Source organism: Camelus bactrianus, chromosome 2, assembly GCF_048773025.1.
Source record: "Camelus bactrianus isolate YW-2024 breed Bactrian camel chromosome 2, ASM4877302v1, whole genome shotgun sequence".
NCBI lineage: Eukaryota > Metazoa > Chordata > Mammalia > Artiodactyla > Camelidae > Camelus > Camelus bactrianus.
This window is the reverse complement of record NC_133540.1, coordinates 82,676,668-82,748,756: the sequence shown is the minus strand read 5'-3', so window position 1 is coordinate 82,748,756 and position 72,089 is coordinate 82,676,668. Positions and strand designations below refer to the sequence as shown.

Here is a 72,089-nt window from a genome sequence, read left to right as displayed (position 1 = left end):
CCAGCTTGCAGATGGCAGATTGTAGGATTTCTCAGCATCCAAAATCTCAGGTCAGTTCCTATAATCTCTCTCTCTCTCTCTCTCTCTCTCCCTCTCTTTCCCTTTCTCTCTCTCCATCTAAATCTCCCATCTACCTCTCTCTCTCTCCTTGTCTACCATCCATCATCTCTCCTTCTCCTTCTCCATCTTTCTCTCTCCCTGTCTACCATCCATCATCTCTCATTCTCCTTCTCCATCTTTCTCTCTCCCTGTCTCTTTCTCCATCTACCACACATTGATTCTGTTTCTTTAGAGAACCCTGATGTGTATACTTTGTTGTTACCTTTACCAATAGACACATCCAGTACTTAATGTTGGCAGGAGTAGCTCTGTGGAGTGTTTGAGAGCATTTATCTCTGACTGTCCATCACACCACACATTATCAAATGATTCTGAGAAAACTAAGCTTTTCTAAAACATCTTTTCAGCTTTAAAGAACCATAGCTGGCTTATAGACTGGCAAGTAATGATAAAGTTTAACAATATAATGGGAGTATACCTTGCTCTAAGTATATCCACCAACTCACAGGTTTATCTATTTTGTTAGTTATAAAATATTTTATTCAGATAGAATGTAAGCAGCCAAGGTTGAAAATGAAAGTCTACAGAAGTTCAGATGAATCAATCTCCAGCTCTAAATTATTATGGAAATAAATACACAATGCTGTGTTATAATCCTCAAACTTGCTAAGAGATGCGATCTTAACTATTCCCACCACCACCAAGAAATATCAGCTATGTGATGGAGGTGCTAGAAACCACTACAATGGCAAATAGCTCACAACATGTAAATATATCACCAGGCTCCCCACAAACGTGCGGTGCGTGACAGGTGAGGGGGCGGCCGCCTTTCCGGCCTCGCCACGCAACATGTAAATATATCAAATTGACATGTACATCTTAAATGTGCAAATGTTATACGTCAAATATATTTCAGCTAAAATATATAAAGTCAGATTTACATGTTCACCTGTCTGACAATTTATCTTTGCTTTAATCTGCCAAAGACGTATGGAAATAATTATTTTTTAACTAATAAGTCAGAGATTATATTGAGAGCGTTTGAGGTCTTAAGTTGCTTTCTTAACTAACACTTCCACAGTGAAAACATGACTTCTAAAGAAAATTTAGACTGCGTATTGAAAGGAGGAGAAAACATGATTTTATTTAATAAACAAACCTCTACCTACCTCACCTATAGTAAATCCATGACTCTGTTTCCTTTCTATTTCTTTCTCTTATAACAATAGCTCATAATCAGAGTTATAGGAACATTTTAAGACATATAGAAATATCAACTTCAAAGAAAATAATTATTCTTCAAAAAGCTAATAAATTTTTAAAGTTGTCACCATCTGTCATATATTTGTCATTTGTCTCCAATAACTGGCTACAGACTGTATCCAAAGTTTTCTTACTTAATTGTTTTTATTACTTGCAACTTCTCAAATTGATATTTTAGACTAAATTTGTGTGCTTCTTATTGATAATGAATATAATGGGCATACAAGAATATCAATGAAAACTAACAATTTGAGGAACGTCATATAGTTCTTATAGTTTATAATGTAGCCTATCTGAGCCTTTTTGCTAGATGGGTTCAGAAGACCTGTTTGATCCTTTATTTTTACCTTAAAAATAGAGCTCAGCAACCACCCACTTTTCTTCAGCTACTTTTCTTCATAAATCCACTTTCCTTTAACTGTGAAGTTAGGAATAAATTATAGTTTACAAAGAGCATCCTTTCAAGGATTTAGCAGTTCTAGGAACCAAGACCTGTCTTAACATAGAACTGCTTCCAATTGCATGATTCCCAGTAGAATAGCGCTTCTGATGTTTTTTAGCGAAGCACTGAAAACATTTTCTCAGGTTGGGCTTTGCCCTCTTTAGGTCGGACCAAAATTTCACAATAATAAAAATTGACTGCCAGGGGAGCAGAGGATGTGAACAGATGAACAGTGCCCAGCAGTAGTGGCATGCTTCTGAGATTCCTTCATAGTGAAGGAAGCTTGGTTGTTTGAATTTCAAATTATAATTATGCCTTTACTCACTCTGCTCATGAAAAATTTGAGAGAATGACTGGCATATTCTGCTTGTTGCCACTCTCTTCTGGGAGTAAGACTTTACTCCTTCTTAAGGGATTAATTCTAACTCTGGGGGTTAGTAACTCTCTTTGGCTGAGACCTGAAGTCATGTTTTCCAGCTTGGCCCCTAACAATAATAATGGTAATATTTTGGCTCTACCTTTACCCATTTGTTTTATTTCTTAATATTGTACAGAAACTGGGCCAGGAAAATTTGTGTTAGTGGGTCCCTAAAAGACCTGCTTGAGCTTGGTCTGAGAATGTTGAAAAATAAGTAAAAATTTTTATATAAAACATAGATGAAGAGAATCTGTTGGTGTGGGGAGGGCATTTGGTTCTTCTGTTCCTTAAACTTTAATATAAAGGGAGAGATTTTTGCCCTTGGTGCTCTATTAAAGATTTCATGGAGCCAGTCTTGACAGCTGCAGCCTTGGTGAGAGGCTTTCTATCAACTATATGGTATAGTGGTCTTGGAGATAACTTTAGCTTATGTATGATTTAAACTTAGGTGAGTGCTCCTTTTTTAAAGGGGCCTTGGACAGAGGTGGTATAGTCAATCAGAATGGCCTTGGAAAGAGCCAAGAGAGGATGCAAGGCAAAAGGCAGCCAAATTAGTGGTGTCAGGGAATTCATGGAGGTCTGCAAGATAGAGTCTGCAGATGCTAACAGGACTTCCTGCTTTGTCTTGATAGAGTCAAAGATTTAATTACAGGCATGGATACGTGACCGCACCCTAAAGACAGGATCTCTAATGCCCTGCAGTAGGACTTGCTTTTCTACACCTAGGGCTGCTGAAGCAAATGCTCCCTGTAAGCGAAAGAATCCTTAAGACTCTAGTGATTGGTTGGCAGGACAATTTTGGCTGCATCTAAGCTGCAAAGCAGTTGAGTTCCCTGTGTGTTACAGAAAAGAGATTTTAGCTGAATCTAGACAGCAGTATAACCATAAACCCAAATTTTACTCTGTGCTCAGGGCCACGGAGGGAGTGGTATAAAGTCTAACTTTGGACCTGTCTGATGCTGAACACACACTCAAGGGATACCCATCTCCCATGACATAACCTCAAATCGGCTATTGATTTATTTAACCACAGCTTGCTTAGATGGATTCCCTCGTGTACTGATCTCTCCAATATAGAATCAAAATGAACATCTTCCTGGGAATTTGTCCACAGCTGATTTTAAGTTCACAGGTCATAGTCTGATGGTTAATTTTATGTGTCAGCTTGGCTAAGCTATAGTGCCCAGTTGTTTGGTCAAATAATAGCTTAGATGGTGCTGTGAAAATATTTTGTAAGTGTGATTAGCATTTCTAATCAGTTAGCTTTAAGTAAAGGAGATTATCTTTCTAAGAACAAAAAACTAGGTTTTTCTGAGAAGGAATTCTGCCTCAAGGCTGTAACATAAAAACCTTGCCCAGTATAGCCTGCCAGCAGACAAACTCAGGACTGCAACAACTCTTGCCTGATTTCCAGTCTGCCAGCCTGCCTTTGGATTTTGGACTTGTCAGCCCCCAAAATCATAGGAGTAAATTTCTCAAAATAAATCTCTTTACAACCACTCACAGTCACTTATACCCCTCCATATATATGTATGTTTGTATATATGTGTGCATGCATATATATATATATATATATATATATATATATATATATATATATACACATATACATATATAGTATTTATATTATTAGTTTTGTTTCTCTAGGGAACCCTGAAGATTCACATGGTATCTGGACATATGAATCCTTATAAACTAAATGGCACCCTGGAAAAGTTAAAACTAGGAATAATTATTCCTTTCCTCAAATACCATTGAGTTGCTGCTATAATCTTGTCAAATACCAAATATTGAGTTTTATAAGCTCAAGTTTGCCTGGAATAATTGCTTTAGGGAGTAGTTTCTTTTCTAAATGTACTGGAAGTGGTGATAGGGTTGTAGTATTTTTTGTATCTTCCTAACTCTTTGCACCTTTTAATGTGGTGCACATTAGAAAGTTGCCTAAGATTTTCTGAGACCCTGAAGAACCAAGCCTGTTCTAATGAGGAAAAATTTAGGCTGCAACTGCTGAGAGAACTCTTGTCTCCACAAATTGCTAGGAACCCATCTGGCTATGACTGAGTAGAATTTGAAAAGGAGAGAAGTAGTTTGCATTATGGACATTTGTTTCACAAAAGCAGAAAAGTATTATTTTGGTATTTGGTTTCTTTGGACTTAAAGTTGAAATGGGATTTACTGTTTAACTTTTGACTTACCTTAGGAATTTGATAAAGGAAGTAGGAACATAGTCAAATTTACAACATCTTTATGCTATTGGCATTTACTTATTATAATTTTTGCATTTTATCCTAATTATATTATCTAAATTCACTGCAGAATCTCTGATAATCTATTTTAATCCTCATGACAGGACATAATTTGGCTGAGAAATAGAATAGGGAGTACATTGTAGAATGACCTTTGAGTTGTCTTCATTAATGTGTTGTTTTGAATTATTTCACCAGTTTTTATGGGCAAAACCTAACTACCCACCTGCAGTCCCAGAAGGATAGACTGATATTGGAGGAATGGCCTTGCCAAGTTGGTACCAAGACAGTCCTGATTAAACTATTGATCCCATTCCTTAAGGGCAATGACCTTATCCCGTATTGATCACAGTTGAATAGTCAAATCCAATGAATAAAGAGAACAAATATTGAAAGAATATTCATGGGAAAGGTTTCTTCCTGACTGTGTTCCCTTTCTGTGAAAGGAACTCTGCTAATTAACTCAAGTCTCTTCCTTCTACTTTACAAACTCTAACCCTGGTGAGTTAAGTCTTATAACTTAAGTCCTATATCAGATTGGTAAATGTAGGGGAAATAACTGTGCAGTCTCTGTCTACCTGCACTTTTCTACCTCCTGACTGTAATTCTGGCCACAAAAAATATTTCGTTCTGTTCCTCCAGGTGTAAACCCCCCTTGTATGGGCATATAGACAGATCCTAGTTGGGAATTACCTGGAACTAATTTTGTTTTTTCTCAGTTTCTAGCACAGTAAAGTCACCAACTCAGTATTAACTAAAGGGTTTTGAATACACTCATGTAAACTGTAAGGCACTACACAATATAAATTGGAGAAATGGATATTATTAACATATTTTGTTCATTCTAGAATGTGAGACAATATTTTTTTTTTGGTTTTATCTTGTTTTGTTAACCTTAGGATAAATATGTTTTCAAATTTTACATTGATAAGGGTGACAAATGAGTGAACAGATTACTTCTTTATTGAAAAGGATTTTTTTTTAAAAAGATGACATTCCCAAATACTCACAAAGAAATTTTTTACAGTAAGTGACCTCCAAGAGATGGTTTATAGGCAGACAGATCTGTAGGTTGTCTAGATATATCTGTAGTGGCAGGAAGGATTTAAATACAACTCTCCAAGTGTGGATCCACACAGCTTACTCAGGAGGGGAAGATAGTCAAAGCACCAAGTGTGGTTCACACACAAAGGGCAGCTTCTCATGGGGTGAGGTCATTCCCAGTGCTGCCCTGGGAACTGTCATTCAGATTTCCCTCTGTCCCTGTCATTGAGTTTCACAATACAAGGGCAGGTAAAGCTGAGAAAACTCTTCGTGCTTTCACCCCTCAGCATAATGAACATGGAAACTGGCAAGATTTGATAACTTCAGGAATCATGGCTTTGAGAAGAATCTAAAAGTTACCACATGGACACTGGCAGCAGAGGAGATATGCCTCCCTGAGCTGGGACTGGAGAGAGGAAATCAGGGACCACCACAGGAGCTGGGACATCACCTGAGACAGCCCCTGACCATTTCCAGAAACAATTCTGGAGAAATTTTAGGGCAACTGAAGCTTGTGCAGAGTACGTGAAGTGAAAACAGAAAAATATGGTTTCACACTGTGTGTATGACTCTGCTTTTACCTCTATGTGATTGTGACCTAAAATGGGCATAATCTATACCTAGGTTTCATTGTGCTATTTTTTTACTTAAATAAAAATGACTGTCAGATTTCAGTGACATGCAAAAGTGGCAAGCCTTTCTTAGTTCATAGAAAATAGAAAGTTATTTTAAACAAATTGGTTTTCCTTTTCCTACGTTGAGGATTTTATGTACAAAATGTATGAAGTTGAGTGTCTACTTGTGTTTGAATCCCTGATGCAATCATTTACTTTTGAAAATGAGATATTGATTATTGTCTGCAATTAGTGGTAAACCAGAATTGACTTTTGAAGTATCTTGTTAGGCCAGCAGAATTTTCACTGCTGTTACTGGTGCTGGGCGGTTTCTTTGTTTGATCTTTACTTTTTAAAGAATTTGAATATCTTTAGCCAGGATACATAGTCTCCAGTTCAACATAAGACTGCCTACTGCCTCTTGCTGACTTATGCATTTATTTGACTTAGCTAATCTCCAAAAAGCGTTTTAGTTTTTTGCTTGTCCAAAAAAGCTTCATCTAGATTCATTTCTAAGATACATGACTTCCCTCAAAGCAATATTTTCTGTTTGCACAATTTGGTGCCAGGTTTGATCTTTTATTTGAAGCTGAAATCAATTATTTTGTTAAACCATCCAAAGTCTTCCCTGTTATCATCTAACACACACCCCTTCCCCCCACCAACACACAGATATAAACAAATAATATTGCAAAACAGCAAGGCACAAAAGTAAAATGAGTTTAGTCTTTAGATACAAAAAAAAAAACCCAAACCCTCAGAGCATCTGGATGCTCCCAGTTACTAGTTAACATGATATGGCAAATTAGTTAGCATGTCTAATTTTGTTTCACCATTGCTAAAAAAGATTTCATAATGTTCTTTGGTGAATGAAATAAAATGGTAATGATATAACATATGCAAAATCTCACACACTGGACATGGAACATCATGCGCAGTACATCAAAAGCATGTAGAAATAGTCATTGCTATGCTAGTAGTATTATCATTGAGACCATCCATTAGAATTGTTAAGATAGCAAGTTTTGGAGCTAGAGTGCCTGTGCTCAAATCATGGCCATGCCATTTACTGGTAGGGTGATATTTGTCAGGTCACTGCATCTCTCTGCCTCAGTTTCCTCTTCTGTAAAAATGAGCATAACTATACTTCTTACTCATGGAATTATAGTGAGGGTGAAATTAGTAAACTGGCGTCAAGCTCTTAGAACTACGATTCATACATAGTAGGGCTCAATAAATGTTAGATATTCTTCACATTAGTGAACTCATTTTCAGAGGAAATTTTATTTCAGAGAACAAATCTGTACTGATCTCTAAACACTAGACTGGCAAAAACACATTTAACTCTGAAAGTAACATAATGCCATCTAAAAGCAAACATGAGACAGTATGTCTGAAAACAAGCAAGGCAGGATGGGAGACATACACTCACAACACACACACACACACACACACACACACACACACATACATACACACACACACGAGCCAGTATATTCCCAAGCTATTAGTCTGTACCATGAAGGAAGGATCACATTTGAAAACAATATATTATTGAAGTTTTGGTATTGTGTCCTGCATCAATAAATTCTTACTGGATTTTTATGGACAGAATTATATTTTCAGTTTTTAAATGTAATATATAAGAAGAATTCCAAAATCCTTAACAGATCAAAACACAGGCATGCCTAGAACTGGGAAGCAGTTATGAACTGCCTTAGACAACACTTTGTTTTGTAATTGTGTTGATCTGCCCTGTTTAGCTATTACAGGTGTCTTTAGTTCAAGGCATTTGGCCAGTGAAATTTCCAGATAGTGAGAACATTCTGACATGAGTGATAATGAGATGCTATGTGATATGGTTGCCAAAAAACAACACTATCCAAGCCAACTTTCACACTCTCATGTGGCTCCTGCAAAGAGTACGTGAAACTCAAAGAAATAAACATGAGCCTAATTTTATGTTTCATGGCTTATTGTAGACAAAACAACTCTTGGATCCTGAAAACCAATAAGACATATTAGATTTTTGTTTGAAGAGAAAATAATCTTGCTAAGTACAATGTCACTAAAGAGGTATGAATGCTTTTCAAACTGAGTTCATGCATATTTTCTCGCTTTGTCCTGATTTTCAAACACCATGCAAAATGATTTACAAAATCATAATACAGTTCAATAAGGGTTCTTTGTAAAAATTCTAAAATGAAAAAAGAGTTTATTCTCTCCTCTTTCCCTCTCAAATTTCCTTTTCCCCACAATGTTAGTGTACTCTTGACCCTTCCATCTCACTACACATGTTAAAAATAATCCCAATAACTTTACCATATCTTCTGATAATTTTGAATTTAGAAAAAATGCATGTAACTCTTACAGGCAATAAGTTGGACAATCAGTTTGTTTCTTTGCTTTAAAAAGGCTTATTCAATTTTTTAAAAATACCTTTTTAAAGAGCTAAGCTTTGGAATTTTAACTAGAGTGTAACAGCTTGAGATAAAATACTATTAGGACCTTCTATCTTGTGAAATTAAAAAGAACTCTTGAGTACACAGTCAAGTTAGAAAGTCTAAGTGACAAAAATGGGCAGCATGAATTGAGCAGAGGCATTCAGAGCTGGAAACTGATTTCTAATTCTGCCTAAGTAGCTATGTAATCACAGAAAACTCACTTCATTGTTCTTCTTCCTTACAATGGAAATAAACACATCTTGTCTAAGTATAATTCTCCTCAATCACCAACTCACTTCTGTTGAGAGGAGTGTTAAAAATTGCCAAATACTATTCTTCTGTAAATACAGATGCCTGCTGGGAAAAAGCAAAAATGTCTCCAGAGGAAGGAGATAATGCAGATGTTTAAGGAGATGATTTGCAGGGAGTTGAAAGACTTATTCTAGGAAACTCAGGGCTCCAAGAGAAAGTGTACCAACAAACAAGGTGGTTGTTACATATTATGTTATGATCTAGCATCAGAAAGTCGGTGTCATTTCTGACGTATTCTTTTAATTAAAGCCATCACAAGCCTACCCATACTCAAGGGGAGGTGGCAAAGACCTCCTTATATTAAGAAGAATGTTAAAAAATTTATAGCCATGTTGTTTTTAAACCACCAAAATAATGTTAATAATAATTAAACACAATTTCATATTGCAGTTGAAATCTTCATTGACTTTTATTTTATTCACTGGAATAAAATATATCATTATGTGTTAATTGTTGCTATTTTTTTCTCTATTGATTCTAAATAAAAGCACAGTGGGAAGGGATAGTAATTACTCCCCTATGTTTTCTTTCTAGTATTGAAATCACACAAAACTACACTGTGAACTGTCATAAGAGAAGAACGTTTGCAGGTGAGAGATGGCTAGCACGCATACTAGCCTTCATAGTAAGAATACCTTTATACGGCCCTCACCTTTGACTCTCAAAAGCACAAGCAGAGGCTCTGTAAGACAGCTGATTCCTGCTGTCAGTAAAAGACGAACGAAGTCCTGATTAAAAGCATTAGGTGCCTGTGTAGAAATAGGAGCAAGAAGGTCAACCTCTTGTGACCTAATTAAGAAAAAACAGCAAACAGCTAGAGCATGTCACAAAGTGAAAAGCATCCGTCACTGCTCAGCCTCACTGTCCCCATTCTCTGCCAGACTGGGCTTTCATGGTGCTACTGTTCCTTACCTTTCACCTGCTCTTCAGCTTAGTCCTCCAGAATTTTTAATCTGATGGTTAGTCTTACTTTAGTTGGAAGAAATGTATTCCTGGCTATTACTTGCTCATAAGCTTTAGAGAGTCAAAATCTGGCCCTTCTCCGGCTGCACCTGTCTGCATGGGGCAAAGAGTCTGTGGATCCAGGGAGTCTGTCCCTCCTTCTTGATCATGTTTCGGGGTCCCAAATCCTCGAATCCCCTGCTCCCAGAGCCCTTGCTCACTCCCAGATCTATGAAGATTTCTTTCCAGGTCCTTCCTCCTCAGGGCAAATCTCCGCTGGAGGCATGTTTACCCCAAGGCATGAAGGATGGTCAAGAGGTGGTTTTTTGTTTGGAACAAGGGCTGTGAACAGAGCTTGAACTTGTGGCTTAGTTTGTCCAGATACATTTATATGAAGCCCTTTAGGGAGGCAAATGGAGCTAGGTTGGGCTGTGAGCCAAGGCTTCCATTTGTACCTCGTGTCCTGACCAAGTAGATGTTAGAAGTGGGCCAGTCTAAGCTTGTTTTTTATTTGGTAAAAATAAAAAATAGTAACTTATAAAATGACTCTCCTTCCTCTTCTCTCTTTACATTGACATGTTAACTTATTTTACTGCCACATGAGTCAGTAGAGATGAAAATGTTAATATACTTCCGCCTATGTGTATCATTATTTGTCTGAATAAAAGTTACAGGATGTCCAGTCATCAGCAGGGCACTCACTACTCTTGTTACTCCAAGTGGGAACACTGAGTACACATTCCATACAGTTATTGTTCACAGCAATTAAGACATATAAGATATTTTGTTTTGTACAATATTTTGTGAAGTTAATTATTTCTAGGAAAAGTGCTTTGTTTAGGCTGGTTGAGAACTATGGAACAGGTAAAATTAGACAATGTGTTCTGGAGATCTTCATTCTAAGTGAAGTAGGCCAGAAAGAGAAAAAAAAATACCATATGATATCACTCATATGTGGAGTCTAAAAAAAAAAAAAGACAAACTTGTTTACAAGACAGAAACAGACTCACAGACATAGAAAACAATCTTATGGTTACCAGTGGGGGAAGGGGGTGGGAAGGGATAAACTGGGTGTTCGATTTGTAAATACTAACTAATATATATATATAAGCTAGATAAACAACAAGTTCATACTGTATAGCACAGGGAACTATATTCAATATCTTGTAGTAACTTATAGTAGAAAAGAATATGAAAATGAATATATGCATGCTCATATATGACTGAAGCATTATGCTGTACACCAGAAATTGACACAACATTGTAAACTGACTATACTTCAATAAAAGTATCTATATACAAAAAAAAAATCAATCACTCACATTAGCAGAGAGAGGGATATTTAATTATTTTTGCAGTTCCACTGTGTTCTTGTTTTTTGTCTGGGCTTAGACATAATTACAGAGTGATCTTGTTTTGGCTCACTTATCCAGTCACAGAGTGATTTCAGCTGATATCAGTGTTCTGTGAAATCTTTTATACTAAATAGAAAACATGGCCAAGGTGATAATGCTAGGCCAGTCGCCAGCTGACAACTGTCAAAGCTAGTATTTTCCTTCTCAAGATTAACATGCATAATGTGATATCATTTTACCAAAAACATATCATAGACAACAGTATCAATAAATAATAGATATGCTATATGTATCCATGTAATATACATATACACGCACGTATACATGCCCATACACATATTCATATTAGAGTGTATGTTGGTATATATGTGTAGGAGCATAGAAATAGGAAAAATGCACAACAAATGATTAACATTAGGCAGGGGATGGGAGAGTATTAAAAGTCTGAGAAGAAGGGAAGGAAAAGTTTTCAAATTTATCACTAAATAACTCTGAAATAACTGAATTATTTTCATTAAACAACTGGTTGTCATGACCATGTTTGTGCAATAGTTGTAAATCTGAATGCAAAAGCTAATAAAAATTAAAAGACAAAAGAAAAAGACCAATTTTTAGGAACTGGAATTCCTAAAATTATTAAAACTAAATATAAATTTCTTAATCATACATTCTTAAGGAATAATTTAATTATAACCTGGGACCAGGAATACCCAGTTTTCCAATAAAACCCCAGCGTTGAGAGTGGGGGGAAAGTGGGAAGTAAAAATTCTCAGGAGCCGAAGTGACTCATGGGCCACTTACCTTTTTATCATCTCACTGGGACATGGAATAGTTTATTAAGGGGGATAAAGCATGGAAAAGTGTAAGCCACAGACTCCTCCGTTTAGCTGAGATGGTAGCTACCAGGTAAAGCAGAAATTAAAGTGGAAGGAGTGGAAGGCCAGCGTGCTGCAGAGCAGGGACCGTTGCACTTACAGTCAGGAAGCCCCGAGTCTCCTGCCAGTTTTGCTGCTTTCCTCTGTCGTCTGCAGCACGATTTTAGGTGTATCACTTACCATGTCTTAGTTTTAAACTTTCCATCAGTATTGAGGAAACTAGAAAAAGGGTGTTTGATGTTCCAACAACAAATAATTCTATAATATCAGCTGAAGGCTCTACAATTCAATTCACTCCTAACACTAATTAAGCTCACAGGGGAAGCACAGAGTTGGCTCAGACCTCATAGGTTAAGGGCTCAGTCCCATAAGACGGCCCCCACTCAGTTGCTAGCCACAGATGGGGCCCCCAGGCTACTTGTACTTCAGCCCAGGCAACTATAAATTCAGGGGGGTTCCCACAATGCACACCTTGGATTCAAAAATTTGCTGGAATGACTTACAAAACTCAGGAAAACCCTATATTTAGAACTGCAGTTTTATTCTAAAGTCTACAACTCAGGAACAACCAAATGGAAGAGGCTCATAGGACAAGGAATTGAGGGGGTAGGAGTGTGCAGAACTTCTGTGCCCTCTCTGGGCATCCTCTTCCCATTAAGTCAATGTGTTCACCAATCCGGGAAGTTTCCTTAACCCTGTTGCTTCAGAGTTCTTAATCAAAGTTCTATTACACAGACATGGTTAGTTTAATCATTAGTCATTGGTGACTGAACCCAATCTCTAGTTTCTCTCCCCTCCCGGGAGGTTGGGGGTGAGACTGAAAAATTCTAACTCTCTAATCTAGTGGCTGGTTTTTCTTCTGCCAACCAGTCCCACAATGAAGCTATCCAGGTGCCCCCCAAGAGTCACTTCATAAGCATAAACTCAGGTATGGTCAAAAGGATCTCATTAAGAATGACAAGACATTCTTGCCACTCCGGGAATTCCAAGGGTTTTAGGAGCTCTGTGCCAGGAACCAAAAAAAGTCCAAATATGTATTTTTAAATTATACCACAAAGGGCAATCAACTAGATTATTTCAAAGTCCCCTTACAGTTCTAAACATTCTGCTATTAAGTTTTATTAATATTCCTGTTTATAAAATCAGGTTCAATAACACTGAGCACATAACCCCATGGTTTTGGTGTGTGAGGACTATATGAATCTTAACACAAAGACAGGATGAAAATGGTTACTCTACATTCCTTGCCACAATCACAAAAAGAAAAGATTCTCAATGCAAAGGAAAATTTTCAAGATTAGTTAGAAAGAAATAGAAATGGAAACAAAAATAACAATTTGCCCGGTGGAGGAAGAAAACAAGTTAATGCAATAAATTGCATTAATTCTGACATCTCTGTAGATTTTAATATATCTTAGACTTTAAAAAATAATAGCAACTTGTTTTCCCCACAAATAATTCAAATAAATAGAAAAAATAAAGTTTCTGTGAGGGCTACTTAAAATGTTAAGATGATTCAACAATCACAATTATACATACATATTCATGAACAAAAAAACAAAAATAATGACATACTATTCACAACAATTTTACTAGTCATCAAAACACAAATTCCCAGAGTACTACACTAATCTCTATTTTTACAAATTTAACATAATATTAGCCTTTAGTTCCTATAAGCTTTGTTATTTCTTTTAAATTACAGAAGTCCAAATTGTAAAAAGAATGCAAAAAAAAAAAAAAAAGAGAGGAAAAAATAAATTGGCCTTAGTCCTGATGAATCAAACACAGTGAGAATTTTCTGTTCTCATGTTTTTGCCACACTATTGTGTTTTTGGGAACTGCAGCTGGAGATTTATCACTTCAGGATACATAGGCAACTATAGTAAGGACTTAACTCCTGGCCTTGAAAGCAAAGTAGATGTATTTTTCTCTAGATCATTTCCTGTACATTCTCTCATGACCAGTAACCAGTGATCATAAAGTCACTGACAAGAACTTTACTGTTAACTGGAAAATAGCCATACAACAGAGCTTGGTGGCTAAACTTCCAGTTATTCCAAAATGTATCAAGGACATCTTATATTTCAATCCATATATAAAGTCATGTTTATACCACCATCTTGGAAAAAATAAGGAACTGACTTGCCAAAGTTATGAGAAAAAAGCAAGCCTTTCCAAGCTGATTAAAGGAAATTTTTAAAAAACTAATTTCTTTTAAAATTTTATTTGTTCTTTCACAATAGTTATGTATTTTTATAAGCAATTCAGTTTGAAAAATTTTACTACTCATTTTCAATATTTTTCTATAAGCATAGTTAAATAATTTTGATATTAATCATTAGAGTTGCATGAAATAAAACTGTGTGCTGTGCTTAAACAAATATGATTTTATATTCAGGCAAAATATTTATTATATTCTTTTCCTGTATCTCAGTATTCTCTTTCTTTAACTTCTTTTCTTGCCCTTCCATAAATAGGAAGACACAATTTTTCGAGATGAAAGAAAAAATAGAGATCAGAGAATTCATTTCTAACAGTTTCTCATAGCAGGTTATAAATTGGAGAAACATAAATTGCATGTGTATTAGCTCGCATTCCAATCAATACTTGTTCTCCAAGTTAAGAGTGGACAATTTATGGTTGCTATGTTTCTTATTATAAAGTAGGTTTTCTGAATTTTAGGAATAAGGCATCAATTCTTTATTCATTAAATTCTATAAAGTGTTATTTCTTTTTCTAATTATTTGCAACGTGTGTGATTACCTAGCCTAGCGGTTTTCAGACTTTCTTGTGCATAAGAAACAGCTAGAGGGAAAAAAAGACTAACGATGCCTTGGCATTTCTTCAGCAAGAATTTTTTTTTAAATAATGTTTTCTAAATTTCATTTTCCCCTGAAAACTGCTTTCTGTATAGGTGACATCTCTAATTAATGACAGTGAAGTTGAGAAAAATATACAGAAGTTTCAACCATAATTTTATCAGTATTATTTTGTAGCCAAAATGTAGTGAAATCAGAAACATGTAATTATTGCAAGTGAGATGTCATTCCGGCTTCCAGCTGTCAGGAAATTTTCAACTTCTTTTGAAACCGAAGGTAGTCATCAGTTAGATCTCTTAAACTATAACTTGCTTAATAAATAATGTGTTGTAACTTGCCTTCATTGACCAAGTTTGCTTTGTTCTTAAAAATTGCATACCCTGCGAGTTTCACATACCTTAGATAATATATCACAAGATTCCTTTAGCGCTTCCTGTAGTTAACACCTCTGACGTATGAGTTACTATAGTAACTGCCCCTTAAGGTGTTTTTCTGGAACATAGTCTTGCTCAGTTCAAACCACATGACACCACTGACCATTAAACTGACCTGGGTCAGTGTCTGATGGATGACCTTTTGATTTCAAAGGGCCAGGACTTCCACCTTCAGATAATGTTAATGCCCTGGTATTCTGAACACGAGTCCCAAGAGGATGCTTGTAACTCAGATCTAAGTCTGTGCAGAGCAGCGATTACCTCACCTTTCCCTGCCTCCAGTCACCTTCCCTTTCACCTCCAACCACCCTGCTTCTCTAGCCCATAAAAATCCTCAGTTCCTTGACTTTGGGGAGACTTATTTGAGACTTGTTCACCCACCTTCTGGATTGGCTATCTACGTATAAACCCTTTCTCTGCCGCAAACCTCCGGGTCTCAGCATTTAGCTTGCTGTGCAAGGGGTGGACAGACCTGGATCAGCAACACTCTGACCTTCATTTCTTTATAAAATGAAGGTCACAGAACTTTTGTGAGGATTTAACAACAAGCTATTTGTAAAAACACTTTCAAAACCATAACAGACAAATGTGTATCACTTGACAGATGTGAAAGTTAATCTTAGGTTAAAGCAGATCTCAGGCATGGCTTCTTCCCATGTAGTTTATCTGGCCTTAAGATATGCTGCCCCCATGAGGATGGTAGCTGATAACACTGACTAGGTATGATGAGTCTAAATTATTAGGATTTGTTGACAGGATAAAAATAAAAATCATTTAGATGTACCTGTGTATGTTAACCACCTTCTTGTATTTACAAATATATAACATAAATAAATAGATATAAAAAATCAATATATGTCTTCAAGTTCATTCATTCCTTTTTCCATACTGTGCCTTATCTTCTGTTAAATCCATACAATGCATTTTTAGTTCTAGGTATTGTAATCTTCATCTCGGGAAGTTTGATGTGGATCTCTTTTTAGATCTCTTATTTCTCTCCTCACATACTTATGCTTACCACCATCTCTTTGATGGTAAGCTATTTATAATAGCTGTTATAAAGTCCTTGTCAACTAGTTCTATAATCTGTATCATTATTGTGAGTTTGTCTATTGAAAGAGATGTCGTATATCATGTTAAAAGTCACATATTTGTGGTTTATTAAATACCTCACAACTTTTCCTGTCAAGTGCTGGATTTTTCTGTATTCCTTTAGGTAAACGGCTTTTTTATTCTGGTAGTGATAATTTTTCAACTTGATGCATTAGAAGCTTGCTATTAAGTTAATTAAATCATTCAGAGCATACTTTACTTTCTGGTAAATTTAATCCCATCACTGAAGAAATACAAATTTAAAGACTGCATTTCCTCTTTGGAAAAAGGTCTATTTGATTCTTCTGCCCATTTTTTAAATCAAGTTACAAACGGGTTGTTTTGTTTAGCCTAAAGTTCAAGTTAAATCATATATAAGCCAGAATGACTTCCCCATACTTTAATATGTGAAAATTTCTTCCATCAGTGGTGAAGTCATTCAATATATGTATATCCTTTTTAAGTCAATTTTTTCTTTAATAAACTTGATTTTTAGAAAATGCTTTTTTGTTTTGGTTAGGTCTTAGTAATGTAAAATTCATATCAAATATTTTCTTATCTGAGTTATTTTTTCCCATGAGTATCACATGTATTGCTGTGAAAAACTTTACTCCAAAATTTAGTAAATAACAATCATTTTGTTTTCTATCAGTTTTGTGGGTTAGTAGTTTGTGCTGGGCTAAGCAGTTCTGCTGATTTCATTAGATATCCCTCATTCTGTTAAAGACTTTGAGATTCTCTTTGTGATAGTTAATTTTATGTGTCAACTTAACTAGGCCACAGTGGCCACATATTTGATCAAAAATTCCAGATGTTTCTGTAAACATGTTGTGTATTTTGGATGAGATCAACATTTAAATTTGTGGACTTTGAGTAAAGCAGATAACCCTCCATAATATGCATGAGCCTCATCCAATTAGTTGAAAGCCTTAATAGAACAAAGACTGACCTTGCCTAAGTAAGACAGAATTCTGCCAGCAGACTGCTTTTGGACTTGAACTGCAATTCTATCCGGGTCTCCAGCCTGCTGTCCTACTCAAAATATTATGTACCTACCAGGCTACCACATTTGCATGAGCTAGTCCTTAAAATAAATTGTTCTATTTCTCTCTCTCTTTCTCTCTCTCTCTCTATATATAGATAGATAGATAGAAATATATATCTATCTATATAGATTTAATGACAGAGCCAGAATTTAAATGTAGAATGTAGGCTATCTGAGTACAGAAACTGATCAAATGTTTAACCATAATCTGATTAAAGGGTAATTTTTAAAAAGTGTCATCTTTTTATGCCCTGTGAATTTGGGGAGAAGTCATTATGGCTTATATATGATTTAACTTGAACTTTAGGCTAAACAAAACAACCTGTTTTTGTAACCTGATTAAAAAATGGGCAGAAGAATCTAATAGACATTTTCCAAAGAGGAAGTGCAGATGGTCAACAGGCACATGAAAAGATGTTCAGTATCAATAATCATCAGAGGAATGCAAATCAAAACCACAATGAGATATCACCTTACATCTGTCAGAATGGTTATCATCCAAAAGAACACAAATAACAAACACTGACGAGGATATGAAGAAAAGGGAACCCTCTTACACTGTTGGGAATCTAATGATGCAGCCACTGTGGAAAACAGTATGGATAATTCTCAACAATTCTACTCAACCATAAAAAAAAGAATGAAATGTGTTCCAGCAAGATGGATGGACTTGGGAGGCCATTATGCTAAATGAAATAAGTCACATAGAGAAAGGCAAAATACTGTATGATACCACTTACATATGAAATCTAAAAAATACAACAAAATAGTGAATATAATAAAAAAAAAAAAAAAAGAAGAAGACTCACAGATACACAGAAGAAACTAGTGGTTACCAGCAGGGAGAGGGAAAGGGAGAAGGGCAATAGAGGGGTAGGGGAGTAAGAGGTACAAACTGTTAGGTATAAAATAGGCTACAGGGATATATTCTACAACATGGGGAATATAGCCAACATTTTATAATAACTACAAATGGAGTATAACTTTTAAAAATTATGAATCACTATATTGGACACCTGTAACATATAATATTGTGAAACACTTATACTTCAAGAAAAACCAGCCTGTTTGTGCCTCATTAAGCATACATTGTACATCTGCTTTAAACATTAAAAAGAATGCATTTTATACCAATACCATGCTGTCTTGATGACTGTAGCTCTATAGTATTGTCTGAAGTCTGGGAGAGTTATTCCTCCGGCCTCTTTCTTTCTCTTCAGTAATGCTTTGGCAATTCTAGGTCTTTGATGGTCCCATATAAATTTTATTATGATTTGTTCTAGTTCTGTGAAATATGTCCTGGGTAATTTGATAGGGATTGCATTAAATCTGTAGATTGCCTTGGGCAGTGTGACCATTTTAACAATATTGATTCTTCCAATCCAAGAGCATGGGATATCTTTCCATTTTTTAAAGTCTTCTTTAATTTCCTTCATCAAAGGTTTATAGTTTTCTGTGTATAATTCTTTCACCTCCTTGGTTAGATTTATTCCCAGATATTTTATTACTTTGGGTGGTACAAAAACAGACATATAGACCAATGGAACAGAATAGAGAGCCCAGAAATGAACCCACAAACTTTTGGTCAACTCATCTTCGACAAAGGAGGCAAGTATATACAATGGAATAAAGACAGTCTCTTCAGCAAATGGTGTGGGGAAAACTGGACAGCAGCATGTTAAACAATGAAGCTAGAACACTCCCTTACACCATACACAAAAATCAACTCAAAATGGGTCAAAGACTTAAACATAGGACAAGACACAATAAACCTCCTAGAGGAAAACATAGGCAAAACATTATCTGACATACATTTAAAAAATTTTCTCCTAGAAGAAATAAAAGCAAGAATAAACAAATGGGACCTAATGAAACTTACAAGCTTCTGCACAGCAAAGGAAACCAGAAGTAAAACAAGAAGACAACCTACGGAATGGGAGAAAATTTTTGCAAATGAAACTGACAAAGGCTTGATCTCCAGAATATATAAGCAGCTCATACGACTCAATAAGAAAAAAATAAACAACCCAATCCAAAAATGGGCAGAAGACCTAAACAAGCAATTCTCCAAGGAAGACATACAAATGATCAAAAGGCACATGAAAAAATGCTCAATATACTAATTATCAGAGAAATGCAAATCAAAACTACAATGAGGTATCACCTCACACCAGTCAGAATGTCCGTCATTCAAAAATCCACAAATGACAAATGCTGGAGAGGCTGTGGAGAAAGGGGAACCCTCCTACACTGCTGGTGGGAATGTAGTTTTGTGCAGCCACTATGGAAAACAGTGTGGAGATTCCTCAAAAGACTAGGAATAGACTTACCATATGACCCAGGAATCCCACTCCTGTCTTGTATCCAGAAGGAACCCTACTTCAGGATGACACCTGCACCCCAATGTTCATAGCAGCACTATTTACAATAGCCAAAACATGGAAACAGCCTAAATGTCCATCAACAGGTGACTGGATAAAGAAGAAGTGGTATATTTATACAATGGAATATTACTCAGCCATAAAAACCAACAACATAATGCTTTTTGCAGCAACATGGATGGTCCTGGAGAATGTCATTCTAAGTGAAGTAAGCCAGAAAGAGAAAGAAAAATACCATATGAGATCGCTCTTATGTGGAATCTAAAAAACAAAAACAAAACAAACAAACAAATAAGAACAAAGCATAAATACAGGACAGAAATAGACTCACAGACAGAGAATACAGACTTGTGGTTACCAGGGGGGTGGAGGGTGGGAAGGGATAGACTGGGATTTCAAAATTGTAGAATAGATAAACAAGATTATACTGTATAGCACAGGGAAATATACCCAAAATGTTATGGTAGCTCACAGAGAAAAAAATGTGACAATGAGTGTGTATATGTCCATGTATGACTGAAAAATTGTGCTGAACACTGGAATTTGACACAACATTGTAAAATGATTATAAATCAATAAAAAATGTTAAAAAAAAAAAAGAATGCATTTTAAAAATCAAAGTGTTGTAAGTATGGTTCAGGCATTTGAAGTAGAACTGACTGGCCATTGTAGAAATGGTTTCAGACACATTCCTGCATCACTGAGAACATGAATTTTATAAACATTATCAGACTCAAGGACATCACAATTCTTCCTCAAAACAATATCTGCTAGCAGCTGCCAACTTCAGCCCTCTAGTCTCAAGGTCTCCCTTTTAAATGCAACCATTTCAGACACCAACCAAATCTTGCCTAACAAGTACCCTTCTTGCCAACTTCAGTTATAATTCTTGACAACAACTTATGTAATTTTGCAGTTCTTGCCTTTATAAACCTTCCCCATTTTGTAGACAGGTGGAACACAATTCAAGTGCCTCTTGCATCTGTGTCTCTTGGGCTATAGTTCTCAGTTTGACTCAAATGAAACTCTTCTCTATTTCTATTTTGGATTGTTCATTGATTATTTCCATCAACATTACCTACACAAATTATGACAAAATAATTCATAAGAATAATGTAAATCAAACATAAATACATACACACACACACTAACCACTGCACACACATTGGCTTTGGGCAGAAAAAAAGTTGTTGGTTCCATTGTTGCCTTTTGTCACAAGAATTAGAAAAAGACAGTAGAATATGATCTAATAGATAGTTTGTGAAAATTGTGGGGATCAAAGAAGCCAGTTATCACTGATGCTGCCATCCAGGTGTGAAGGTGAAAAATATATTACTAGATGTACAAGAATTCAGAAGACATTTTTACTTGTAGGCTTGCCTTGAAATATTTGCTTAGACTTACTCTAGCTGATAGGTAAATTATATTAGCAATTCAAAGATGGAGAAAGTTTCTATAAAACATGAACTGTTTCTCTTTTATCTAGCTTGAACCTGAGCTCGTGAATTGAGAAAGACTATCGATAGTCACAAGGAGGCAGTCTAAGAGAATTAAACTTGAAGAGCTGCTTGGTGCCTCCAATGTTCTTGTTTCCTCTCCATTGTCATCACGCCAAATGAATCTCTGTGGGACTAATCCCTTTTTATAATCAGTATGGAATTTATCACCACATCTGTGTATCAATTACAACAATAAATTGTCATGTTCTGTTCCAGTACTTAATTACCAAATATGACTTTTGGGACACTATGAAAAAAAGACAAAAGTTATTATTTTCCCCTTCAAAATGATTGCACAAAGAAATGTTATTGTAATTTTCATTCCCAAGAATGTTAGATAATGAAAATGTGCAGCTTTAAAATACTTCTTTAATGATCTGAATTAATATCTTTATTAAACATATAAATGCAATAAAACCACCACAATTTTCCAAAGATGTTTCTTCATTATACAAAGCAATTCAGTTCTGCCGTAGTTCTTACATTTGAATTAACAGAAACTACTATCACCATTATAGGACTCGGCAAAAAAAAAAAAAAAAAAAAAGACACTTCAAATTTTTAAAATTTTCTTTTTATAATTAATAAAGATAGTAATGATTTTATGTTGCCTAAGTTTGAGAGATACTAACTTACTTACTTCTTAATACTAACCCAAGATTATTAATCATTACCAGTAATTATTTCAGATACATCCAGACATACTTGGTTGGTATGGGGGTAGGGGGAGCAGCAGAGACCATGACAGCAAAGGCAATACTCACATCAAATAGTTTCCAGGGAATTAACAGAAGGGTACACTTTTAACAAAGTGTTAATCTGCTTTTGACGTAATGGGTGGGGAATGAAAAGAGTGAAATGATCTGTATAAACTTTTCTCCAATTAAGATCATATTTCTCATCATAAATACTTACTCAACTAGTATCTGCCTAAGTTCAACTTCTTCCTAATGGCAAATAAGCACTATTAAAGGTCTGGCTGGAAATTGCAGGTAAGAAATTTTACAATCTCCTGATAAGAAATACATAAGCAATGTGTACTATACATTTGGATTACTTTATATTTTCTTCTAAAAGAAGTATCAATCATTACAAGGTTGTGAAGGTTGTGGATTAACTTTGGGTTGTTTCACTATCCTTTGAAATAGTTTTCAGCCTTTTTTTTTTTTCTTAATACCTTGATTTTTATTTTTAAATACCTTGGTTTTCTACCACCACTCCCCGCCCCAGTGTTACACTTCACAATAATTTTATAAATATTGAAGGAATTATTTTATAGAAAAGTAAATTGAAAGTTTTATCTAAATGTGAGCCCATTGGCCTCTTGAAAGGCTCAGTTCTGACATATATAGTAACAAATAAGATTTATACTGATGTATGGTGAAGGCAAAATTAATTTTCACAAGTGACCACCATGGTCTTTAACATAGAGCACATATAAAAATGGAGATGCCATCCTTTGGTGGGTATTTTATTTTCTTAATACTCTGCACTAGATTTTTTATATCAATTTATTTTAAATAAATAAATAAATACACACACACATATACTACATATCCAAATAAGTTTTATGTAAAGTCAAATTTATTTATTAAAAAAGAAAATTTAAAGTTTCTCTGAAGAAAATCCTGTTGTAAAAACAATAACCAATTTTGGTAATGTAAATACTATGTTTGCTCCTTTTTGTGCAATTAGGTAAAGTACTTTTTTATTATCATTATCTATGATAAAAATATTTATATATACTAGCTTCTTTTCGAATATGTTAGCTTTTTCATTGAATGCAACTGGTTTTGCATATATATATCTATATATACATATAAAAATCATATTTTTAGCTGTAGTCTCTCAAAAACTTTCTGCAAAGTAACTTTTAGCTTTTCAGTCATCTTAAGGTCAGAATAATTAAAGTCACAGTTTCAGACCCTCATTTTTGGAAAAAACTTTTTTGACAATTGGAAAAAACTTTTTTGACAACCTCTTTAAATCTCTTTGGTCAATATAATTTCTTCTTTCAGTTTTCTATTAAATTTTTAAACACAAACAAATCTAAAAATTAACCTCAATAGTTTAACAAATTTCTTAATAGTTGTCACATTACTAAGATTTTTTTTTAAATCAAAAAGTTTATGACATGACATTGGTTTTCTCCGTTCATGTTACTTGTCACTAGCATCCAGATACCTCAAACTCCAAAATGAGTGTCATACACTATGTCTCTGATGAAGACTTTCCTATTCTTACCCCTGCCCCAACCCCAAAAAACTGAAAACAACCTCTGCTTCATAAAGCTCTGAACGTTTATTTTGCCTGTGTTATTTCATCTGAAGTCACTTAGCACTTTCTCTAATTAAGATAAGGAGAAGGAAGGAGAGAAAGATGATAGATTTTAAGCATGTCCTTTACTCCAGGCACTATGCTTGTTGCTTAATCAATATTATTTTATTTAATTAATGTAGGAGCCCATGATTGGGTTAATAAATTGTAACAGACCCCAGTGGCCTGTCAGCTTTAAGAAGAACAAATGTACTTAGTAACTGCTTTGCTAGCAGGCGCCTATGCGTCCACACTCCGGTCTGCTTGCCGTAAAAAGCAGAGACAATGCCTTTCTTGCATAGTTGAGGTTTTAGCTAGCACTCAGCTCTTTGCAAAGCAACGACCCAGACCCACGCTGGGCGTGCCTGCTGTTTAGATGGTCTATTATCCGCAAGACAAGGAACTGGCTGGTCTGGTGGTCTGCTTCGTAATTAACATATCGAAAGAACGTATCTTGTTACCGTCTCCCTGTGACTTCCTTAAAGATAAACTAAGCCTTTGTACTCATTGTGGTTTCTACAATCTCTATCCCATCCTGTCTTTCCCTAAATTCCTGCATTCCATCACACAGCTGTTAGTGAGTTTTCCTTTGATTATACACAATAAATGTGGGAGCACTTGAGAAGCTCCTGGAGTCAGTCCTGGACTCCCTCTTGACCTCTTGACTTTCCACAGAGTCTCAAGTAATTCATTCCATCTCATTGGGACTTCTGCTGGTCAGAACCCACATTTAAATATTCATTTATCTTATATATTGTACATATAATTATGTACTGTATAGTATTTATTATGTAGTTATTCATTATGTATTAATAAATATTTTATTATTTATTTTGTTATATTATTTTATAGTCACAAAAAAATCCTAAATTGTTTTTAATTTTCATTTTCCAGATGAAAAACTGAGTCTCATAAATCTTAAGAAGCATAATGTTAGGCCAAGATTTTTTGGCCTAATTAATTCTAACAACTAAATTCTTTTCATAATGTCCAGCTGAATTTAATATACTATGCTGATTTTTGTGCTGGTTATGTATGAAATTTTCTTATCCCCTGATAGATTGTAAAATAGATAGGAGAAGTATCTCTTTGATTCATCTTTTGCCTTGTAGGGAATTCAGTGTCTAGTAGGTACCCAATAAACACATATAATCTGAATAAATGACTACATTTTACTTGTCTAAAACTGGATCTGACTCCCTGCTAGTAAATAAAGCAAGTGAAATAGCAGTACCCTGTGACAAATTGTTTATCCTAGTGGATCAACTATTTTAATAAGTCTCCTGGCAGGTAATTTTGGACCAGGTTGACAGAACCAGGCAGAAAGTTTGTGCATACCATAGAATCCTATTGCTCAGAGCCTTGAATTGAAATCTACCCCATGAACGGTATGATTACTCTGCTAAGCTTCGAGTGGTATTTTGTGAAAGTAACTGTTTTAAAGAAGTAGTTAATGCCTCACACAGATTATCTTTAGTGATTAAGATCTCAAAAGGGACATCAATAAAAACAAATAGGATTTCTAATTTCAATAGACTTATTAAAGCAAAAAGAATCATCTCTGCTTATTCACAGACACATGCATACGTATGCAGTTTTCATAGAGATTATTTTACTGGGATGACTTGCTCCTACATTTTTCGGTGCCGGTCACACAAATTTATATTGTGCAGTTTATACTGTGTCAGCATGTTTGGGGCAGTCTGTGGTTCATATAGGTAGGTGACTTGGTGCTGACACGAGGACATGATACACTCTGATGGGATAACTATCCTAGTGGTTAATACAACAGACACTGGGAGGCAAAGAGCCTTAAGGCTGCTAACACCAGTTCCTTCTTTATTTTGCTGTAAGAACTTGGCAAGTTACTCAATTCCTCTGAGCAATTGTTCCTTCTTTGATGTGGGAATAATTATAGGACTTACCTCGTTGGATCTTTCTTTTTTAAGTGAGAAATAAATGATATTAACATATATAAAACACTTTGCAAGATGTTTGACAAAGAGTGAGGACTTAAATACTTGCAATTTTAAAAAGCTGAGTCCAGATGTAGAGCAGTTGTTATTCACATAGCCTGGCTAGCTTTTGAGCAGCACTTTTGATAGAAGCAATTCCTTTCAGATAGCTCTTATTCACTAGTAACATTACCCATCATCTCTTGGATATATTAATTGTACACAGTTTGTTTATTTACTTGTTATTTTTTTCCTCAGTGATTCATTAACATAAAATATTTCTTAAACATATTATTAAAGTAGCAACAAACATTACACTTATATTTGTTTGTACTTTGTATTTTTGTAAGTGTTCTCTTTGCAATAATCGAATCTATTAATAACTAGGAACTATAAAAATTAATTGTTGTTAATGACCTTTGTAAAATATATTAAATATTGGAAAACCTATAGCATTAGCATCTCTATATTTCTGTGTAATTTCTGGCCCTATCTGAGGTTTTGGTACCCAGGCCTGAGTGTAGATTTGAGCTAAACAGTGGCTTTAAGCAGTTAAATAGTAATAACTTAGCAATTATAAGATGCAATGAAAGGGTTGAAGGATCAAGTTCAAGAAAAAGATCAGAGAGCAAGAATAACAACCAAAACTAAAGCAAAGGTTGAGAGGTCAGACACTTTACCCCTAAATCTGTAATTATCACAAAATTATCATCATGGAGCTACCGTGACCAATATCATTTGGTAGAGAGAAGGCTTTTAAGAGTATCAGTCATTTTAATCAAAACTGAGAACTAATTTGTTTTTCTTTTTTGCTTAAAAAGCAGAGAAATTCATTTTTGTCATCTAATCTAATCTTCTACATCAAGCCACATCATGTTGAACAAGAACATTCTACTGTTGTCTCTTCAGATAAGTCTTCTAGGAACCACTCTTGGTGGGAATGTCCTGATTTGGCCAATGGAAGGTAGTCATTGGCTAAATGTTAAGATAATTATAGATGAGCTGATTAGGAAAGAGCATAATGTGACTGTCCTAGTTGCTTCTGGTGCACTTTTCATCACACCGACCTCTCACCCATCTCTGATATTTGAAATATATAATGTGCCCTTTGGCAAAGAAAGAATAGAAGGAGTGATCAAGGACTTTGTTTTGACATGGATGGAAAATAGACCATCTCCGTTAACCATCTGGAGATTCTATCAGAAGATGGCCACAGTCATCAAAGACTTCCACATGGTGTCTAGAGAAATCTGTGACGGTGTTCTCAAAAACCAAAAGCTAATGGAAAAGATGAAGAAGAGCAAATTTGAGGTCTTGGTATCAGATCCAGTATTTCCTTGTGGTGATATAATAGCTTTAAAACTGGGAATTCCATTCATATACTCTTTGAGGTTTTCTCCAGCCTCAACAGTGGAAAAACACTGTGGGAAGGTACCATACCCACCTTCCTATGTTCCTGCTATTTTATCAGAACTCACTGACCAGATGTCTTTCAGTGACAGAATAAGAAATTTCATTTCCTACCATCTACAGGACTACATGTTTAATACTCTTTGGAAATCATGGGATTCCTACTACAGTAAAGCTTTGGGTATGTTACATTTTTTTATTATTTGAATTTGAACAAACACTTCTTTACTTCCCTATGGCTATTATTCTTCAATCCTACATGTTGATTAATATCATTTGATAGCAGGAAAGATGATAAAAGACACTATCCTTTGGAAATACAGTGTGTTGTTTTCTAATTTTATGGACTTGAAGATACCACCTAAATTCTTTTATGGATAACAAACATATGGTGACAAATACCTAAACTTAAAAATAGGACTAAATTCCCATTTAGATATTACATTGAAAATAGAAATTGCCTGGAAACTTCAGTGCGTGGGCTGTGGGGAAAGCTGGAAGAGATTCAGCTTTCTGCAAGCCTATTATTATAGACATCTGTGTGTGTTTAAAGCCATATATGTTTATGGATATGATTATTGCACATAGATGTCCTACTATTTACTAGGCACTCCCTTCAACAGGGAAGTTACAACAAAGACTAAGATAAAGCTCCTGGCTTCAAGAAATTTGCAGTCAAGCAGAGAAGTCAGACATGAAAAGGAATATTTACAGTATGACTAATGTGGGTAATGGAAATATGTATAAAGAACAGAGGTAGTATAAAGGAAACAGGCACGTGAGATGAGAGAGTGGTATTCCGAAAAACTTAAAAGAGTTAAGGTGATACACAAGGAAATTTTTAAACAGTGAATATGAATTTTCCTACAAACTAAGTGTGGGGAGGAAAACAGTATGTTCCATGTTGTGGAGTCTTAAAATAGCAGTCTCAGTATTTAGGAAGGTCAAAGTATAAAGTCGGGAGGCACGGGAAAGAATGCTAGAGATGTCAAAATTGCAAGAATGAATTTATTCAATAAGTATTCACAAAGTCTCTTGCATGTCATGCTAAGCATCTTGGTTTTTATCTAATAAGGAACTGGGGAATGTTGAAAGGGATGTATTATGACTGGATCACCTTTTATTTAAAATACCTGGACAGATGTGGACCTAGAGTGGAGGGTTGTTAGACTGTAGGCTACTGTATCACACCTGGAAAGATGTGATAGGAGCACATACTAGTGAAGTAGCTTATAAACAGAGAAAAATAATGAGATGAGACCACAAAGTAACAACTAGGAGAGCGGGCTGTTGATAACTGGTTCCCAGTTATGAGTGTGTGACCATGGAGGTGTAATTAAGTTTCTTTGCACCTGCATTTATTTATCCCATCTCTAATAGGACTACTGAAAGAACTAAATTAGTTAACATATAAAAGGATTTTAAGACAGTGTCTAGGAGCTAATAACCATTCAATTAGAGTTTATCAGATAAAATTAATAAAAGCTGATAACTGGTGAGGAGTGTTAAAGGGGGGATGAGGAAGAGATTAAAATGGTTTATTTTTGTGATATAACTGACAAATAACATTGATTAGTTTTGGGTGTACAATACAATGACTTGGTATTTGTATATACTGCTACATGATGACCACAATAAGTCTGGGTAGCATCTGTCACCACACATAGTTCCAATTTACTTTTCTTTAATAAGAATTTAAAGCTCTGCCCTTTTAGCAACCTTCAAAAATGCAATACAGTTTATCAGTAACTACAGTCACCATGCTGTACATTAGATCCCCAGGACTTATTTATTTAATAACTGCAAGTTTGCACGTTTTGACCACCTTCACACATTTCACGGATTCTCTACCCCTCACCTCTGGCAACCATCAGTCTGTTCTTTGTATATACGAGTTAAGGTTTTGTTTTGTTTTGTTTTAAGGTTCCACTTATAAGTGATATCGTATAGTATTTGTCTTTCTGTCTGACTTATTTTACTTGGCATGTCCTCAAGCTCCAACCATGTTGTTCCAAATGATAGGATTTCCTCCTTTGTTATCATTAAATAATATTTCATTGTGTGTGTGTGTGTGTGTGTGTGTGTGTGTGTGTGTGTGTGTTTGCGTGCGCACGCACAAGCCATGGAAACAATCTAAGCGTCCATCGTTGGATAAATAAAGAAAATGTACTACCGTATGTGACTATTGTAAATAATGCTGCAATGAACATGGGGGTATAGATATCTTTCCAAGTTGGTTTTCATTTTCTTTGGATAAATATTCAGAATTGGAATTTCTGGATCATATGGTAGTTCTATTTTTTATTTTTTCAGTAGCCTCCATATTGTTTTCCTTAGTGGCTGTACCAATTTATATTCCCAACAACAGTGTGTGAGGATTCCCTTTTCTCCATAGCCTCACCAACATTTATCTTTTAGTTTTTTTTATAACAGCCATCCTAACTTGTGTGAGTTGATATTGTGTTTTTGATTTGCATTTCCTTGATGGTTAGTGTTGTTGAGCATCTTTTCATGTATCTGTTGGCCATTTGTATGTTTTCTTTGGAAAAATGTCAATTCAGATCCTCTGCCCATTTTTAGCCTTTTTTTTTTTTTTCTACTAGGTTGGATAAATTTTTATATATATTTTGGATATTAGCCCCTTATCAGATATATGATTTGTAAATACTTTTTTCCCTTTTGGTAGGCTGTCTTTTTATTTTGTTGATGGTTTCCTTTGTTGTGCAGAGGCTTTTTAATTTGATGTAGTCCCACTTGTTTATTTTTGCTTTTGTTGCCTTTGCTTTTGGGTGTCAAATCCAAAAAATCACTGCCAAGATCTGTGTCAAGGAACTTACTGCCTGTATTTTCTTCTAGGAGTTTTGTAGTTTCACTTCAGTGAGAATAAAAGTCTTTAATCCAATCTGAGTTAATTTTTCTATAAAGTATAAGATAGTGGTTCAGTTTCCTTCTTTCCCATGTGGGTGTCCAGTTTTCCCAACACCATTTATTGAAGAGACTGTCTTTTTTCTACTTTCTACTTGGCTCCTTTGTTACAAATCAATTGACACGTATGAGTGGATTTATTAAAGAGGAGTGTTAAGAGGGATGTAAGTTACAGTTGGTGCATCATCTCCTCTGGATATGTTCAATAGTTTCCCCCTAATTCAAAAATAGATATTTATCGCCTGGAATGTAAACAAAGGCCCAGCTGTTCTGACATTAAGAGAGAATATGCATAGCTACTATGATGATTATAAACTACCCTATGAAGATAAAAGTGAACAGTCAACATTGGAGGACTAAAGCTGGACCTTAAAAATAAAGAAGATAAAGAAATGGCAACTTTATGAAGCAATGAAGCTGTCAAGATCTTCAAAAACTCTTTAGTCTCCTCATGCACGTTGTTAACTAAGTGACATCTGAATACACGCAGCATCCAAGTTAATAAACTAGAGGAATGTGTATGGAGACTTCCTTGGTCACAATATATGTCCACATTTTTATCTCATCACTTATATTTTTATCAACTACTTGTTCTCAACCTTGGAATAATAATTGTCAGGATTACAATGCTCTTTATTAAATTGGTGAAATTACCCTTAGGTAAACCTTCCCCATGCTGGCAGTCTCAGAATCACATTTCATTCTATTTTACTTGTAAGTTAATGCTGGTAATAAAACCACACTATTTTCCTAGTCTTAACACATGAGAATAATCTTTCCTAACAATTTGTTCATGGGAATGTAATGAAGATTTCTAAAAACATTCTTACACTCTGATTTTGATAATATCACGTTTCTAATCAAATTACAATCTTCTGACTTAGAATGACTATTTAAGTTTGTTTTACTAAAACACAATATTATTGATGCCCAGGGATATGAGCACACATATTCAAAAGATCAGGTAAGAAGTAGAAATACTGACAACTCAGAGTAATTTATTTTTGTGCAAGACTTTGCACAAATGAAATGATAAATGAGGGTGATGAATGGACCTGACTTGTAAAAAGAACTTATTTCCAACTTGTAATTTGAATTTACATTTCACTTTAGCTTGAACGCTCTAATCAAAGTCATTGCAACAAATCAATATCGCCTCAGGTCTCAAATTGTCACACCTGAGTAAATAAATAGAGGACAATTTTCTGGGAGATTATTTTTCTTCAAGGAATGCTATAAGAACCACAGAGTGAGTCCTTAATCTCTGCTAATTTCTAGGAATTGGATATTATGATGTGGAAATTACTTCTTTTATTTCAGGTCATGGGTATTTGGTTTGAACTCACGAATATCATTAAGTAATAGCAGGTAATATTTGTTGATCTCTTTTGCACTGGACACCATAAGTGCTTCACATATAATATATCTCTTAATCCTTGCAATGAACTTGTGAAGAGAAAACTAGTATGTAGACCAGTTTTTCTCTCCTTTTAAAATTTCAGATGTGAATCCATTAGTTATTCAGAATATTTTTAGTTTAAACTTTCTTTGGTACTTTTCTTCTTCCTTTCAATGTACTTAGTTTTTGAAATCTGCTGTTCTATTTCTCACCTATTTTAATTTGCCAAATGGTGTTTAATTGGGCCATGTTATCACTAGGTAGTTTGCTCTTCCTTAAGGCGTAAGACTCCAGGTGACTGTTGCCTGGGGCGATTTGCCTGAGCATAGCTTTCTGGTCCTAAGAGCCTCACTTCAACTGAAAATAAGAAAAGGCTTCTGCAGAATTCAAATAATATTTGTTTAAATTTGAACCAGGCAAATTCAATTTTTATGTTTATATTAACAAAAATACCATCAAAATTGAGGAAACATTTAAGAAAATAATGATGTAGCATTTTAATGCCAATAAAAATATTTATAAACCATAAATATTATCTATTGCTACCAGACAGTTTTATCCTGTGGCCATTATAAAAACAAATGGGTTTTGTTGTGAGTAAGCTTTATATATTAGATTTATGTAAATATCTAATGTATTATTATATACAAATAATTAGGTGAACAACTTCTAAATTAATAAATTAATTTCTAAAAACTAATGCCATCTATAACAACATATCTTGAAAATATGTTAAATTCAGTAGGAAAAACAGCAGACCTCCAAAAAAGAAAAAAAAAATGACCATAATATTCAGCTCTTTACATGAACTAGGTACTCGCTGAGCACAAGTAATTAATGTAAAATAACGTGTTAGAAATGAAACAAATTTGAGTGTATATCTATCTCTCCATTAGTGCTTGATTTTCACTGTTCATTTGAAAGAAGATAAAAAATGTATTGGAGTCTTTCCTTTGAAGGGCAATACATTTTTGTTTGGATCTTTCTTTTCCTTTCTTTCTTTCTTTTTTTTTTTTTTTTTTTTTTTTTTTTTTTTTTTTTCTCTTCTCTTCCTAGCTTTTTCTTTGCTTCCCTCTCTCATTCCTTCCTTTCTGTTTCTATTTTTTAATTTAAGTTAATCTTGGTTGGTTAGGATTTTCCAAATCACCACCGGTAGCATTCCCTTTTCCACAATTACCCGTGAGCCGGACAACAGCCATGGGCATGACATCCGAGACGGAATTTGCAGGGTGACCTGCACAATATCCAGGGAGAGCTTTCACTGGTTCTTTGTTCCCTCTCAGTGGAAGGGAATGAAGCTCAATCTTTATGCATATAAGCTTGAATTTTATATTTGTCTATTTCTTAAATCACTTGTAAACTTTGGTACTGAATACATTGTTAGTAATAGATCGCTTGTGATATGTCCGGAGACTGAGCATGACTGACGCTCGTGGAGGGACTTGCCCCTGTTTCGGCACATCCGCACCAAAGCTCAGGTGCCCCCGGGGAGCCATTGTGTGAGGGGTGGAAGAGAGGAGGTGGAACTAGGTGATGAAATCTGTTTAAACTGGTCATTTTTAAAGTCAGATTCTCTCCCCACAATAGCATGTATAGCTAACATTCATTGAGCACAAATGCCGTTGGGAAGAATTTACATGCATTGTTTCACACTGTCCTCACAACTACAGGAAATACACATCGTCATTCTTCCCCACTTTGTAATCAGGAGGCTAGTAACTTGCCTGAGGTTACAATTAAGGAAATGGTGAAGCATTTGATGGCAGTCCTGGGGCGAAAAAGAAAGCTTTGGAAGATACTCAGTTTATATAGAGTAAAACAAAGAGAAAAAGAAGAGAGCGCACCTAAATTTAAAATTTCAAAGGAATTAAATAAATGCCAATCAAAGAACTCAAATGAAATGTAAGCATTAATGTAAGGCTAAAACTATAAGGTTACTAACGACTTGATTACTCAGGTTCCTAAAACAATATGAAGATTGATTTCCAGGCTTTTGCGCCACTGGAACCACGTCCAGACCTGAGAGACAATAAGAAATGAATCAGCACAATTCCGTCCCAGCCGTTCAGCGCATTATTCACGGAGCGCACGGGAAGAGTAAACCTTCAAGGCAGGACGTGTCTTCAGAGGAAAACTATAATAAGAAAAACTCCTGTACAAAAATATTGTTTTGAGGATTTTTCAATTTAAACTAATAGCATTATGCGTATTTTAAGAAACTTTAATACTAATTTAATTTTATACAGATGACTAAACATTCTCTAGCAGGCGTTAAATACAAAAATTTATTAAATTTTATTCTGAGAACTTTATATCCATTTTATTACTATTTGGAGCCCTCTCTTTTAAAATAAACAGAGAACAGAAAGGATCACTTGATTCTGTAGGGGGACAAAACTTGCCACCTCAAACTGTGTCTTTGGCTTGAGGATTATTTGGGGCTGATTGTTTTTTTAGAATCAAAAGGTTCTGGAAGTCTTTCTTTTTACCCCTCCCTTAACTGCCTAAAATATTTTAGATAAAAGCCCTGGTCCAGGAAGAGCCCTCTCACCACAGATACCTACAAAGAACATGGGCTACTGTCAATGGAAACTCAACAGGGCCTGGAGGCCAACGTCCACTCCTGGTCCCATTGTCTCTGTGTGGCACCGAAAACACTTGTTTACCAAATACTGTTTCTCCACCTCTGTGCGAATTGCCTTCCTCCCCTTCGAAGTCCCCAACCCTACTCACTTCTCCTTCTCTCAGATGGCATATAAGCCTCAACTGCCCAACCTGTCCTTGGGCCTCATAGTCTTATGGAACCCCGTACATCATTAAATTTAGTTTTTCTCCTGTTCGTCTGTCTCATGTCAGTTTAATTCTTAGACAAGTTGGAAAAACCTAGAAAAGTTAGAGGGAAAGTTTTGTCCCTCCCTCACAATTCAAAATACAAGAACAATATTCAAATTCGTGCACATTTTCTATGGCTGATCTATTTTTCACTCATGGTACTTATATATTGATGTTTCACAGGCATGCGTTTTTAAAATTATTTTCTGACCTCTTTGGTTATGTTTAAGATGCCATTATCAAATGTTCACAATAGGAAATGTCATGTTTTCTAATTTTTACTACTATAAAATGTATCTCAAGTATTCGATTTAAAAAGTGGAATATAGAAGAAAGAATACTTATGAATTACTAGTATTGTGACTTTCAGATTATTTAAACCTCTCTTGATCTTTTTTTCTCACATACAAAATGATGGAGTTGGATAAGCTGGACTTGTACTGTCTCCAGAATGAAAACAATATCAGAATTCTGTTACACAAAACTTATTCAAAATAGCTGTTAGTGAATTCATAAAGCAAACAAATATGTGATCCTTTTAAATTAGTGAACTTCATTTTGTCCTGAAATTGGGCTTATTTGGCAGGAGCTATTATTTTTTCACTGATAGAAATTTAAATCTAAGTTTATACCTACATATGTCTCCAAATATTTATTTTCTATCTCTTTATAATTTTTGAATTTGCAATTATGAAACATTTCAGGAAACCAAAGAATAAATCTAAAGGACATCTACACTGATGTCAATGGGATTAAACACCTTAACATCCAAGAATAATTTGAAAACAAAAAGACATGTACATCAGCTATTCATTAGTTCTATTATCTCCTATTGTTCTTTACTAAATTAGATAATTATGTTGTTTTCCTGAAGAGATCACTTAACAGTGGAAAGTTGATTCCTTGAACTCTTGAATGATTTTTTTTTTTTAATTCAGGGTAATTTAGGGCTGCCTACATGCATTTGATTCTGGAATATATATTGACAAGTTTTAAGTGCTAACATAGATATTGCTAGTGGGTAATTTCTTTTAAATCATTATATTATTTTTAAAAGGACTTCAATAATTAGACAGATCCCAGTATTTTATAGATAAACTTTGGTTATCCCTTTTATGTTGTGTTTTGTCACCTTTTAATAAGGAGGTCATGATGACAACAGTTTTCTTTACGAAGATATTTCTTCACTAGGCCTGTTTTAATGGCCGTCAAGATGATTCCTACTGTCCGTTTACTGCTTTGTTTCAAAACCTAATTAATTTTAAAGGTACTGCCTCTGTACCAAATTGAGCCTAGCTCTTGGAAGGATACAAATACAATCATTCTAAAAGCATCACTTCTCTCTCCCCTCTTTCCCTTTCTCTGCCTTCCGGGTTCTTTTGTTACTCAAGGGCCTGAAATTGCACAATTCAAGAGCAACAGAGTAAGAAGAGAAAAACTGCTACTTAATTTCCATTCTCAGTTCCTGGCTTCTATCCTTTTAATCTCTTTATTTGTTCTTATTTTCTCTTTTTAATGGCAGCCTCTAATAATTTTAACTGTTAAAATATCATCATTATACAGTTGCCCTCGTTTGGACTGACCTTCACTAAGAACTTCAACTAATAGATACCATTATATCTATGTCTAGCTACTCATTCTGTAGCTAGCCTGCTGATTTACTGATCAAACTTGAGGCAAAGTAATTTAACTGCTAACATTACTAAACTCTTGATCTGAGCTAAGCAGTTTGCAAAGCAGCTTTGCAGATATTATTGCTAATCCCCAAGGTAAGGTAACAAATTAGCACTAGTTCTCATTTATACATGAGAAAACTAAGGCTAAGAAGATATAGATAATTCACCATCATGAAGCTTGTAAAAGGACAGTTTTTGAATCTGGCTCTTTTGAACTCTGGTGTCCACCTAATTTAAGCTATTAAATAACTCTGAGTGAAAAATCATGTGGTTCCCCGGGGTGCTGGTCCCTACTTCCTTGATTTGTATATAAAGGTGTCATAGGGAAAGAAACTGAAAATTTCCCTGTAACAAGGAGACAATGATCGATCTGCTTTATCACAGAAGGAAAGGGCTCTCTATCAAATATGTAGTAATTTACGCTATACCCCAATTAATCTAAAACATCCTGAAGTATTTGAGCAAACTCTTCCAAGTGACACTTTAAAAATTTTTTTTCATAAATATGAGCCATGGGGAAAGATAATAATGCTGGTCATTGTGCATAGCCAAAGTTCCTAAAACCTACAAAGATGAGGCATAGCATTGTAAAAAGCTGGCCGTGAGTGGAATAAGGTTAGAATTATAGTCCCAGTTGTTCTACTTGTCAAATATGTTTCTGGGTGTGCAATTCAACATTAGTTTCACTGTCCGTGAAATGGAGTGAATCACTTTCACCACACAAGATTGTGAAAAGGACTGAATTAGACAATGTATGTAAAAATGCCTTGTAATAAAGGCAACCAACTGGAAAGTACCACAAATTTTGACAAAGCAGCTTTGACAGTAAGAACTGTTATTTTTCATTTAACAAAATTTTGGGATATACACATTTTGTAAGTCATAGCATCACAGAGAACACAGATATCAGGCTTATAACCTGCCTGCACTTTTTCTTTAAAATAGGGCCAGATTTCATTTCTTTTGCTGAAATAATTATATTAGTGCATTTAGGAATTTGAACTATATTGTTTTCCTTTCAAACTCTAGACCAATGGACCTATGAATGAGTGTAGCTGTCACATTAAATATTATTTTATAATAAAATAAAAATTATCTACCTAAATACACTTCTAAAGTTTCTTTTCATTTTAAAAGATCTGCAGTAGGAGGGTTTCCATAATGGACATCACCATGCCTAAGAAGTTTTTCCATCTGCTGATTTTTAATTTGATGCTGACTCAAATTGTTCTAACTGGGAACGTGCTAATTTGGCCAACAGATGGTAGCCATTGGTTAAATATTAAGATCATTTTAGAAGAGTTGAATCAAAGAAATCACAATGTGACTGTACTGGCTTCATCAGCTACCATATTCATCAACTCCAGTCCTGATTCTCCTGTGAATTTTGAGGTGATACCTGTTTCCTACAAGAAGAGCAATATCGATTCCTTAATTGAACATATGATAATGCTGTGGATACATCACAGACCAACTCCTCTCACACTCTGGGCTTTCTACAAAGAACTAGGAAAACTCCTAGAGACTTTTTTTCGAATTAATATCCAAATCTGTGATGGAGTATTAAACAACCCCGAGTTAATGGCAAGACTTCAGAAAGGTGGTTTTGATGTGTTGCTGGCTGACCCGGTAACAATCTGTGGAGACCTGGTTGCTCTGAAATTAGGAATTCCATTTATGTACACGTTGAGGTTCTCTCCAGCCTCAACAGTGGAGAGACACTGTGGGAAAATCCCAGCACCAGCCTCCTACGTACCGGCAGCCCTTTCCGAGCTCACTGACCAGATGACCTTCAGTGAAAGGGTTAAAAATACCATATCTTATCCTCTGCAAGACTATATATTTCAATCCTACTGGGGAGAATGGAATTCATACTACAGCAAAGTTCTAGGTAAGTCTCGAAAATAGTCTCTCACTAATGATTCCAGATACCTTATTTATTCTAATTGTTAGTACAGCAAAATGCCCCCATACCAGAGCATATGCCAAGTTGAAGTAAATATACCTGTATCTCTGTAAACGTCCTTGAAAATTATCTTTGGACACATTCTTTAAAAAATAGACTGGTGGTGTTAATACATATGCTCTTGTCTCAAAGCAAATAATCTTGCCTATTTAGGTAATAGCTTTTCAATGTGGCAATCAATATACAAATATAAATGAAAGCACCTTTACTAGGATAAATTATGACACTGAGAAAAAAATATCTTGGTAAATATTTTAAAGTGATATCTGGTTTACTTTCCCTTCTTTGTTCTTCATTCTTTCTTTGTCTGAAGAAGCTTTAAGATTGGGCATTGGAAACTTGAATTTATACCCTCCTCTGCTTCTCAGTCTCTCTCTCTATCCTTAGGCTCCCTTAGGTGCCTGGGCCAGCACTGCCTCCAACTTAATTGCTCAGGGACCGTGGGCAAGCCTCAAGTTTCCTTGCCTCGCAGACTCCTTATGAGGAGCAAACAAAATAAAGCAAGCTGTCAAGGCCTGTTCTGGTTGGTTGTTGATACTGGTTCTCTTTCTCACTTTCGTAAGTAGTCCTTAGTTAATTTTTCTATTTTCTTCTCTCCTGAATATATTTTTTCTCTAGATCTATTCGTAGTAGCAGAGATGTTAATTCACAACAGGAGTTAGTAGTTGATGCTGCCAGTGTTACTTTCTTACAAAGGTAGTATGACAGTTCTTTTGCTCACCTTTCTGCCTTCCTCCGACCCTCCTTCCCTCCCTCTCTCTGTTTCTTTTCCTTCCTTCCTCCCTCCCTCTCTTCCTTCACTTATTTTCCTCCCATCTTGTGTAGGAAAATTACCAAATACGAACCAAATACCTCCCTCTTTTTTAGGCACTGGGAATGCAAGCATTAGCCAAATCCATCAAAATCTCTATCTACCCTCATGGAGCTTACATTCTAGTAAAAAGGAGACAAATGAATAAAATAAATATATAAAATATATAATAGGGAGAGAGTGTTAAGCATGTGATATATGCTATATGGTAAAATAAGACCAGATAGTTCTGAGTGTAGGGTTACACCTTTAAATAGAGTGGCAAGGGAAGTTTCCAAATGAAAGGATGACATTCAGATAAAGACCTGAGGGCAGTGAGGGTGAGAACCAACAGGATCCCTGGAGGAAAAGCATTTCAGGTGTAGATAAGAACAAGTGCAAAGACCTGCGTTAAGCCATAGAAGCAGGATTTATGTAAGGATTTACAATAAAGATTTATTGCAACTCGACCTTAATCTAACCTTCCACAAGTAAGATCTCTAATTTTTTTTTCTTTTTTTTTTTGATTTTGGAATACTCTTTAACCAGTGTTCCATCACTTAAACTTTTAAACATCTTTGTAGAACTGATTTAGAGGGAAGATACTAAACATACCACACGTATAAATGAAACATACAGAAGCTAATTAAAATCTGCACATATCTTTGAAAATATGGTAGAATTTTGAAGGCAAAATTCAGTGGTTTTGTATTTTTTATCATGTAACGTAACTGTATTTTTTCCTGGATTTCAAATTACATAGGCCTCAAAAACATACTTAGCTTTAAATGTAGATGTTATTCACATGATTACTCCCCAAGACATCTGAAATATGTGCTATAATAATCATCACTGAGCATATATGTATCACACACTAACGACTGTGGGTTTGAATGACATAGCAGTCTATATTTCTTAAATAGGGAGCTGCAAAAAGTAAAATAGTGAAAGTTCTCACAAAGCACAAGAGATTCTGCGTTCAAGGTCCACTTGCTAATTCTGTGATCTCAGGCAGATAACTTAAACTCCGAGTCACAGTACATCCTTCTCTTTAAAATGGGGTAATTATTTCACTGTATTACTATTTTTTAATTGAAGTATAGTCAGTTACAATGTGTCAATTTCTTGTGTACAGCATAGTGACCCAGTCATGCATATATATATATATACATATATTTGTTTTCATATTCTTTTTCATTAAAAGTTATTACAAGATATTGGATATGGTTCCCTGTGCTGTACAGAATAATTTTTTTAATCTATTTTTTATATATAGTGGTTAACCTTTGCAAATCTCAAACTCCCAAATTTATCCCTTTCCCCCTTAACCATAGATTGTTTATTATGTCTGTGAGTCTGTTTCTGTTTTGTATTTCACTATATTCTCTAGGATGATCATATGACAGTATATATATGGCTATTCTGTAGCAACTGAGAAGGATTATACTTATGTTGACTGTCATTTACACCAAACTACATGAGAACTCTGCAGTGACAATGCCCTAATTATACTACCACAGGGCTCTGGTACATAGAGTAGTCAGTAAATATCTATAGAAAACAAATGACCTCTGGGATATACTAAATCTCCTCTCTCAAAGGAAGCCATGACAAATTATATAATGTGTGAAAAAGGCTTTGTGAAACAGAATGTTCCTGATTTCTCATTTTCACAGAATAATAATCTAGTTTCAGAAATCCCACTTATTAAGAGATTAAATATCTTATTTACTTAAAACCTTTACACTCCTCATGTTACTAAACATAGTTAGACAACAAATAACTACCTTGAATATTCTATTTCAAATTGAAGTACATTTTCAAGAAGAACTGGTAAAATCCAATCTGTTTTTTGTTTGCAATTACATTCTTAAAGTATTAGCAACACCTGTTAACCGTAAACTGATACTGAAACAGGGCAGATACCTTGTATTCGATATTATCTTTGAACAAAAGAGATTTCATAACATGTCAAATATCTCTGTGTTCCCTTTTCAATAGCTATTCTTCATTTCTGTGAGAAAAATAAATTAGAAAAATAACATTTAACTGTGGTAAAGAAAAAAATAACACAGATCTGTTTTCAAGGAAACAGAAGTAAGTAACAAGGAAATATCTAATTGCACTGTTTAAAAATCCTGTTGTATTTATCAATGAGAAAATCGTTTATGGATGAAGCAGATAAAAATGATGATCAATTCCATTTTAAATATGCATCTAACTCCTAACGGAACAAGCGTGTCTGGGTATATGCCAGTCATTGTTACTCATATCCAGGAGTGACTCTATTCATCTTTCCCTGGCTGATTGTCCTGTGATATCTTCAAATTGCCCTGAGCTGGATCTCTCCCCCAACCTCAGGGAGATCTGCTGTACATACAGCAAAAGGATAGTTCTCATGCGGGCAGGATTTGGGACCACCCTTTGCTGCAGCTACAGGAAGACCAAGGGCTTGAAAGTTGCAGTGAAAATAGTTAATTCGGTAAGGAAACTGGATGGCCTCATTTTGCCTGTGTCTTTTGGTTTCCTGGTTTGTCTCCATCTTTCCCAGCACACTGCAGATGAGAAAAGGAAAGCCCAGTACTAATTTATGTGCAAGTGTAGCCTACTCTTACCTGTCAGTACCACATGGGCTCCATGTTGGTCCCTCTTTCCCGACTGCTAAATTGTAGATGGATTCCTTAGAACTAAACCTTTCCCTAACTTCCCCCGAATTTCCTGGAACTGAGCTGCACTACTCAACATTTTTACATTTGATCCTGGCTACCTTTCTGGATCTAGTATTTTGTTTATTTGCTTCTTTTTCTGTATCCCACTCCCATTCTAATCCCAATTGCCAACCTCTCATCCTTTTCCCAGAAAACTTGGATCTCTCCGTTAATCTGTCTTCATGTAAGCTTTTAATTCCTCCTTACATATCACTTTCCTGCGGTCAGTGCTGTGAGATTTCTAAAATTCTGTATAACCTTTCTCTTGAGATTAAACGTAAATCATAAATTGTACAGCTCATTGCAGTTTTGCGATATAAACCCATCCATGCAAACCAGTACCCAGACCAAAAAGCAAAACATTATTACACTCATAACTCCTTACTGTTCTTCATACCAGTCCCTACAACTCCTGTCTGATGGATCGACTTTCTTGACTTCTGACACCACAGATTAAATTGCCTGATTTAAACTGTGTAAATGAACCACGCATTATGGCTCTTCTGTATTTTGCACCTTCTGCTTAATGTCATGATGTTTATATTTGTTCAAGTTGTTGCATGCAGGTATAGTGTGTTCATTCTCATAGCTATACGGAGTCTAATGTATTAATATACATTTTACTTATCCATTCTACTGTTGGTGGACATGCAGACTATCTTGGTTTTGGCTATTTATGATAAACACTGCTATGAACATTCATGTACACGTCTTTTGGTGAATATATGTGTGCCATACTAGGGGGTGTATACATGAGAGTGGAATTGCTAAGTTGCAGGGCATGTATATGTTTAGCTTTAGAAGATGCTGCTAAATTCTAGTTTTCCAAGGGCTTGTGCCAGTCAATAATCTCATCAGCCATTTCCAGCTGTTCTCCATTCTCATCACCAGTTAGTATTTTCTTTTTGTTCTTTTTTTTATTGTAACCATGCTATTGATGTGCAGTGCTATCTCATTATTATTTTTTACTAAGGGCTAATTTACATTTTCTTAAAAATGCTACCTCAGTGCCCTTTATTCTGTACCTTTCTGCTTCTGCTTCAGCTCATTTCAATTTAACTTAATACAATTCAATACATTCAGTGATGTAAGACAATCTGCCAGGTATTGTCAGATATATAATCTGACACACCCTTGATCCCCTAAGGGAGCTAGTAGAATGTTTCAATAATATGCAATTTACACATTAGTAAATTATATATACATTTATAACAACAATCAGATTAGATATAATAAAAGTTGCCTGAAGAAGTACACTCAAAATTTTACCTTTAGCTTGCATGCATTTTTTCATTACCTATTTATACTTTTACTATTTGTACTTGCTTATTTTACATACATATATATGTTTTCAGATTCTTAAAAAGGTACATACACAATGTGATTTGTGTTGTCAAGTGTATACACCTTTGTAACCAACACATCAATCAACCTCTAGGATCCCTACCTAACATAGCTGCTCTCCAGACCTTTTCAGATACTTATCAGACTGAATAACCTCACCACTCAGTTTTCATTCCTTTTATTTACATCCATTTTTCTTTTTCTTACTGAAATATAGTTGATTAATAATATTATGTTAGCTTCAGGTTTATGACACAGTGATTCGAAATATTTATAGATGATATCCCATTTAAAGTTATAAAATAATGGTTTTATTTCCCTGTGCTGTACAATGTATCCTTATTGCTTATTTATTTTATACATAGTAGGTTATATCTCTTAATCCTCTAACCGTATCTTACCCACTTCCCCCTCCCCACTGGTAGTCACTAGTTTGTTCTCTGTATCTGTAAGTCTATTCCTGTTTTGTTGAAGATACATTCATTTTATTTTTTTAAATTCCACATATAAGTAATAAATTAGAGTATTTATTTGCCTTTCTCTGTCTGACATTTCTTGAAGCATAATATCTTCTAGGTCCATTCACGTTCTTGCAAGTGGCAGACTTTCATTCTCTTTTATGCTTGAGTAATATTTCATTGTATACGTACACCACATCTTTTTTATCCATTCATCTGCTGATGGACACTTAGGTCACTTCCATAACTTAGCTATTGTAAATAATGCTGCTGTGAACATCAGTATGTATCTTTTTGAGTAAGTATTTTTGTTTTCTTTGAACTTTGGCTTTTTTTTTGGCGGGTTTCTTAATGCATTCTGTAATTGTTTTTTAACTGTAAAAGTAACATCATCTTGTTGTCACTCATGTTCAGTTTGTGATCCATCAAGCATCCACCACTGGTCTAGTTTTCTATTCAGTGATTCTGCAGCTAATGCCCTTCCTAGATGTACCATCTGTACATCTAAAAGTGAGCGGACTGGACTCCATAGAGGAGGTGTAACCAAGGGAAGAGTGGAGGTGATGCCTGTGATCCCAGCAACTCAGCTGCAGAGAACATGGTAGCAGCAGGGAAGCCAGTGCACAGGACTGACTCCTGCCTCCTGGCAGCAAGGCACTTGCAGCCCCAGCTAACTGGGTGGCAGTAGGAGCTGGGCCTGTGGCTCTGTCCCTCCAGCCATGGAGGAACCCACAACTCCAGCCCCGGCCCCTGCTTTCAGTGGCAGTGCCTGTGAACCCAGCAACCCCAGGCATAGCAGAGGCACCTGTAACCCCCACTTCACCCCATCTTCCCCCTCTCTCTGTGCAAACCAAGCCCCTCTGACATAGGAGACCCCAGACACAGCAGCAGAAGTGCCCATCATCCTGGAACCTCAGGCAGAGAAGCCAGTGACACCAGCAGCAGCAAGGCTCCAGCAACCCAAGAGGCACAAGCAGTGCAAGGAGGGCACCAGGCAACAGCTCTGACAGTTAGTGGAGGGTGGAAAATGCCTACTCAAATATAGTAGAGTAAGAGAAACCAAAAACTTGTGCTATAGTGTCATCTACTGGAAAACAGTAGAAAGACCTTTAATTTCTAACCAGCCAAATCATTAGAATCAAGTTAAAAAAAATTGCTTAAAGAAAAAAGGTGTTTGCTATTTCAAATGTGCCAGCAGAGGAACAACTCATCAAGCATCATGAAGAGCCACAGTAACATTGTACCACTAAGAAAATGACTATTCTCCAGAAACCAAACTTAAAGTCACAGATCTGACAGCTGCAGTTAAAAACCTCAACAAGCTACAAGAAAATTCGGCAAGGCAATTCAGTGAGCTCAGGAATTAAATTATTAAATTAATTAACAGAAAGAATACTTTACATGGGAGATTTAAACTCTAAAAAGAACCAAACAGAAATTCTGGCACTGAAGAATTCAGTAAGCTGGAAGTACCACGTACCCTGATTTTGAATTATATCACAAAACTGAAATAATCAAAACAGCATGGAATTGGCTGAAAAACAGATACATAAATCAATGGAACAGAAGTGAGAGGCCAGAAATAAACCCACACACATATAGACAATTAATTACTGACAAAGGAGCAAAGAACATTCAATGGAGAAAGGATACTCTCTTCAATGAAGAGTGTTAAAATACTGGACAACTACATGCAAAAAAATAAAACTAAAACACTATCTCACATCATACACAAAAGTCAATTCAAAATGGATTAAAGACTTATATGTAAAACATACTATAAAACTCCTAGAAGGAAACATAGACATACTTTTTTGGCATAGGTATTAAAAATATTTTTCTGGATATGTCTCCTCGGGCAAGGGAAACAAAAGCAAAAATAAGACAAGTGGGACTACATTAAACTAAAAAGCTTCTGTATAGCAAAGGCAAATGCCAACAAAATGAAAAGACAACTTACATAATGGGAAAAGATATTTGCAAATCATATATCTGATAAAGAGTTAATATCCAAAATGTATATAAAGAACTCATGTAACTCAGTAACAACAAAAAAGCAGCCAAATTAAAAAATGGGTAGAGAAGCTGAATAGACATACAGATGGCCAACAGGCACATGAAAAGATGCTCAACATTACTAACTATCAAATGCAAATCAAAACCACGAGATATCACCCCACACCTGTTAGAATGGCTGTTATCAAAGAGGGAAGAAATAACAAGTGCTGGTGAGGATGTAGAGAAAAGGGAATCCTCATCAACTGTTAGCAGGAACGTAAATTGGTGCAGCCACCAAGGACAGTATGGTGATTCATCAAAAAATTAAGAATAGAATTACTGCATGATTGAGCCATTCCACTTCTGGTATTTATCCAAAGAATACTTCATAGTCTTTCTGTTTTTTATTCATGAAGAGTACTGGCTAGTTACTTTTTAGAATATCCCTTTTTTTTTTTTTCCTGGTGTTCTCTGGTGATTAAGGTGAGATTAGGCTTCGTGGATAAGAATACTGCAGAGGCGATCTTGTGTCCCTCACCGCGTGGTGTATCAGAGGTACCTATTATAGATAGAAAGGTATTACTAGTGACCATGTTTTAATCACTGAGTTAAGATGGTGTCTGCCAAGATTCTCCTGATTTTACCCTTTGTAATTAACAAGTATCCTGACAGGAGATACTATGAGACTATGTGAAATACATTAATTACATGTTTGCACATATTTTTGCAATCCTTTACAGTAAAAAACAATATTTACAGAAGGAGTAATGGAAATAGAAAATCACCATTAGGCAAACTCATAGTAATAACTACTGCAGGGTATACAAAAATCTTTATACTTATTTTGCAACTTTTTATGTCTAAAATTATTATTTATTTAAAGATTTAAGATAATTGGAAAATTTTGTTAAAAGAACATAAATGAAGAGCTTAGTTGGGCAGTTTGGGTTACATGAAAAAGGCACAAGCTTTAAAGAGTGAAAAAGGACTTGGAGAAAAGGCATCAAGTAGGCAAAACCAGTAGCTAGAATCAGACATCTTAGTCTATTCTCCATGTCTCTTCATCATTCTATCATATTTCCTATTCCATGTTTTTTTTCTTTTTATTCAGAATGTAATTCTAAATAACATCTTCAGATTTCTCTTTTGCGTCACTGTTTATTTCTACAGTTGTGCTTAATCTACTCTTCAATCTAGCCCTCGAATTTTGAGTTTCATGTATTGAATTCTTAATTTCCAGTAATTCTCTTTGTCTTTTTTAACAGATTTTCACAATTATTCTTTTTAATCCCTTGTTCCTTGCTCATATTTTCAGACTTCTCTTTCATAACCTTAAAAATATTGTACAAGATAACTGTACTTTTTGTCTCAAACAGTAATAATATTTCTAATCATTATGTTAATATTTCTGATTTCTGTTGCTTTCGCTGTTTCTCAGTCATGAGGTCTTGTTTCTTTGCAAAATATTTACCCTGGAATTTTACCTGTGGGAAGCCTTTGAAGCTGGGGTCAAAGTTTCTTCAAAGAGCTTTTCTAATTTGAACTGAAAATCAAATTAGAAAATTTGAAGGTTGACTTTATTAAGAATTCTAAGGGAAGATTTTTTTTATCCACACAAAGCCAAGAAGTTTTCCTTGCTATAAACTTCTCTGTAAGGGAACTCATTTGTAGAAGTGAGGCCAGATCTTGGAAATCTAGCATTATGTGAATGTTATGTGGGTGTAGGGTCTTAGACAAGCCTTGAGACTTTCCTTCTCCCCTCTCCTGCCACTTTACTGTGTATTTCCCAAAGAAACGGCAAGCTTGAACATCAGAATCCCTGCTTTGACTTTGTCTAGGGATTCTGCTGATTTTTCACTTTCTTGCCAAATCAAAAAATGACCTAATTTTATATTTTATCCAAAATTTTAAATGTTTCAGTTTGACATAAGTGAAAATATGCCATACTTTTAAATTTATGCAAATAAATCTTTCCTCATAACCTGAACTCTTAGTTTTCTCATAACGAAATAGCTAGAAATAGCTCTCTAATAACACATACATTGCGAAATCAATTTCTGAGCTGTATTATATATCTTTGCTCGCTCTTTAGCTTTGTTTAAACTGTTTACGGTATTTCATGAACTTTGGCATAGTGAATAAATTTATCAGTCTTTTTTTTAATCACTTCAAGATTATTTACCCTGTATAAAAGAACTTTCACCCTCTAAGATTATAACGTTATCTCAGTTTTCTTCTAGTGGGTTCATGTTCCTGCCCTATCTTCCTATTTTCTGACTCTCTTTTGGACTCTGCTTTTTACCAATTACTGTAAGAACTTATGCAAAGCTTAATTATGCAACACAGTGCCACTCTCAATCTTTGATCCTGGATTTATCTTGTCATCTTTTAAGCAAATCTACTCTAGGTTTTCATTTTAGCAAAACAGAAAAACTCTTAACGGATTTGAAATTTCAATACGGCTCTTTCAAATTATTGAAATGAATATAATTTTGTAACTGAATAAACCCCTTGATATAACTATGTTACACTTCGTAGAACACATATATGTTAATATTCTCTTTTACTTCTAAGTGATAATTTTCAACCTGCAAGACTCTTAAAGACTTAGCTAACTCATAATTTCATCATTCCCTTCCTCTACCACGCAACCTCCTTCATGGGCTCTGCCCCTCTTCAGTTCATCTCTCCTTCTTAAGATCCATCTTCCTTATACTTGTGGAATAAGTATTTTTTAACTGGTTTATTTTCTGTAATAATCTGTAAAATCCCTTTGGATTGGAACTGTATCTTACAAGTCTCTTTATGCCCTGTGTATAATATAGAATCTGGCCTATACTAAGTGCTAAACAGCTTGTTGAAGGTATGACATAGCAAGTGATTTGGAGAATAATTGTAATTGGATTGAAAGATGGATGGATGATTGGACACAAAACCTCTACTTCTAAATTTTACCCCTCCTTTGAGATTCACAGGCACACGTAGTCATTAATGTACATACTGCTGGTCGTAAAATCTTCCCATAGCTACTTCTCCCTTAGTGTTTCATGATTTTGCTAGAGTCATTGTCACACTCTGGTTGCTCAAAGTATAAGCCGAGCACTTCCTTGTTAGCTACTGGTCACCTCTCACTTCTCATCAGTCATAAGGCTCTCCTTCTGGGCCCTCCAGTCACAAACCAATATTATATTCTCCCAGCGGCTCTCATCAGATCTTGCTTTCCTAATATTTAATTTTTAACACTTACATATTCTTTTTTCTCTGCAACTCAAATCCTATTTAGTTGCCAAAATAGTTTTATTAAAGGACATAATAATCATTTCCTGAACCTGAATTAAAAATTTGAATGGACACCTTTTCATGAAGATTAAAACTGAACCCAGAGTATAAGATTCAAAACTCTCCAAAGTGTCCTATTTTAACCAATATTTTCCTTTTCTGCCCTGCTCTGTGTTAGCCTCTGCTCCATACACACTGGACTAATAACTGTATACTTAAGTGACCATAACTTATGTATCACTGATTTTTTTCTCCTTTTTGTCCATTCACCTTCAGAATCCATCTTTTGTAAACTTTACTTCTGGACTTAGCTGAAATGTCCCCTCCATTCTGAAGCTTTGTCTGATTTTCTTTACATTGGAGTGACACCGTCTTCTGAGGCCCTGAAATGCTCTACCTTTGTATAATATTGAATAAAGTCCCCCTATTATGATGTGACGTGTGTGTCTTATCCACATACTAACATGTGACCAACCTTATTATAGGACCTACATTTTTGTTTCCCCAAATTACTAATCATTAAGTCCAGTATTATTAAACCTATTATCATTTACTAGACTTACTTAAATGGGTTCTTCTATCATATTTTAAAATTGTCAATGAAAAATATGTTTTATACTTTAACATATTTAAAACAAACTATAATGGTGCAATAACAAACTAAAATAAAGTTACAATTATGTCCTCCAAGATACATAAATATTTTATACCTCCTCCTGAACAAATATCGAATATTGTATATTGCTATGCCCAGTTAAAAACACTGGCAAACATCTCTGCGTGTAAGGGTCATTGCCTAACTCTAGAAGTTAATTTTTAACTTGATAGATATCTAAAGTACCACTTTGCTTCTGTGCCCAGCACATAGTCAACCTCTGCAGAGTAGTGTGTGAGGGGATTGCTGTCATGGTGTCTGAGAAATGGGTTTCAGCAATTCTGCTGCAGCTCTGCTTTGCTGGCTGTGGATTCTGCGGGAAGGTCCTGGTGTGGCCCTGTGACATGAGTCATTGGCTCAATCTAAAGGTTACTCTGGAGGAACTCACAGAAAGAGGCCACGAAGTGACTGTGTTGGTGCCTCCACAAAATTTCATCATTGACTCCAAAAAGCCTTCCAAGCTGAACTTCGAGGTGATCCCCATGTCCCAGGACACAGAGACCGCTATAAATACACTAAATGCCTTTTTAGACTTATCTGTTAACATCATGCCATCATTGTCAGCCTGGCAGTCAGCCAAAAAACTGCAGGATTTTCTTTTTCAAGTTACTGGAGATTATAAACTTCTGTGTGAGAGCGTAGTCTACAATCAGTCACTCATGAAGAAGCTCCGGGAAAGCAACTACAACGTTATGATTATCGACCCTATGATACCCTGTGGGGAGCTGATTGCTGAGTTGCTAGAGGTCCCTTTCATGTACACGCTAAGGCTCTTCATGGGTAGCACGATGGAGAAATACTGTGGGAAACTCCCGGCTCCACCCTCCTATGTGCCCGTTGCCATGGCAGGACTAACAGACAGAATGACTTTTCCAGAAAGGATAAAAAATGTAATGCTTTCCATTGTCTTTGACTTCTGGCTCCAGCATCATGACATTCGGTTTTGGGACCAGTTTTACAGTGAAGCATTGGGTAAGAGACTCTACTTTTCACTCTAAAGTACTTAAGAGCAGCAGCTAAGGAGGTCGAAGAAAAGTCTAGGACAATGAAAGGAACATATTTTTAAAACTTGCACTTCCACATAAAAGTCTACGAGTGATAGCCATGAACTGTTATTCAGTAACGAATTGGGAAGGGTTGCCATGGTTACTCTTTCTCTACTGTCATCTCTTTTGGAGGGTACTTCAGCGCTTAAGAGATTGTTAGCAAAACAAAATGAAATATAAAATACACCAATACATGTCAATCCGGTGGAAGATGGATTTTTTTGTTGGATATAAGATATCACAAAAAAGTCTAGTACGCTGAGTTTTTATAGTGGAGGATGTTTGATTTCTTACTGGTCGAAAGATGGTAACATATGTTGAAAGACAAAGATAATCCTTTTGCCTGATTCCAGTAATAAACTGAAACTTGAGCTATATTAACAATGGGACAACAAAGCTGGTATATGATTTAGTCTGAATATTGCTTTACAAATTTTGAGAATCATGGATAATCAGATTCAAAATTGATACCATTCTTCTGTTGGACCTTCTATTCCTATCTTGCTCATGAATCTGGGATGAAACGTCATTAAGTTGGACGTAAACTGCTTCATCATAGCTGTTCTTCCTGAAAAGTTTCTTAGGATGCTTTAGACTTCTTGTGGGAGTATTATACAAAAATCTAAAAAAATCAGATAGAAAACTTAAAATCATTTCCAGCTTGAGGTGTTAAAAAAGTTTATTTTTTGCTTCACTAGTTATGTATATTCTATTTTTAGTTGCTTGCCGTTTCTAATAAAGAATGGTTTTGCTTTGCACTTTTCACATATCCGGCTCTTATCTGATTCCATCAACTGAAGTGGGCTTTTACTCCAAGTATTTTTTGAGAGTCATGAAGATGAACTAGCAAACAAAAGATCATATTGGGTGTTCATTGGAAATATTAACTCAGTTACCATCCTTAATACGTTAGTTTGCCAGGGCTGCTACAGCTAACAGACCAGGGGGCATAAACACTAGAAATTAATTTTCTTATTGTCCTGGAAGCTGAAAGTCCAAAACCAAGGTGTTGTCAAGGCTAGTTTCCCTGGAAGTTGATCTCTCTGGCTTGTACATTCCTAGTGTCTCTTCCTCTTCTTGTAAGATCTGTTGTACTGGATTAGGGCCCATTCTTATGACTTCATTTAACTTTAATTACCTCTTTAAAGGACTATCTTCAAATCCAGTCAGACTTTAATCAATTAATGTTAGAGGAACACAGGTCAGTCCATAACACTGATTTTCAATATATACATTGTTTCACAGAACTAATGTTCAAAAAATCCACTTTAAAAATCCTTAGCTTTACACGTGGTTTTAAATTTACACTGCACTGGTTTCACAATACATAATTTAACAACCAGTAAGAACTTTCTGAGTGTAGGCAGTGTCTTACTCTATGGATTTTAGGTTAAAAAGACCAGGACCTTGGCCTCAGTTCTACGCTCAGAAATAAATGCAAGATACAGAATTAGAAATATACTCTGATAATTAGAGACGCTTCCCTAACTCCAATCAATAACTTTCTAGGACATTTGTCATATTATGCATAATTAGAGGAAAGGTAAAAAATTCTGCATGTATACATATTATGAAACAAATGTAGTCTCAGGGTCTATGGCAAATTTTTAACTCTTACATTTAACAGGTTTTTCTTTTACTGTAAATACTTTCATTGAGTTTCATTCCTGTACTCTCTCATGTTCTTTAACGGGCAATTCTGAATGCATTATGAGTATAATTTCATTCTTGATGTCATAATAAAAACAACTAATACAAATGGCTAAAAAATTCAAATGGAACAAAAGTATATATACTGAATGATAATTGGCTTCACATTTCTCTTATGTAAGACTATTCCTTTTTCTTTTCTTTACATCAAAATATTGTCTATGTAATATTAAACATAAGTATATATAGTTTTTCTTTTTTACCAGTAGTAACAATGACTAAATATTTATCTTTACTTCTTTTTTATCACTTAATGTAGATTTGATATCTTTCCACACAACATTTTAAGATCTACATTATTCCTTATATTGACCTAATAATATTCAATTGAATGGATATAAAAAATCGTTGGACTTTGGTCTAGTGCTGAAAGGTATACTTGGATTGTTCCAGCTCTGGTATTACAAAAAAAAATTGCCCTAAATTTACTGTACCTAAATCTCTGCCGCAATGCCTCCTAAATGTTTTGAACCATTTAGCTTTTATCCTCAGATCTTTTCTTGGGTGACCAGCAGGTATTCCATTTTCTTTTGGGCTGTTAATCCTATTGACCTACAACTGTCCTGGCATTTTAGGGAATTTAAAGCCTTTTTTTCCCCTATAATATGCATTACAGACGTCTTTTTAAGCCCATCAGTTGACTTAGGAATTTTAAACTAATTTATTCCTACATAAAAATATTTTATATATATTTTAAAATATTATGCATGTCCTTTCAGATTTTAGAAAATATAACAAAAAGAAGCAAATAAAATGTAAGTATACAGTTGAAAGAAATAATAAAATAAACTTCTGTATGCCCTATAACCAAGTTGAGAAATAGACTGTTGCCAGTATCTTAGAAACACCCTTCTTCCAGTAGAGCCCACCACCCTGACTTTGGTGAACATTTTCTTGAAAATTTTATGTCTCCCATTGTATATGATTTCCTCAACACTTCATTGTTTAGTTTTTTAATAGTCTACAAATACAGGCATAGATATGCTACTTATGCCTGATACTCTATAGGATGCAATCAAGTGTTTTCTTTCTTTATTTCCTTTTTTATTTTCCTAAAGCTCTATAGACAGTGTTCTGTTGTGTGACAGCACTATGACATTCTGTGTATGGACGACTAGCTGTTTACAACTTAATTTAATGCTGCTATTATGAACTTTCTTGTATACGTCCTCTGTTGTACAAGACCAATAGTATCAATAGGATATAAACTATATATATATATAGTTTGTGTGAGTCTGTGTGTATATGTGTGTGTGTACATATACACACACACACACACACACGTATATTTCCCCCTACTGGGTAATTTTAGACTTTTCTCAAAAAATTATATTCCAACCAAAATTATACAAATTTTTACCTTAACCAACAGGGCATTTTAATCTTCTTTGTAGCACACCCTCACTTAGCGTATCATTGAATGACTTTTATTAGCAGTTGTATTGAGATGTAATTGGCATACCGTAAAGCTCACACATTTTAAGAGTACCGTGATAGTCGGCATGTTTAAAAGTCCAGCGACTATCACCATGCTGTAATTTTACAACACCCCAAAGAAAGGATTTTTTAAGTTCCGTCAATCTGGCAGATCTGAAGTTATATCTTAGGTTTTACTTAGATTTCTTTGATTATTACCGAGATTGAGTAACTTTTCATATTTTATGGGCTGTTTCCATTTATTTTTCAGTGAATATCCTGCTCATGTCTTCTGTCCATTTTTTTCTAATGCGTTTGCTTGTGTTTTCATTACTGATTCAGTAAATTCCATATATATTCTAGACAAGCCTTTGTCAGTTTTATGTATTTCAGACATTTTCCTGACAGTTTATGAAGTGCTTCTCTTTCTCTTAAGTATCATATGAAGACTTTCAGGTTTTAAACTTAATAGAGTCAAATTAATTAGCTATTCCTTTCTTTACGCACTTGAGGAAATCCTTTCTTTCTATGAAAGCATAAAGATTTCCTTTCACATTGTCTTCCAAGAGGCTATGTTTCAGTTTTTCCTTTGAAGGTTTTAATCTACTAAATATTTTATTTTTGTGTATTTTGTAGTTTAGGCTCAGTTTCTTTTCTGTTTAACTGTTCACCCTCTTCCTTCTTCCCTGCCTTGTCTCTACCTCTCTCCTCTCCTCTCTTTCTCCCTACTCTTGCCCAGGGATAATGAGTTGTGTCACTACTATTTATTCAAGGCTTCTTTTCCCTGCTTATCTGCAATGCTTACTCGGTCTTTCAGAAATTTCATTACTTAAGGTTTTGCTTCTATTCATTATTTTACTTGCTTTCTTCTTTATTTGTTCTATTTTTAGCTTTATTAAGATGTAATTGACATATAACTTTGCATAAGTTTTAAGTATACAGTTGATGACTTAAAACACATGTATATATAGCGAAATGTTTACTACAATAATGTTAGCACATCCATCACCTCACATGCTTACTTTTTTTGTGGTGAGAACATGTAGTATTTACTCTTAGCAACCTTCAAGTATATAATACATTATTGTAAATCAGAGTCACCATGCTGAATATTAGATACCCATAACTTACTCATCTAATGACGTAGTCATCTACAGTTTGTACCTCTGACCAACATCAGCCTAATTTCCCCACCCTCCAGTCCCTGGCAACCACCAATCCACTGTTTTTATGAGTTTGGCTTTTTTTTTTAATATTCTACATTTAAGTGAGCTCATACAGTATCTGTTTTTCTCTGTCTGGCTTATTTCACATAGCATAAGTTTCATTCATTTTGTCACAAATGGCAAGATTTCCTGCTTTCTTATGGCTGAATAATATTCCCTTGTATGTGTATACCACATCTTCTTCACCCATTCATCCAAAATTACAATCCATGATCTGTAGCTGGGAGGGGCTGGAGCTGAGTGTAGGACCCTCAGGATCTCTGACACCACAGACAGGAATGTCTTCTGCTGGGACCCTGGGCAGGCAGGTCCGCTAGTGGACTGTAACTGTGTTGAGGTTGGAACTAAGTAGGGAGACCATCAGGGTCTCTGGGGACACAGCCTGGAGTGTCTTCTGCTGGGTCCACATGTTAGCAGGATTGTTCACCCACTGTGGTTGGGAGGAGCTGGAGCCGAGTTTGGCAAGCTTGCCTCTGGGGGCTCCCACAGGGGCTAGGGTAAGTTCATGGGCCACTTCAGGGTCCACAGCTGGGACTGAGGTCTGCATGCTTATTACTCGACATGCAGGCAGCATGACTCCTGCTGGGTTCCTTGGCTTATGGTGTTGGTGGCAGAACAAAGAGAAATGAGCTGTAGCTGAGTTCTCAGGGTACAGAAGTTTTTTCCAAGTCTGCAGCTAGAAACACAGTCTGCAAGTCACTCATCTGGTTGCAAGCCTGCCTTCTCAAAAGTTCTTTCCTCTGTCTTGGACTGCACCCAGATTTCACAGTCTCCTACCTGCAGCCCAAGGCTTGCACAAACACACATTGTCCATGGACAAATATTGAATCGTTGTTGTTGAGGTAGCGATACATCAGGGATAGGTTTTTTGACTATCTTGCAAAAACTGGTTCTTAGTATCTGGAAGGATAATATCCTCTCCCCTTGTATCTCTTTTAGTGTACCTTGATTATTCTTAGCTCTTTGCTCTTCTGTGTAGATTTTAAAATTAAATTTAAAATTCTATAAAAATTGTTGTTTCATGAAACTTGGGATTTTGATATTTTAAAAGGAATTATAAAGAGTCTGTAGATTTATCTGGAGAGAATGGGCGCCTTTATAAATTTTGATTTTCCTGTCAATGAACATGATGGCTCTATTTTTCTATAATGAGTTTCTAAAAGACTTTATCATTCTAATCATAACTAGTTTACACAAGCCTGACAGTTATTCAAAAATTGTAAGCCAAAGTATACTTTTAATTATATTTTCTTTTATTCATGCACAGAAATTGCAGTTGCTATTTCATATTCCTTTGTATCCATCATAATGATCAAACTCTCACATTCATTCTACTGATATATCTGCATATTCTTTGGAAATATACAGAGAGTCTCAGCTTATCTGAACAGATACTCAAAAGCAGAGACTCAAGTGGAAATAATCTCAGGAACCAGTGTCTGAGTAGGAACATCTGAACTGTAATTGATGAATTACTGGAGGTTCAGTGTGGACAAATCTGAAAGTTAGAAAAATCCAGTGGGACCCAGTCACAGCGGGGTCCCCACAGTATTGTAAGATTTACCTCCAGGAGCTCAAACAATTTTTGTGCAGTAAATATCAAAGAAAAATCCTTAGCTTCCAGTTAGAGGAGGGGGAAAGGAATCATTTTTAAATAAGCCAGAGTATTCTGTTCTTCTTAGCAAGGTGGGCTGCCAGGGGAAACCAGTTAATCAGAGCATAATGTGCTGGGGTATTATCAGAGCCTAACTGATCTGGAGAAAGAAAAATACAATTCCAGGCCCCCCAGATTACCACATGGGGAAAGGAATATACCCATCTCCAGACCCTCTTTCCCCATGTAAAATGGGGGAAAAATTAGAAATAGTTGTGAAGTTCACAGTCTAGAGGCACAGACTCGGTAAAACACTGAGACCAATCTTAGGACTAGAGAGTGCCTCCCCCTCAACAACTAATCCCCACATTAAAAAAGCCTATTTACAATAATTTTTAATCAATACGTCATGTTTGGCTATCAAGAAAAAATTACAAGACATACCAAAAGACAAAAATATATTTTGAATAGACAGAACAATCATCAGAGCCAGAGACAGCAAGAATATTGTAATTATCAAGACAAGGATTTAAGACAATTCTGATTAATATGCTAAAGGCTCTAATCGATAAAGTAGACCTCATGTAAGAAAAGATGGACTGTGGAAGCAGAGATTTGCAAATCCTAAGAAAAATCAAAAAAGAAGAAGAGATTAAAAAAAAACTGTAACAGAAATGAATTCAAAGATGAAAATTATACTGATACTTCATAGCTGTTTTTAGAGGATAGAAACAGAGGGAATAATTTCTAACTCATTCTATGAGGATAACAGTACCCAAAGGCCAAAACCAGACAAAGACACTACCAGGGAAGAAAGCTATAGATAAATATTTCTCAAAAACATAGATGTACAAGTTCTCAATGAAATGCTCGAAAACTGAATCCAACAATATACAGAAAGTATTCTGTTCTGTGAAAGACTGTCAAGAGAATGAAACGACAAGACACACCTGGGAGACAATATTTACAAAAGATGTGTCTGATAGACAACTGTCATCCAAAATGTTTTTAAAAACACTTAAAACTCAAAGAGAAGAAATCATGAAACTCATTAGAAAGTGGACCAAAGACAATAACAGATATGGCACAAAGAAGATACATAGTCAGCAAATCAGCAAATAAGCGTGTAAAAAGTGCTCCACGTGATCTGTCATGAGGAAAATGCGAATTAAAACACAAGTGGAATCTAAACAAAAAGGACACAATGAACTCATCTACAAAACAGAAACAGACTTGCAGACTTACTAAACAATATTATGGTCACTGGGGAAAGGGTGTGGGAGGGGATAAACTTGGAATTTTGAGATTTACAAATCTTAGCCACTATATATAAAAGATTTTAAAAGTTTCATATAGCACAGGGAACTATGTTCAATATCTTGTAATAACCTTTAATGGAAAAAAATATGAAAACAAATATATGTATATATACATATGACTGGGACATTGTGCTGTACACCAGAGACTGACATATTGTAATTGTACTTCAATTAAAAAAAAAGCATGCAGTGAGACACCAGTACATATCTATTAGAATGGCCAAAATGCAGACCACTGGCAACATCAAACAGTGGCAAGTTGTGGAACAGGAAGTCTCCTTATTGATAGTGGGACAGCCACTTTGGGAGACACTTTGATGGTTTCTTGTAAAAGCAAGCATAAACTTACCATAGTATCACACTTCTTGAAATTTACCCAAAGGAGCTGAAAAACTTATGTTCACACAGAAACTTGTACACGGATGTTATAGATGCTTTATTCATAATTACCACTACTTGGAAGCAACCAAGATGCCCTTCAGTAGGTGAATGGATAAACTGTGGTAGATCCAGACGATAGAATATTATTCAGCACACACCAAAAAAGTTATCAAGCTATGAAAAGACATGGAACCATGGAGGAAACTTAAATGCATATTACTAAGTGAAAGAATCCAATTTGAAAAGGTATGATTCAAATTATATGACATTCTGGAAAAGGCAAAACTATAGAGACAAAAAAAATCTATGGTTGCCAGGGGTGAGATAGGAGTGGGGGATTAACAGGCAGAGCACGGAAGAATTCTCGGGCAGTGAAACTACTCTATCATGATGGATACATATCTTTATTATTTGTCCAAACCCACAGAATTTACATCAGGAGCTAATTATGATGTAAACTATGGACTTTGGGTGATTATAATGTCTCAGGGTACGTTCATCAGTTGTAACAAACATACCACTCTGTTGAGGGGTGTTGATAATGGTAGAGTCTATGCATGCGTGAAGACAAGGGTATATGAGAAGTATCTCCACTTGCTCCTCAATTTTATTGTGATCCAAAAATTGCTCTAAAAAAGTAAAGTGTTGATTTTTAAAAAGTGATACAGAAATTATATATATTATTTTTCTCACATGCCTTTAAAAGAAATGAAAAATCTAGGGAGCCTAGAAAAATTATCTACAGATTGATATCTAAAGCCAGCATGACTTACTACTGGGAGATTGGTAACTGTCCTCCACTGAAATTCGCTCTCACCTACATTAAGGCATTTTGCCATAAATTCAGGCTACCTCTAAGAATTCTTTGAAATTAAAAGGTATCTCTGTAGACTCATCATGTAGGATTGAAATAATAGATTCAAGCAATAACAATATTTACATGGCAATTCAAATTTAATAGTCATTTATCCATTTTATGTTATTTATATAATCTCCACTGTGTTCATGATTCATTTTGTGTAATGATATAACTATAGGAAAAAGATTGGTGGTAAATTTTAATTCCCTATTTTCTGTTTTATAAGTCTTCAGTATAACATTTGAAATGTCTTATAAAATTATTTAACAACTTGCATAGTTTTGCTCAATTTCATTCTCTTCACATTTAATTGGCTTTCTACTTGATACTGTGCATAACTTGATACATTCACATAATTTTAGTGAATACTTTAGGTCTTTCTTAAAATGTGGTCTACAGGTTATGCAAAATAATTCCACCTAAGGAGTCAGTAATCAAGGCAGGAGAATGTCATATACATGGAGCAAGACATCCAAAGAACACAGACATATTGGTAGGGAAACTGTGAGTTAGTGTTCTCATCCAATCTCTGGCAATTTCAAGTGAGTGTCCTTGGATAATGCTTCTTTATTATCACATTAAAGCATTGACTCCATAACCTCAGACTAATAGGTTCAAACACTACAAAGTAGTAATGATTCTAAAAAAAAAGGCTATCGAATCTGGGATATATGTGATCATCAATTTGAATATAATCCTTAAAAAGGAGAAATCTCATCTGCATTTCTCTTTACTTAGTTGCAAAACATGTTTTCTGTGCATAAAAATGACTGACTTGGTCATTTGCAAGTAATACTTCTTCTCCACAGTCTCCTAAAATGAATACTTAGAGTCCGTCCCTTTCAAAAAACATCTTTTAAAGGTAACACTAAAATAAGTGTGTGATATTGATAATGCATATGTGTATACTTCAAATTCCAAAGGGGGCTGTATTGGGTATAAAGTATTCAGGGAATTCCTGCTGAGAAAATAATGGTAAATCAATTGAATTGAAGGGATTTGACTCAGGAAGATAAGGTAAACTGATACTGGTGAGATTCAGAATGTATAATAAACTAGAAGGGAGAAATATAGTCCTGACTGGAAAAGAGAAAAATATTGAGAGTTGATTTGGTATTCATATGATGGGGCTAATCTGTCATGTGCCATTTAATTGGAAAGAAACAATTGATATTAAACTCATCAGTACTTGGAGTTGTGGTTAAATTTTTCATTAAATTTATTTTGTACAACTATTTTTATTAGATTTTATTGAATTTATTTTATTGAATTTATTTTTATTTTACACATTACTGTTCTTTTACTACCCATTCTCTATCTTCCTTCTTTTCTTCCTTCTTCCTTCCTTATTACTTTAAACTCCCCTTTCTTTTAACATCTAGGTGTGATAAGTCATCTACAGAACCTAGATTTATTTTTTTCCTTAATAGCACATTGGAAAAATCACTGGTATAATTTTTCCACAGCAAACATATATATACGCTAATAACCCCCAGCCAACTTTCTTCATTTTCTCCAGGAAGACCCACTACATTGTGTGAGACTATGGGGAAAGCAGAAATTTGGCTAATCCGAACATACTGGGATTTTGAATTTCCTCGTCCGTACTTACCTAATTTTGAGTTTGTAGGAGGACTGCATTGTAAGCCTGCCAAACCGTTACCTAAGGTAGGTCTATTATGGTGGAGGGCTTTTTTGTACCTTATAATAAAAGCCTGATTTTCCTTTAAAGTTTGCAGGATTAATAACAGAGATACGCTGCTGGCTATCTTCAGTTTGCTACTCCAAATCTATTTTCAAAATCACGGGGGTCTCCTAGGAGTGATATTACTTTTTTTTTTTGGACTTGACTTTGATATTTAAGGAGAAGAATGAAGGGACAGGAAATGTGAGTCTTGGAAATCACTAGGGAGACTGCTGCAGAGACGTCCTAAAAAGCATGATGGAATTATGAATAGAGACATTTACTACAATTGTTTGAATGATAAAGATGCTTTCCTGAGGACTCTTGGGAAGATTCTTGCTGACAAACTTTGGTCAGTAAGAAGTTAAGTGTTATGGAAGACATGGAATCAGATGGGGCTTCTTGGATAGCAGTGACCTTTACTGAGCTAGGAAACAATTAGTGGAAAAAACTTTTTTGAGATGACAATATGAGTTAAATTTCAAATTTACTTACAGAAGTTAAAGGGATTTTCAGGTGGAGGTTTCTAGAAATCATCTGAGTAATACAAGGTTTCAGTCTCAGCAGAGAGCATTAGAAATAATTGAGAGTCGTCAACGTAAAGTAGAAATCATAAAACTAGAACCCCAAATGTTGAATTGGTTCTTTATGACCATGATATAAGGATGTTTTAAGAAAGAAAACCGTATACCATATTCCAATGTCCTCAAAGAATAAATATGGCCTGCCAGAAATATTGGAAGAAAACGATATAGAGAAACAAAACAGAATAATAGGTAAACACAGTAAGAATATCATATTTAAGAATCTTTATCAATAGGGAGTGAAGAGACAGATCCTTATTTGCTTAGGTTGTAGGTAAAGGAGCATAATCTCTGTAGAAGATAGCAGGTTAAATGGTGTTCCCAGGACAGGCCCTGATATGTTTAGGGTAAGATGGGTATCTTAAGCCTAAAATTTCGCTTCAGGATTCTGAATATGCTTTTCATACCAACCAGGTTATAGCTGCAAGCAAGCTGTAATGAGTGTTATTGTGGGAGATAATAAACCAGTATCTAAAATAAAGGTACGGAAAAAGATATGTATTCCCTGGCTCACTAGATAATACCTTGCCACGCTATTATGTTTGTCCTTCCACCTCCACTTTTCACATATAGACAGCTACACAAAAATGACTCAGGCATGCTTTACAAGAGAGAAAATTATTCCATCCTAAGCCGACTTATTAACATAGACTTTTGGGCAATATGAACACCAATCATGGCTTATGTCCCTGATGAAAGAATTATGCCATCACTGGATTCACAGAGTAGAAGAGCAATGAGAGTTAAATCAAGAATCCAAATCAAACAGGTAGGTGTGTAAGTCTTTATATACCTGTGTGCCTTCATGTGTGTGTGTGTGTGTGTGTGTGTGTGTGTGTTTTATTCGATCACCATCTGTTTAGGGAGATGAATCAAAATGATAAAACCAATTCCTGGGACTTCAGAGATACTCTCCTAACATAAACTAAACTAAAAATAGAAGTCTACTTTCATTTATGGCATCTTCCTTCCCCTAGTAATTTTACTAGCCTTTAATTGAGAAACATCAGTGATTGCCATCTGACCACAAATGATTACAAAGATAACGCATGACACATCTCTAGAGAGTGGTATTTACACAGATTGTGTCAAAGACCCCAATTCCAGACTTTACTGTGCCCAACTTGCCCACTGTAAGTGATGATCAAGAGAACTCTATTTGTAGAGAAAAGTGTATTTTACTTCCATGCTAAGGCTTAAATTACGGACATGCAGTCAGTGTTGCACTCTTATGGGTAGGCAGAGAAGCACTCTCTCATAAATGTTATCATGATTATACCAGGAGTTTAACTGCATTATCATCTTTTAAAAATCAATTTTATTTATTCCTTTTCTAAAAAAACCAAAAACCAAAAAACAAACACAAACAAAAAACCCTGCTTTTTTTAGTCTTATTAATCAGGGAGAAAATAAACATGAGAAAAATATCCTGAATGCCTAACAGAAAGTTAGTTCAAGTTATTCATAATTTACTGGCTATAAACAGCACGCTAAAAATTTTAAAGGTCTAGTGCAGAACCTTTATTTGAGATTCCTTCCGAGGAATATTTTTGTGAGTTTGCAAACAACTCTGTTGGTTCATAAAATTAAGCCTTGGGAGTAATATTTCCATATACCACAACATTTGCCTCTTATCACCTATTCATTTTGTATAATGGTTTGGTTCCAAATATTTATTTGTAATCACTCTTTATTTATTTGTCATAGTTTTCAGAAACATATACACTCTTAAAGAGACTAGATAGTTCTATTTGGCAGAAGACAGAACCAGTCTAACAGTGTCCCTGATGCTTCTCTTGAGTTTGCCTATTTTGAAGGGTAGGAGAACTCTTTGTTTCCCCTGTGATCTTATACTTGTATAATAGAGAGAATTTTATCTCTTCAGGAAATGGAAGAATTTGTCCAAAGTTCAGGTGAAGATGGTATTGTGATATTTTCTCTGGGATCAATGGTCAAAAATCTCACGGAAGAAAAAGCCAATCTCATTGCCTCAGCCCTTGCCCAGATTCCACAGAAGGTTAGTACAAACTCCAGTCCAAGTGGGCAGCCCTTTTGCCAACTGGGAAGAGACTGTAGCTAATAGTACTCTTTCCAGACGAAAGCTGCACCACTTTAAGCGAAAATTTCTCAAGACATTAAAATGTTGTATTTTGGGCACGTTTTACCATTTGCCTACTGAGACTTCATATTTCTATGAAAATGCATCTTTTCATGAAGTCATTTATTTTCAGTGAAATAGAGATGAAAATGTTATGATCCTAATAACTTTTTACTATTTGAAATCTTGTGACTTGCATTGACTATTCCCCAAAATTCTCAAGTGTGTTAGCTCCAAGGTCCAGGAAAGAGAGGTGATACATAGAGTAGAGGGAACTCATGCTCAGGTATATATTTTACATCTCTAGGTTTTACTAAGACCCAATTAAAGTGTAGTTGGTTTAGGAGTAGAAGACTAATATCTCTAAATTGAATATTCAACAATCAAACAGTAGCTCTTAATGTTATTGTCAAACAATATATTTTTCTAATTTATGACACTTAATTAATTTTAATTTTGTTGCCATTACAGTTCTAAATTTCTACTCCTTATATACTCCTATTCATGAAATACCCTAGGTCTCTATATTTGTATATTAAAGTACATAAAACTCTAGTAAGTGTACTAATTAGCCATGTTGAAACTTTGAATTTTTATTTCTAAACTTTTCTGTTAAAGAGTTTGCCACCTATTATATTTAATCTGAAATTCGTCATACAGAGTTCCCCCAAAGGAAAAAAAAATAAACTATGTAACAAAAGGTTAACATCCTAACAAGGTACTTCATTATATAATAGAGTATAAGCAACTCTCTATATCATCCTCCCTTAAAAACTAAAAAGAAGGAAGGAAGGAAGGAAGGAAGGAAGGAAGGAAGGAAGGAAGGAAGGAAGGAAGGAAGGAAGGGAGGGAGGGAGGGAGGGAGGAAAGAAAGAAAGAAAGAAAGAAAGAAAGAAAGAAAGAAAGAAAGAAAGAAAGAAAGAAAGAAAGAAAGAAAGAAAGAAAGAAAGAAAGAAAGAAAGAAAGAAAGAGAGAAAGAGAGAAAGAGAGAAAGAAAGAAAGAAAAGGAAAGAAGAAGAAAGAAAGAAAGAAAGAAAGAAAGAAAGAAAGAAAGAAAGAAAGAAAGAAAGAAAGGAAGGAAGGAAGGAAGGAAGGAAGGAAGGAAGGAAGGAAGGAAGGAAGGAAGGAAGGAAGGAAAGAAGGAAGGAAGGAAGGAAAGAAGGAAGGAAGAGGAGGAAGAAAAGACAATCTATTATCAGAAAAGCAGACAATAAAAATTTAAAGCTAATTATATTTTTGGAAAACATTCCATTTGAAATATGGCATAAGAAGGCCTCATGAAAAATTTACATAGTATTCATGTTTGTTTTAATGTTTTTAATCTTCATATGCTGTCTAAACTAGCCCTGTTCATTTTTTATTTCTTCACCTACAATCTCACCTCCAAAAGATTTTAAATGGTGATACTATGCTTAACAGGTTATGAGTACAAGCCTTTTCAAAAAAGGTAAAGGCAAATAGTCCTACCTTCTCTCTTAATGTTCACAAACTACCTCTTTCATGAATTCCTCTCAACAATTACATAAAGTAGGGTGGGCTATGTGATTTCTAAATAACTCAACAGCCTTAAAATGCCTTAGCTTTGTGTTTTTATTTACAAAACTAAAGTATTATTCCACAGGTTTTATGGAGATACAAAGGAAAGGAACCAGCCACATTAGGAGCCAACACTCGGCTCTATGATTGGATACCACAGAATGATCTTCTTGGTAAGACTGAGGGAAAAAAGCTGTACTGCTGGATGATGTACAGGTTAAGTAACTGTTTAACAGCAAATGAATTCAATAAATATTTAAATTTCCACATCTTACTTCTAGTTTTAAAGCGGATATAATTCAATAACTTGCCTTAATTGTATAGATCCATGCTTCCTCTGGCTTGCGAAAGAGCATCTTCAGTTTCAGAGTCTCATCACTCCTCAGGTTGCAATCTCAGTTCAGATGTTTTCTCCTCAATAAAGCCAGCGCAGAGGGAGTTAATTCCACCTTTTTCAGGGATCACAGTTTTCTGATATAGCAATACCCCATGTGCTCAGCTTTTGTAGAAAATACTGCCTCCTTCATTAAGTTATCCAGTAGTTATCCCCATCTGTCTCTGAAATTCTGTTAGTATATTATGTATAATGAAATCCTCACCCACTTCTCACTGGATCCTCAATCTAGGTCATCCCAAAGCAAGAGCTTTTATCACTCATGGTGGAACCAATGGGATTTATGAAGCTATCTACCACGGGGTGCCTATGGTGGGGGTACCCATGTTTGCTGATCAGCCCGATAACATTGCTCACATGAAGGCCAAAGGAGCAGCTGTGGAGGTGAACATAAACACAATGACAAGTGCAGATTTGCTCAGCGCCTTGACAACAGTCATTAATGAACCTTCGTAAGTACTACTGCTTTTAAAGGCTTAGCATTAATTATGTTACCCATCATACTCAAAAATGTCCAATGTTTCACGCATTTCTAATTGGTTTATTTTCAAACAACAGCCATAACATGACCGTATAGAAACCATTTTATTATTTCACTCCCAGATTGCTGAAGTGATTGGCTAATATTGAGAAAAAAAACAGTAAGATTTCAAATATTTGATTAATTTTTTAAAGATAAATAATGTTAATGATCACATAAATTCTCAGATATTTTTCTGGATAATTTGCTTATTTTATAAAAAATATCTATGTTTGGCTAAGTATTATGACCATTCAGTAAGTACAGAAATAGATGTGGCAATTTACCCAATATTAATTATTCAGAAATAATAATTGTTAATGCTGAGTGTTTATCTTTAATCAATATATGCAGATATACAAGGAGGAGAGATTGGAGTAGTTAATAATTTTATAAATATACATTGATGCTATATATAGATTTTTAAACAAATTTTAAAATTTTATCTGATTTAGCTATAAAGTAAATTTATAAACTATATAAACTATATGAACCTTAGATACATATGATTATGAGTTTTTTCTCTGAAAGATCTCATCAAGGTTAAGTATTTATTTATTTATTTGTTTGTTTATTTATTTATTTATTTATGTTGGGGGTAGGTAATTAGGTTTATTTATCTATTTATTTTTTAATGGATGTACGGGGGATTGAACCCACCACTGAGTTATGCCCCCTCCTTAAGGTTAATAATTAATAATATATGTATATATAGTCTTTATTTTTAACTATGTATTTTAATTTTAGCCTCTAATAGCTGAAGTTGGAAGCAACCTCATCTCTAATATGTATTACTTAAGTATTTAATTTGTCAATATTTATGGCAGTATGTTTCTCACATCTACTTATTCTTTAACTATATTTTAAGGGAATCAATGTTCACAATTGAATCAGAGATTTTTTGTTTCAAGTTATTTTGGATTCATTCTTAACTGAAACATATCACATGAAATTTTCTTGCAGTAAAGTCTCATGGACACTGAATTCCCTGAGATCATGGTTAGAAACATTTGCTCATTGCCTTGATAGGAGAATGACACCTATCTGAATATAACATGCTTAGTTTTCATTTTCTTTCCTCCAGAACTGTATAATATGACTAGCTTTAACTGTTGCTGTAAGATTTTGAGGACTTTTCTGATCAGCGTTACTTTTTAAGAGGTTTTTAAGAGCTGGAAATAGTTATTATTTTTTTAATTCAGAAACTTAATTATGGTATATACTTATACTTCATTTTCTACATTTTCTTGGGATTATAGTGTATCCTTTCAACACTGTTAATCTAGGATGAAAATTATTCAATTTTTCTTTTCGTAAATTAATTTGTTATTTATTAGACTTTTAGTTCCATTTTTTATCTCTTCATGGATAAAATGTTCTTTGTGTTTATTTTAGTTTGTTTCCTTCCTCTTTTATTTTCTAATTGTTCTAATGATTTTTTGCTTTTCTCAATTCACTGATTTTCCTCAAATAGTTTATAAATTAGTAAATTAACTTTTTCATAATGAGCATTACTTGCTGTTTGTAATTTCCTTAATTAAACTTTGGAAGTGCTATTGTAACAATTTATTTCATCACCTCACCTGTATCTTTTATTACCTCTTCTTGTTTCATAATCTGATTTTTGATCTCTTATTCATAGCTCTCACATTCTTACTGTACTTAAACTCTCCTCTTCTTTGGAATTATGAATTATGCCTAACTGCATTCTGTCATTTTTATGTTTTTCTCCCCAATATTGTGTAAGTTGTTTTCACTGCATGTTTTTCATCTTGTTTTCAGTATCTGTTCTGAATTTGTATAGATGCCTTACAGTTAAATTTGTTTCCAGTTTATGTCAGACTCAATTATTTTTGCTCAAATGCAAAACTTGAAAGATAGTTGTAACATTCTAGTTGCATTACTGAAACCTGATATTCAGGTGCTGGGGGAGAAAGTAAACTCAGATGGAATTTTGTGGAGCTTTTTTAAAGTGGAACTGGTCTGTGTAAAACCATCTGTTCAAAGCCCTATTAGCAACGCTTTCTAGACAAAGTGATCAATATATTCATTTCCAAAAGGGAAGACACTCAATATTTTCCTTGAATGCATCCTAAAAAAATCAGCCAGCCCTGGTGGTCCATTTTCTCCTCCCACCCACATTCTAATCAAAAGATTGTCTTTAAGATGCAAGTTCAAATCATAATTTTCAGAATATTATAGATATCATCTTGAGCTGGAAGGAGGGGTTAGGAACTTCAGCAAGGCTTACTACAATCTTTCATTTCTCATAAGTGATGATGTCGATATCTAACCTATTAGGCTATTACCAAGTTGTTAATTGCTGATAATTTGGTTCATTTTTACTAAATGTCAGAGTAGGTAAATTCTGTAAATTTTTAAAATTCTACTTCATTTTAGAATGCTCACTAAATTTTATTGTTAACTTGAAAACTATTGATGCAACAAATTATACTCTTAGAATTTTCCAAGATAATACCTAAAATTATTTATTTTAAAATACCTTAACGTTAACCCTAAACCTAACACTAAGTTTGAAATTATCTGGAAACAAATGTGTTTAGTGTAGAGTATATATATACAATGTACTTATATTTTGTTTTCTTATTCTTTATGGGAGTTAAGGAACACAAATATTACATCTAAATACATAAACCATAGTAATTTCAAGTACTCATGACATTTTAAGATAACAGTAATAAAACAATAGCGTATAGTAAAATATTACATCATCATTTTAAATATGAGCATAGTCTTTTTTATCCTATCTCATTTGTAGGAAAGCATACTTTATTTTTATTTGGATTCACATGTGCAGACGTACCTATCAAGTGTTAGCTTGTTTCAAATTTTAAATCTCTATCTAGAGAAAACCTTGAACAAAAATGTGATTTGGACAGGTAGGCTCTTATTACCATTGTCGTTTGCTTAAAATGTATTAGGATGAACCTTGTGAAATTACTCTTTTGGCCCTACCTATACTACAGTATTTCAAACCAATTGAAAGAGGGTATGACTGTTCTTTCTCACTGCACACAAAAAAGAGCACAAGTCAGTTACCTCTTTCTGCTGGACCTTGTGTACCATGTTCACTGATGAATGATGATCTCATTTCTTCTCCAATCCCAACAACGTCCAACTTGCACCAGGACATCTCTTCACAAATCACTTACCTTATGTCATCTTCATGTCTCCAGGTTGGAATTTTATTTCACAAAACCAAAGGGAAGCATACTCATTTTGGCTCAGCCACCAAGAAATCTCAAGTGAAAGCATAACTAGCTTTCTGAATACATGTCTATATCTATTGTTGCTTGAGAGACCATTAGAGTTGTTAGGTGTTGTTGCTGTGATGCTACATTGATTATGGGCTTTAATTCTAGTGAGATATTTCTTTTTACCTTAAAAACTCAAAATCTGCGTCCTTGTCATTTCTAAAATTACTCCAGTATCTTCATCCAGTCTTGACACTGCCAATATGGACATGGTCTTTCCCATCACAAAGACACGAGTGCATGCAATGGAGGAATTATCACAGTGCCAAGATCTCAGACACTGCAAAAATGGCTCACTAATATTGACTCTCAGTCGCCTATGTCCGTCAGCATTAACTAACCAGACATTAAAGACCATGCTTGTGGACTTTCAAATGGATATTTTCTCTCAGTATAGGGTTATTCACAATCTTGGTCTTGGAAACAGTCTGGCAACTATACTTCACACAATATCAAAATTCTTTTTTGGAAAAATGAGCCTATACATTTACAATTGGCTTATTACATTTTTTATATGTTTGCACTTCACCACACTCTGTTAGGAATGTATTTCCTCCACACCCTCCCTTCACCACTCTTAAAATGCTATGCAACAAGCAAAGTTCATGCCACAGCAAGAGTTAAATTATTTTCTCTACATACCTATGGGTTGCATAACATGCAACATGCATCCCATACTTACCTTTAATGAAAACCAAAACTCTCTAATTTCTATGTTTTTGCCTACCAGTTATAAAGAGAATGCTATGAGGTTATCAAGGATTCACCATGATCAGCCAGTGAAGCCCCTGGACCGAGCAGTCTTCTGGATTGAGTTTGTCATGCGCCATAAAGGAGCCAAGCACCTGCGGCCAGCCGCCCACAACCTCACCTGGTACCAGTACCACTCTCTGGATGTGATTGGGTTCCTGCTGGCCTGTGTGGCAACTGCTATATTTTTGGTCACAAAATGTTGCTTGTTTTCTTACAGACAATTTGTTAAAACAGGAAAGAAGGAAAAGAGAGAATAGATCTTTCTAAGTGTGCTAAAGGCTTCAATGGGCAATTCTGTTCTTTCTAGCTACAGTAACCTTAATGAAAGCATATCATCTCCAACCTGTTTTCAAAATTCTCATTCTTCTACCTCCTTATACTAGAGATAAAGTTTTTAATTCAACAATATCATTAATTAGTTAGCATGTCCTATTCATCCTTTGTCTTCTCTCAGCTGGCTTTACCCTCTTTTTCAAACTTTCCTGACAAGGACACACTAGTAATTTTATGTATATTCTATTCATATTATACATTTTTTCTCTATTTTTCACCTTAACTGATATGCTGAATGACAATTTGGTGAATCCTGGGGAACATACAAGTAGAAACTGAAGCTGATAGATTCAGAGAAGACAGAAGACTAAAATTTACAAGTTCCCCTAGAACATATAAATTAGGAGACCATCATAGGAGGCTAGTGTGTTAATAAGATGGGTAATAATTTCATTTGTCATAAAAATAAGACCTTCTGACTTCCCAGTGTTCCTGGGGTCAGAGCATGAATTGATACTAACTGATGGTTCATCACACCAGGAAAGGTCTACAGATTTTCATTGAAAACATAATCACACCTACATTCCTGCCTTAAGTCAACAAGTATTTTTGTGTGTCCTTGAGTGCAAGAGTCTGGGCACTGCCTTCAAACAAAAGAGACTGACTGAGTCCTTGGTTTTTCTCGGGGACAGAGAATGTCAGCAGAATGTTAAAGGTGAATAGATCATTTTTAGAGAAAACAATAAATATAGAAAAAAAGTTTTAAAGATTTATGAAATGTTAAAAATACAATTGATAATCTTAAAGTTAAATATCAATTCATTATATTTAAATATCATTAATGCTCAAAATCCATAATCATTATTTATAATCAAGGCTTTGTTTTCTGTCAAAAAACAAATATTTACTTTGAATGTAAAATCTTTATATTATTTTTCAGTCTCTATCTTCTACAAATTTAAATTCATCAATTAATTGTTATGCCAAGGACATAAGATGTTAGTAGACCTGCTCAACCAAGCATATGCTATAGTATATTTTTATTAAAGCACTAATTAAAGACAAATGTTCATACTCAAATCAGTTTTGATTAATTTAATAAATAGATTAAAGATTGCACTTTCTTTACCCCTTATAAACTTAATGACATGTCTAACTAAAGTTTTAATTTTAGTACTTGATATAGTTGAAGAAATAAATAACATCCATTGGCTTACCGAAATTTTTGAAATTCTTATTTATTTCAATATGGTATATTGAAAATGTTTTCCAATTTGAAAATAATTGTATGGTGGTAACACAAGTATTTCTTCTTGAATATGTACGTTACTGAAAATGCAAATAAATTCTACACATTTTTTGTGAAAATTGAAATTGTATTTGTTAAATGTTAACATTTGTAAAAGGTGATTCATGTTGATGTGTTTTGACTTTTACAATTTTATTGTTTTGAGAAGAGCTGTTTATGTTTGCTCTATGCTTAGTTTATGTTCTGTAATTAGAATGCAGCGAATGGCTAAGATGGAATGAGAGATGGGCTGCCATCCCTGGCGCTGAGCATTACCTAAGTACAGGCACCTATTTGTGTCCTAAGACTGGACACCCCATTATATACAATGCTCAGTAGCCACTGCTCACCTGATTTCTCCTTTTCTGCTCTCTGATTATTTACAGGGTTCTTCCTTTGCCTGAATTTCATCAGAAGCCAGCTGGCAAAAAAATGCCTGGGTGATACCAACTGTATTAGTTAGATTAACTGCAGTATATACTTGAATTTAAAAAAAAAGTCTTTTCTTAGCAGTCATTCACAAAACTATTCATTCTAGGAAACTCTCATCCCTAACAAGGCAGAAACCAAATCCCACCAGCCAGAGTATTTTTGTACAGATCTTACATTCTCAGACCTTAGAGATGCTCACGAGGCTGAATTTAATACTTTTGCTTATTTTGTTCATAAACATTTTGTGTGGCCCTTATACTGGGCAGCGTCTCCTCTGGTGAGGATTCTTTACCTGGTAGGATGACCCAAATCTTTATCCACTTCAAATCAAAGTGATAATATGTCTTGTCTGAATGATTTGTCATAGCTCTCCATTGACCTTTACTATCGGAGATCAGAGTATTGTGATGTGCCCCAGTAATCTGCTGGATACTAGACATAATTTTGCCTACACTTATCATATGTCAACAACCTATTTCATCTTTGGTATTTTGGATAAATTACCACAGCTCAGAGAGTAATGCTTTCTCTAATTGAATTATGAAGCAGAGGAGCCCAAAATATTCAAGACAGCTTCCAATCTAAGAAAATTATGTCTATATGCCTGAGTGGAATCATTGTTCTCTTGAGAAATGCAATCTCCAAACTGTTGGACTCCAAGTTGTAGTAATGAAAAAGCACACTTGTTAGAGGACACATTGC

At 35.0% G+C, this 72,089-nt stretch overlaps 1 protein-coding gene across 2 annotated transcripts; it reads left to right on the top strand.

Moving 5' to 3' along the window:
* Nucleotides 1-22,214: 22,214 nt before the first annotated feature.
* On the top strand, nucleotides 22,215-71,035 carry LOC105080417 (UDP-glucuronosyltransferase 2A2). Of its 2 annotated transcripts, XM_045506206.2 has the most exons (8): nucleotides 22,215-22,280; nucleotides 26,381-27,150; nucleotides 37,063-37,692; nucleotides 60,070-60,218; nucleotides 62,704-62,835; nucleotides 64,538-64,625; nucleotides 65,079-65,298; nucleotides 69,372-71,035. In XM_045506206.2, exons 2-8 carry the CDS (start codon nucleotides 26,433-26,435, stop codon nucleotides 69,649-69,651), a joined length of 2,217 nt encoding a protein of 738 aa, XP_045362162.1. In that variant the 5' UTR covers nucleotides 22,215-22,280; nucleotides 26,381-26,432; the 3' UTR covers nucleotides 69,652-71,035. The 2 variants fall into 2 exon arrangements, with proteins under 2 accessions (XP_045362162.1, XP_010967698.2); XM_010969396.3 differs by lacking the exons at nucleotides 22,215-22,280; nucleotides 26,381-27,150; nucleotides 37,063-37,692 and adding an exon at nucleotides 49,210-49,971 and having other exon boundaries at nucleotides 69,372-71,034.
* Nucleotides 71,036-72,089: the final 1,054 nt, after the last annotated feature.

What these genes read in the sequence shown, in the direction of transcription:
- LOC105080417 (XM_045506206.2), top strand. Translation starts at nt 26,433, where the DNA reads ATGTTGAACAAGAACATTCTACTGTTGTCTCTTCAGATAAGTCTTCTA. An exon ending in ATACTACAGCAAAGTTCTAG is followed by an intron (nt 37,693 to 60,069) that starts GTAAGTCTCGAA and finishes CATTTTCTCCAG; the next exon opens with GAAGACCCACTACATTGTGT. An exon ending in TTGCCCAGATTCCACAGAAG is followed by an intron (nt 62,836 to 64,537) that starts GTTAGTACAAAC and finishes ATTATTCCACAG; the next exon opens with GTTTTATGGAGATACAAAGG.